Genomic DNA, 61030 nt, shown 5'->3' with positions numbered 1-61030 from the left:
CTTTAATCAACACACTCACGCTGCACTGGGAGTTTTCGAGTTGGACCCTCCACCAAATCCCCACAGACTGCTCTGCTTCTCGACTGCTCGTGTCCACTTTTTGCAGTTTTTCTCTTTACTCCTGCATTTACTTCCTCTAATTTCCTGCTTCCTTCTTCACCAATACTGCTCCAGATTAGCTTTTTGAAGTTAGAATAATGCATGTAGTAAAAGTTAATAAACTCTGCCTGAGGATCTGAGGCTTCCTTCCGTCTCTAGAGTGGCTGCACTGCAGTGACTCTGTGACATACGCTTTAGTGACCTTTCTTATTAGGAGTTTGGCCCTTCTTGCCTTGCTCTCCCAGTTCAGGCTTCATTTGCTTAGATGTATTTTGTGTGCCAGTGCCCACAGTGTATTTATTAATAGTTTGAAACTGTCTCAAGTTCTCATTTGGCAGCGATTTTCATATTTGCTTCACCACCTCTGCTTTAGCATTGCCAAATGTAAATGGTCTAGACTGTGCATTAAAAAATAACTCCCTCTGACCTTCCAGGACAGGCCTGGAAATCGTTGGCACAGGGTAGCGTCTGTCTACGGATACTTCTCCTAGGAGATTATAAATTCCTGACAGGCAGAACTGTGTCCCAGGAGACCCACTCCACACTATGGCCAGCATTATGTAAAGAATAAGAGAGCTCAATGGCTCACATCCATTGAAAAGAATTCAGTCAATAAAAACAGAGGATTATGCACATATCCCATATATGCAAGTCTTCTTTAACCAAGGAAGAGGACCGACAGAAAGTTACAATATGTGGAGACTGAAAAACAACTCTGAATTTTTTTAAAAAATAAATTTATTTATTTATTTTTGGCTGCTTTGGGTCTTCTTTGCTGCACGCAGGCTTTCTCTAGTTGCGGCTAGTGGGGGCTACTCTTCCTTGTGGTGCGCGGGCTTCACATTGCGGTGGCTTCTCTTGTTGCGGAGCATGGGCTCTAGGCGCGCGGGCTCCAGTAGTTGTGGCTCGCGGGCTCTGGAGCACAGGCTCAGTAGTTGTGGTCCACAGGTTTAGTTGCTCCACAGCATGTGGGATCTTCCCAGACCAGGGCTTGAACCCGTGTCCCCTGCATTGGCTGGCAGATTCTTAACCACTGCACCACCAGGAAAGCCCCAACTCTGAATTTATATTGGGGCAAACGTTTCCTTCTTAAATGCCTTGCTCTGAAGATAAATGTGGTTCCTCCTGCTGCTGGAGCTGGAGGGTGGTTGGGCGGAGCATCGCAAGGTTATTGCAGCTTCGTCCCTGGCCGCCTTACATCACGCTCGCGGAATTCGCGGGCAGTGAAGTTTTCCAGCCTGCCACCCGCCGTGTCCTCATCCACCCCGTTGTCCCCGCGTTCCTGTCCATCCCTTGGCCACGATCGTGCTGGGCAGAGACTCCTGATCCAACGTGATGCTTGAGTTTGAGGCGGTCTTCTCTGGAAGCCACGGGCTCTTTTCCGTTCCCCACATCCTTAAAAGATTAACGTTCCCCTTCGCAGAGGGCCCTACAGAGGGTCAGGACCCCCGCCTCCAGGCCCTCGACGCCCACGGGCTCTGCGGCCTTCTGGGTATGGTAGTGGACGCCTCGCTCGCTCCCGCCGCCGGAGTGCGGCCTGGACTACAACTCCCGAAAGGCTGCACGGCGCGCCTCCGCGCCCCGCCGCTGCGAGAGGACGGCCCAGGCGCGGCCTGGACTGCAACTCCCGACAGGCTGCGCGCCCCGCTGCTGCGAGAGGACCGGGAGGCGCGGGAGGCGCGTCCGACCCGGAGAGGAGCTTGTGGCGGCGGTCACGGCTGGCGACATGGACAACGCGGGGAAGGAGCGAGAGGCGGTGCAACTAATGGCGGAGGCCGAGAAGCGAGTCAAGGCCTCCCACTCCTTTCTCCGAGGGCTCTTTGGGTGAGCGCCGGACCGCGCGTGCCCTGAGCGGGGGTCTCCGTCCTTGGCCGGCGGCCCCCCCACTTCCCTCGGGGCACCCCAGAACGCCCCAGGGCCCCCCCCACGCTCCAGGGACCTCCTAGGACCCCCGGAGTCCCCCATCTGCCCTCCAGGGATCTCCTGGAACCCTCGGAGCGCTCCCCACGCACCCCCTGGAACCCCACGGCGCTCCAGGGGCCCCCATGCGCCCTCCAGGGATCCCCTAGGACCCTCGGAGGCTCCCCCCCCGCGCGGGTGCGGGGTCCCACCGGCCGCGCGGGTGTGCGTGACCCTCCCCGCGGCGGCCACACCGGTTTGTTATTTCGCCACGAGTGAACCGACGTAGCTCGGGAGACCCGTGCGGGCGTGAGGCGCCGGGGAGCGGCGGGTCCCGGACCCCCAGCCCTAGCGCCTGGCCCGCGGTCTGTCGGGGGCGTCGGGCTGGCGGTGGGGACGCGGCAGCCGCATTCCACCACCCGGTGCCCGTGCGCCTTGCGCCAAGTACAGGTTTAATAAATATCCGTGGGAGGAATGAGTACGTTTTCTCAAACTGGTGTCTTTCCTTCACTGGAGATTGATGTGATACCCAGGGCCTCCTGTTGGATTAGGGATAACGCAACTCCTCTAAGTCTGCGTCATTTGGGAATCCCGTTCATTTCCTATAATTCTTCTGTGCTCTCCTAGGGAAGGTCTTAAATTCGGACTTACCAAAAAGCAGAGCCTGCATTGACAGTCCTTGGAAGAATTCTGGGCGGTTGAATACGTGAATGATTCAGCTGTTTAGGATGAGAGAGGCAGAAAGTTCGTGGTGGTTTACTCTTTTTCCTTTTGGAAGTGAAAGGTTCTCGGCCAACACCCAGAGCATGTTTTTATTCTGAGAAGGACCGGGGATCCGTATTTAACTGTTGCATTATTAGACGCAGTTTTATTTCTGTACAAAATCGGTTTGGAATTTGCTAGTCTTGCCACCTTCGGTCTTTTGGTAATACTTTACCGTTGTTGATAATCTCCAGGAAATGCTCATATGCAGGTTTCATGCAGTGCACATAGTGTAGGGTGCAAAGATGCAGAAAGGTAAGGGTTCCTGTCCTCAAAAATCTCTCGGGGCACTTATCCCAGCTGGTTTCTAAATTTCTCATGTGATGTGTGGTCTGCATTGTAGCAGTGAATTATAAATTTGTTCCCCTTTAAAAGTTATGGCAATACATAAGGAGCACTGCCTAATACTTGATGCTAACACCAAACAACAGCCCCTTTCTCTGGTTGTTCGCAAAACAATTACAGTTTATTTATATAAAATTTAATGTCATAGCACCTCAAGCTGGGAGGTGATCGTAATGGCACAGCGTTTCAAGCCCAGATGTGCTTCCCTGGAAGAGAATCTGTAATTGGCAGAGGAAAAAAGCCGGAGAGCACTTGATGCTTCTCGGGGGCGTGCTCCTTTCTGTGAAGAGGTGTTGCGTTATTGTTTTCGTGAAAGTAGGCCAGGTCTTGAATCAGTAATCCTTAAGGGATTTTAAAAAGGCCTTTTGTCTTTCTTCTCCTTGGCTGTTGATCACCTGTTTCATTGGCATGCTGTATAGGAAGACTTCATCCTCACCATTCACACTCAGTTTGCTTGAAAGTCATTGCATCCTAGGTCTGACGTGGATCCAGTAGGTCAGTTTATTATCCTCGCTTTGGGACCTCGGGCAAGTTCCTTAGCCCCTCTGTGCCTCAGTTTCCTCGGCTATGAAACGAGGGTAAGAGAAGTATATCTCATAGTGAGTGAGGGTTTTTTGAGTATATGCTTGTAAAACATTTAGAGTCATTGAAGATGGGGATTATGAAATATTAATTAGTATCTTCATCAAAATTTTCAGGCCCAGTTATTTATCAAGGAAGCAGCCAGACAGATCAAAGCAGGATTTCGGAGCCAAAGACCTTTTGGACTGTATCATTGGTCTTTTAATGAAATAAAGTATTTGAAAGAGCTTTGCACCATGTAAGGGTTATTTATACTATGGAAGACTGTGTTTTTAGTAATACTTGGCTCCAGGAAAACTTGGGGAAGAGGGTACTCAGAGTTCTGTGAGGTTTAATAGCGTTACATAATTCTTTGAAGCCAAAAACCAGGCCTAATTTCTCTCTCAGTGACAGTGGGAAGACAGATTCTGTATCAGTTTCAGTCGTTCAGAATCTGATGTTACATCTAGCATCACTTGCATCTGTCATCACCCTTCTAAGCCGGGATATATGTTACTCCACCCTGCCCCCACTCCCTTAGCCAGAGAATTTTCCCATCTACTTGTTTTCCTTTATTTAAACCACAGTGTGATCTATCTTCATGTCAGGCTCCTTAATTAACAAAACATACCTGCATGGGTATCACCAGTATCACCGAGCCCATCTGTTTAAGGGCCGACAGTGCTTTAAAGGGGGCAGGTGATGCTGTTTGGGGCTGTGGCAGCCATTACAAGGTGCTCAGTGTACTATACTGCAGATGTGTCACACCACGGACTCATTATCCCAGCTGCAGGTTAAAACCTGTTAGAAGTGGGTCCCCTTCACTCAGTGTTGATCCACCACCCACGCTGGTTTTGTGGCAATGCTGTATTCTCACTACTGTTCTGTAGCTCTTCCTTTTTTGTTGCTTTCAGTAAAATTAGATGAAAATATGCATTGTGTATTCCCGAGAAAAAGTCAGTCATGCATTCTTCTGTGTGTAAGGCACAAGTCTAGGCTTGTCTGCAAGATGTCAGTGTTCCTTCCCCGCGTCCCCCTGCAGGAAGGGAGCTGCTGAGGGATGCAGCCATCACAAGAAGCCACTGTCGTGGTGGTCTGTCTTTCTGTTTGCGTTAAACAGTGATGTGTTTTTGTAGTTGTGGAATGAAATTAAAATTTATTCTTTTGCTGACTGAGCTTAGTATAGCAAAATTACCACCGAAAGAGTTGTGTTTTGGTTTCATTTGTTTCCAGAGATGAGCTATTGAATTTTGTAGTTAATTTCAAATTTTAATTTAGCATCTTAACTACTGGTATGATGGTTAGCTGACCTGGGTCTGACAGCAAGATAGCTTTGCATTTCTCTTGTTATAGGAGACCACACTGGGTACACTGCCCAGCGCACATGGAGAGAGTAGCTTAAGACTGACCGTGTGAAGATGTTCTGGATGGTTGATGCTTCCTTCTCGGGCTCTGGAATGTTCCCCAGTCTCAAAGCTTATAAGGAGCTGTAAATCTGGCAGTGTTGAAGTAGATTTAATGAAAGGCCCTGTAGGGTTATCTTGAAATAACTATAAGTTTATAGTTTCTTAGCTAGTTGTGAAAATTGGGAATATTTCTTAAGCATTATAGGCCATTATCAGTATTCTTCACTCAGCTTTATTTTGGCAAAGATTGTGTTTAAATTTTGCCAAAATATGGTGGGGGCATGTGAAAGTATTTGTAAAGCATTTAGGTCTGCCTCAGTTACAGTAGATATTCAAATGCTGATTAAACTTTTAAAAAAAAATTAAGCTCAGATTTACTCAGAGACAGGTAGTATAGTATAAGAAATATATATGTATATTTACTCTTTATTTCCTATGTAATAAGAAATAGAGGACTTCCCTGGTGGCACAGTGGTGAAGAATCCGCCTGCCAATGCAGGGGACACGGGTTCGAGCCCTGGTCCGGGAAGATCCCATACGCCGCGGAGCAACTAAGCCCATGTGCCACAACTACTGAGCCTGTGCTGTGCTCTAGGGCCCTCAAGCCACAACTACTGAGCCCGCATGCCACAACTACTGAAGCCCACGCACCTAGAGCCCATGCTCTGCAACAAGAGAAGCCACCACAATGAGAAGCCCACACACGCAACGAAGAGTAGCCCCCGCTCGCCGCAACTAGAGAAAGCCTGTGCGCAGCAAAGACGACCCAACACAGCCCAATAAAAAGAAAAAAATAGAATAACCTATATATTGAATAATTATATATTATATAAGGTATATTATGTATGAGCCATAATAATATATACTATTATATGTAAGAAGACCAAATATAGATTCTAGTTTACTAGCTTGGGGATCCTGGCCAGGTAAATCATATTCAGAGCTTCTGTTTTTTCGGCGTTTGAATGGGCAGAGGGAAAGAATTTACTTGTCAGAGTTGTAAGGATTGAATGAGGTATCAGAATGCTTATTAAGCTGCACAGAGCTATATTACTGTTACTTATAATCATTTGGTTTCCTAATTTGAGTGTCAATGTCAAGTTACAGTTTGTATATCAAGTGATAAACTCTCACAAGTTTGGCCTTTTTCTGTCTGCATTTTTGCAGTGTTCACCATATATTCTCTCATTCTTGTGAGCCCTGCGAGGTGCAGAGTCCTTTACAAGAAGTAGGGAGGACTGTGGTGGCCTGTGGCTCTAGGATGTAAGGTCCTGGGGCGTCTGCCTTAGTTGGTGGCTTTGGCCCAGCGCTTCGCGCAGCATGTGGCTATGGCAGGCGCGCGTGGACTATGGTGAATGCAGATACAGATGTTGATTTGTTTTCTTGTACTCTTTTGTGTAGTTTCAAGAGCAAAGGTAACAAAGAGCGGGGGAGTTCACGTCACTTTCTTCTGTTTTCTTGAATATGTGTTTGTAGTAAATCCATATATGGTAGGAAAATGCAAGGAGTACAGAAGGGTTTCAGTTGAAAAGTAAAATTTTCCCTGAGTCCTCACTCTCCTAAATCTTACTCAGCAGAAGTAACCATTTAACCTTCTTTTTGATTCTTTTGATGGTTATTGCCATAAGTCTAAGTAATTTTAGAATACTTCTACTACCAGATTTATTAATTTTAGATAATATTTGTCAATCCTGCCACATAGCTTATGTGGCAGTGCATTTTCTCCTTCACCTCTTGTTTTTAGTTAATTCTCAATCTCCAAATATTATCTTTTATATGTAAGTAACATTTAAATTTATAATTCTGCTTTAAAAATTTTTCAGATATTTCCCTATTTCTGTGAGTTACAGAGTGGCCGTGAGTATCATGTCCAAACTGGGATATTTTTGAGTTGCCAAGAAAACGGGTATAACCTAGGAGTGTCCCCGCAACCAGGACGGAGGATCATCCTAGTTAAAGGCGACTCTGTAATCTATTTTTATGCTTTCACTTTACATTTATTTGATTAGATGATAAAATGGGTAAAACTTCCGTACCTTAAGAATTTTCAGTTAGTGATGCTCGTGAGTGCACAGTAAGGAGACTTTGAAAATAGAATCTCAGAGTGTTAATCACGTCTGTATTTGAATAGAGCTTATTGTAAGTAATGGTAATTTAATTAAAATCTAACAAATAATAGATCAATTCTTTCTTGGGTTAAAATATGTTTTTCACAGTAAGGAAGTATCTTCCAATTCGGTTTTATATATATATATATTTTTTAATAAGTATTTTAATTAATTATTAATTTATTTTATTTTTGGCTGTGTTGGGTCTTCATTTCTGTGAGAGGGCTTTCTCTAGTTGTGGCAAGTGGGGGCCACTCTTCATCGCGGTGCGTGGGCCTCTCACTATCGCGGCCTCTCTTGTTGCGGAGCACAGGCTCCAGACGCGCAGGCTCAGTAATTGTGGCTCACGGGCCTAGTTGCTCCGCGGCATGTGGGATCTTCCCAGACCAGGGCTCGAACCCGTGTCCCCTGCACCGGCAGGCAGATTCTCAGCCACTGCGCCACCAGGGAAGCCCCAATTCGGTTTTAATGGGTGTTTTCATTAGGGATTGAATGAGGGTCTTTTCAATAACTGTCAGGTAAGCGTGACTTTTTTTCTTAGTTATTAGTATATTAACTAATGGATAGCCTCATACTGAACTCTGCTTGCATCCCTTGAATAACCCCTCTGGATTATAATGTATTATTTTTACTGTGGGATTCTGTTTTTAAATATTTTACATCAAATTCTTTTATTTACAATTCTTTTGTGTATAGTTTTTCTCAGATTGAAGTATTTTTTTTTTAATTTATTTTATTTTATTTTTTATTTTATTTTATTTTTGGCTGTGTTGGGTCTTCATTGCTGCACGCGGGCTTTCTCTAGTTGCGGTGAGCGGGGGCTACTCTTTGTTGCGGTGCGCAGGCTTCTCATTGCGGTGGCTTCTCTTATTGTGGAGCATGGGCTCTAGGGTGCGCGGGCTTCAGTAGTTGTGGCACGCGGGCTCAGTAGTTGTGGCTCGTGGGCTCTAGAGCGCAGGCTGAGTAGTTGTGGCGCTCGGGCTTAGTTGCTCCGCGGCATGTGGGATCTTCCTGGACCAGGGATCGAACCCGTGTCCCCTGCGTTGGCAGGCGGATTCGTAACCACTGCGCCACCAGGGAAGGCCCAGATTGAAGTATTGATGTCACAGGCACTCATGTCACAGGTACTCTCATAAAAAGAATTTGTAAGTTTTTCTTTTTTCCCATGCTCTGGTCTTTGGATTTTTAAATAGAATCCTCTTACAGTGAAATCATCTTGGGCTTTTTGGTGGGTATTTCTTTGATAACTTTCTCTTTTTTCCCTCTGGAATTTATAATGTTTAAACTTTCTATCTCTGCTGAGGTCAGTTTTGGTAAATTGTATTTTACAAAGAAATTATTCATTTCATCCAAGTTTTAAAATTTATTTGCAGAGTTGTGCAAAGTAGTCTTTTATGACTTTTAAAATGTTATTGCAGCAGTTATTTCCCTCTTTTTACTTCTTATGTGTTAGTGCTTGTCCCTTTTTTGTCTTGATTCTTTTTCTTTAAACAACTGATATTTTGACTTATGAGTTTTACTAGTTTCCTGTTTTCTACCTTATTAATTTCTCTCTTGCCTTTATTACTTTCTTTCGTTTTTTTCCCTTGGCTTTTTTGGGGGGTGAGGGGTGGTATTTAATTCATTATTTCTATTTTATTTATATGGATCCAACTATTCATGGATGAATTTTCCTTTAAAACTGTATTACTGTTTTAATTGCATCCCATAGATACTGGTATATAGTGTTTTTATTTTAATTTGTTTCATCTTTGACCCAGGAGTTCTTTGAGGGTTTTGTTCCAGGTAGAAGGACCTTTTTTGTATATTATTAATTTCTAGCTTCATTTCATTATGATTAGAGAACGTACTGAGGTTTTCTTTGCCACCTAATGTGTGATTGGTGTTCATGCGTGGTCCATGTGCCCTTAAGAAGAAGTGGGTTTTCTCTTTTCAGAGTGTATGACTTGCTAGAGATCCCTGAGGTCTGGTTACTGATTATGTTGTTTAGGTCTTTCATATCTATATTTTTTGTCCACTTGACCTGTTTTGGACTAAAAGGGGTAATATTAATATCTCCTTTTATGAGTGTATTTCTGTCTTCTTGGATCTATTGTAATTTTTTTTCTTTTTTTTATTGTAAAATACTCATAACATTTACCATCTTAACCATTTTTAAGTGTAGAGTTCAGTAGTATTAAAGTACATTCATATTGTTGTGCAGCCATCACCACCATCCCATAACTCTTGTCATCTTGTAAAACTGAAACTCTATACCCATTAATAACTCCCCATTCTCTGCTCCCCCAGCCCCTGGAAGCCACCGTATACTTTCTTCATGATTTCAGCTGTGCTGAGTACCTCATATAAGTGGAATCATACAGTATTTGTGTTTTTGTGATTGGCTTATTTCACCTAGCATAATGTCCTCAAGATTCATCCATATTGTAGCATATTTCAGAATTTCTTTCCTTTATAAGGCTGAATAATATTCTGTCATATGTATATACCACATTTTGCTAATCCATTCATTCATTAATGAACACTAGGATTGCCTCCACGTTTTAGCTATTGTGAATAATGCTGCTATGAACATGATTGTACAAATATCTCTTCAAGACCCCGCTTTTCATTCTCTTGGGTATATACCCCAAAATGAAATTGCTGGATTATATGGTAATTCTACTTTTAATTTTTTGAGGAACTGCCATACTGTTTTTCCACAGTAGCTGTACCATTTTACTTTCCCACCAACAGTGCACACAGGTTCTAATTTCTGAACATGCTTGCCAGCACTTGTTATTTTCTGTTTGTTGTTTTTTAAATTAATGGCCATTCTAACAGGTGTGAGATGATATCTCATTGTGGCTTTGATTTGCATTTCCCTAATGATTAGTGATGTTGAGCATCTTTTCATATGCCTGTTGGCCATTCATATATATTTTTTGGAGAAATGTCTATTCAAGTCCTTTGCCCATTTTTGAATTGGTTTTTTTTTTGTTATTGTTGAGTTTTAGGAGTTCTCTTTATATTCTGGATATTAATCCTTTATCAGGTATGTGATTTGCACATATTTTCTCCCGTTCTGTATGGTGCCTTTTTACTCTGTGAATAGTGTCTGTGATGCATAAAATTTTCTTAACTTTCATGAAATGCAATTTGTCTATTTTTCTTTTCTAACCTGTGCCTTTAGTGTCATATCCAAGATATTGACAAATCCAGTGTCATGAAGCTTTTGCTATTTTCTTCTAAGATTTTTTTGTTGTTTTTTAAGTATCACATTTAGGTCCTTGATCCATTTTGAGTTAATTTTTGTATAAGGTGATAGGTAAGGGTCCAACTTTATTCTTTTGCAAGTCAGTATCCGGTTTTCCCAGCACCGTTTGTTGTAAAGACTGTCTTTCCCCTGTTGAATATTTTGGCACCCTTGTCAAAAATGATTTGTCCATATATGCAAAGATTTATTCATGGGTTCTCTATTCTAGTCTGTTGGTCTATATGTCTTTTTTTATGCCTGTACCACATTGTTTTGAGTACTGTAGCTTTGTAGTAAGTTTTGAAATCAGGAAGTATGAGCCCTCCAGTTTTGTTCTTCCTTCTCAAGATTGTTTTGGCATTTAGGATTACTGTAATTTCTGCTGTAGAAAGGTGGCTGCCAGGTTTTGGTACATAGATATTCACAATTAATATAATTTCATTTGAATTGTATCTTTAGCATTATGAAGTGAATTTCTTTATTTCATTTGATACTTTTGAGCCCAAATTCTACCTTGTCTGATGCCAGCAATCCCTGCTTTCTTGTTACTTGTGTTTGCCTGTTTTAGAGCTGTGTTAGGTAAGAGGATTATACCTGAGGCCTGTTGCCATGTGGCCTGTGCTGCCTCGCCCCAGGGAGAGGGCACCTCCCCTCCCCGTTGAGTCCAGGCGCAGTGGCCTGAGTCCAGGCAAGGTGGCCGGAACTGACTTTGAGGTAGAAAGTGAGAGCAGAAGCTGCAGGGGTCATCTGTGCTTCCGTCATGAGAGGAGTACACCCGATGGGGGCCGCATTCCAGAACAGAGAGAGAAGACCCACGGAGAAAGAGCCAGCAGAGTCACAACCAGCACAAGGTGGAGTGAGAGAGAGAGAAGCTTTGGGAAGACTTGGGGATATTTCTTGTTGCAACAAATCTATCAAACGCAGGTTGACATATTTGGCAAACTCCCAACCAGCTCTTTATCTTGAGGCTTTCAGAATAGCTTTATTTTAGTTGTGTCTGTCATATTGAGCACAGGGTTGGGCTTTGTTTGTTTAGATTTGTGAGCAAATCTAAAAATCTTCAGCACATTTACATTATTGGTATGACTGGCATATGGATGATTTTTAATTCTGTCATTTTGTTATATTTGTTATGGACAGCTGACCCTTGAACAACATGGGTTGGAACTGCGTGGGTCCACTTAACACGCAGGTTTTTTTCAGTAGTAGGTACTGCGGTGCTGCCCGATCTGTGGAATACGAGGGTGCGGGCGGGGGACTGCGTGTTTGGAGAGCTGGCTGCACCAGGGTCAGCGCACCAACCCCCCGTACTGTTCAAGGGTCAACCGTATTATGTTTTATTTGCAGTTTTTCTTCATGTGATCTCTGTTCTTTGCTTTTATTTAGGAAATTTCGTAATTTTATTTTACTGGCTACCTTTATGCTATGAATCTTTTTTAATACCCTTCGCTCGGTTTCCTTACTTAGGCATCTAGTATTTTGTCTGCCCTGGAAAAAATCCATTACCTACCTATGTGCCACTCAGAGAGGGTGTTCTACTTACCCCTTTATCCAGGGTGTGTGTGTATCGGAGAGGTTCAGTTATTCTTCCTCCGCTTACAGTGGGGTTATGTCCTGATAAACCCCTCGTAAGTTGAAAATGTATTTAATACACCTAACCTACCGAACATGATAGCTTAGCCTGGCCTTCCTTAAACATGCTCAGAACACTTCCATTAGCCTACAGTTGGGCAAAACAATCTAGCACAAAGCCTATTTTATAATAGTGTTGAATGTCTCTTGCTATTCATTGAATAGGTACTGCAAGTGAAAAGCAGAGTGGGCATCTGGGTCCAGAATGGTTGTGAGTGTGTCGGTGATCACATGGCTGACTGCGAGCGCAGCTGGTGTCCCTGCCAGACCCATCACAAGAGAGGGTCTACTGCATATCGCTAACTTGGGGAAGGATCAAAATTCGAAGGCTGGTTTCTCCTGAACGCTCCGCCTTCTATCAGTACATTAGTGCGGCTTCTTTGATGACTAGGGTCATGGGGGTGGGTTGGGGCTTGCTGCCACTGCAGTTCTGCCTCCTCCCGTTTCCTAAGACCCTGAGTTTATTTCCACCTCCGCTTTCTTTCCCTTCACTGCCAAGCCTCCTCTCCCCCTCCCTCCCGCAGAAGCACATCATCTGGAGTCTGCCGCCTCTAGCCAGGCCACCTTTCCAGCCCCCCAGGTGCTCCAGGTCTCATACCTGCCTCCTTGACCCCACTCTGCGGCCCCTCCTTGCCGGGGTCTTGTGGTCTGTGAGCTGCTGTTGCTGGGACCCTGCCGCACCCCCTCTTGAGTCCAGCCATCCCCTCCTCATTTCTAGCAGGGGCTGTGTCCCTAGCTCTGCTAGTTCAGGGTCTTTATTTCCCCAGCTTTATTTAAATGAAGTCTTGTTGAATTCTGTCTGCTAGTTTTGCTGTGAGTGTATTACGGGTGGTTGTATCTGCTCCTTGTTGATCTGTGTGGTTCTGGAGGATGTGAGGACGTGCTTGTATTTAGGCAGCCATCATTGTCCTATGGGAATCACAAGTCTGAAAGATTAAATTCAGTTTAAAAATTGAATTTTTATAAAGATTGAAATTAAATATAAAAACTTCTCTTGGCAAGTCATGTTGTGTGTGTCATTTCTGAGTTTATCCAGTAATTCCTATTTTTGGCTTCCTTGTAATATTTAAGTATCTTGGTTTGTTTTACTAAAAGGTCCAGTCTATACATATCTCCCCTCTTCAAGAGAGGTGACTCCCCATATCATGTCAAGGCATTGGGACTATTACCAAAGAAAGTCCAAGTAGCTTTCTTTGCTGTACCTGTTCTTGTAACTTTATTTTATTTAGCAAGTTATGCTTAAATGCAGATACTTTTGTCAGACAGTCTTTAAATGTCTCAGATTGTTTCCTGTGTCTGAGAATCTGTGATTATTTTTTCTTACATAAATGGAAATAAACTGAGATGTTCTCAGAAGATGGAATCCCAGGGTCCAGGGCAAAGCACTGAGGCCACCTGTCAAGTTTGAGGCCCCTGCTTGTCTTCTGCCAGCTGCTCTGGGGGCGGTGCTCTGGGGCTTGGAGCTGTGTCTGCTCTTGTGGGGGGAGGGAGGGGAGCCGATAGATGCCTGCGTTTGTTGGTAGGCAGTCCGACTCCAAAGCCTGCGTGCTTGCCACTACTCCTCCTGTTACTGGTTTGTGAAAAAGCAGAGGACTTCAGTCAAGCAGTTACAGGAGTTTGGTATAAGAATTCAAATGAGGGCTTCCCTGGTGGCGCAGTGGTTGAGAGTCTGCCTGCCAATGCAGGGGACACGGGTTCGAGCCCTGGCCTGGGAAGATCCCACATGCCGCGGAGCAACTGGGCCCGTGAGCCACAATTACTGAGCCTGCGCGTCTGGAACCTGTGCTCCGCAACAAGAGAGGCCGCGATAGTGAGAGGCCCGCGCACCGCGATGAAGAGTGGCCCCCACTTGCCGCAACTAGAGAAAGCCCTCGCACAGAAACGAAGACCCAACACAGCCATAAATAAATAAATAAATACATAAAAAAAAAGAAAAGAAAAGAAAAGTACAGGCTAAAAGTAAGACCCCACTCCTGGCCCCATTCTCTCTCCTGAGGTCAGGCCTTTAAAAAAAAAAAAAAAAAAAGAATTAAAATTAGCACTAAGAAAAGTATCTCCCTGGGGCCTCTACATTCCACCTGCTGCAGGCAGGCGCTCTGCTTCCTCATCATGTGGAGGAAGCTGGACTGTTTACAGACATATTAAACCCAGAACTAAAATAACCCTGAAAGGGTTAAGTTTATCTAGGAAAACTCCCAAGTTTTAGAATCTGTGGAGATTACAGATATGAAGTATCAGATGAAAGTAAATTGCTTGTTGGAGGGTAAAAAGTAGAATAAATAGTTGTATATGGCTGTGATGTTGTGATACATGAAATATATATTTGTTCTCCACCCTGGGTTCCTGGCACAGAGCTGGTAAAGGCTTGTAAGACCCTGAGTGGTGAGGGTGAGAGGGGCGTCTTGTTATTCATAATAAGCCCCTTTCAACCCTCCCTGGGTTATGCTAACGAGGTGACTCAGGGTGGGTCCTTGATGGCTTCAGGATGGGGGCTGGTTGTCAGAGGAAGCAGCCAGTGATTAGAGGGCTGGAACTTTCAGTCCCACCCCCGAGGGGAGTGAGTCAGTCACCAGGGTAGTCAGTCCCTCTGCCATGAGCCTTGTAAAAACCCTACACGACAGGGCTCAGAGAGCTTCCGGGTTGGAGACACGTGGAGGTGCTGCTCCAGGGGAGAGGGTGCTCCCGGGGGGAGGGGGGCTCCCGGGGAGAGGGGGGCTCCGGGCGCCCTCCCGACACGCCTGCCCTGTGCCTCTCTCCCGTTTTGCTGTTTCTCAGCTGTGTCCTTGATAAGAAACCAGCAATAGGAATGTGTTTCTCTGAGTTCTGTGAACCCTTCCAGCAAACTATCGAATTTGAGGAGGAGGTTGTGGGAACCCCTGATTGTAGCTGGTCGGTCAGAAGAACGGGGGACCCAGCACTTGCAACGGGCGTCTGAAGTGCGGGTGCTCAACCTGTGGGGTCTGTGCGGAACTGAATTGAATCGCAGGACATCCCGCTGGTGGCTGCAGGGAATTGGAGAGTTGCTTGGCATAGAAAACCCACGTTTGGCGTCAGAAGTGTTGTGAATAGAGAAACTGTTTCCTTTAATGGTAGAGATATTTTAAACAGACTTTGAATTTTTCACTTCTTTTCGGGATGCTTTCTGTATTTGCTTGTTGTTTTGAGGGACACGTGGGAAAACTTGCAAATCTGTGATGTGGGCTGTTTCTTCCATGCAGACACTGGGTCTTCAGCCTCGTGACTGAGGCCTGTGAGCCAGGCCCTGTGCTGGACCCTGTCCCGGCATCGGCCTGGTGGCTGGAGTGGTGTCACTGGTGAACGAGGAGGAGGAGCCTCTCCCAGGCCCGGGAAACTCAAAGTGATCCCTGTGTTCAGTCTTTCCACACGGTTTGACAGCCCTTCAGGGTGTTCTGGTGATGAAGCTGAATTTTGTCTCTAGTCCTGCTTTGGCATCATCACAGCTCTGTGATTGTCACGCGGTAGGACACTTCCGCTCCAGATCTCATGGGTTATGAGCAGCGTTCTTTCCGCCTCAGCAGTTGCCCCGCTTCTCGGGGGCATATCTCTTGGTGTGTGTCGTTGGTCCCCACGGCTCTTGATTTGGTGTCTCTGGCCCCCACCTGCGCATGTGCTCAGTTGCAGTTTCCTGCTGCCCCCAGGTAGCTCTCACTCACCATGAGGAAAATGCAAGACTTCGGATGAGTGGAGGATTAATAGGCTTGTCTGCGTGTAGATGTCATCTGAGCTCTTTGGAATAATGGGCTGTGATTTTTCCCAGGCTGATTTTTTTTCCTCCTAAACATTAAAACGGGAACAGGTGGGGGCCGGGGGGAGGTAGTGAAGAGAGGCAGGGGCTTGCAGGCAGGCTCGGGCCCAGCTCTGCTGCTCCTGGGGGCTGGGGGAGGCGTGTGACTCTCACCCCATCTCCTTGGAACCCGGGGTGGGGATGTTAGACACTCTCAGACTTCTCCAGCACTGAAGTTAAATACTCTTCTTGGCATTCTCACCTCCTCCTGGGTAAGGACTTTGTTTTCTTAGTGATTTCTGGCAGGTCAGTGCCATGTACTGTACTATATTACTTTATAATGTAGACTCTCTCAATGAAACTTCTTTCTGTTTTTGAGGATCTCCTACCTCACTTATAGGGGCTCTGGGTAACGATCAGTTGAATTATTTGAATGTGAATTCTGAATATTTGTCCTTAAAACTTACAAAAAATCAACATTCATGGGTGTAGAACACAGTAGGCATTTGGAGTGACTTAAAAGTATATTTTTTTCATAAATTCTTTAAGTTATGTTTGTTCATGACACATGAGTTCTCTGGTGCTTTTAACATGAGAATTTTTCTGGTGATTCTGTTTTAGGAGAGGTGAGGCAGGGTTCATTCATTATTTTTATAAACATCGCTGAACCTGTTATCAGGTGTCAGCTCCACCACTGACCTTGGCTGGATGACCTTGGGCAAGCCATTGACCTGCAGGTACAGTTTTCTCTTCTGTGACATGGAGATCTTTTGTGGTCGTTGTAATAATGAATATGATGTAAGGCATGTGGAAATATGCAGCATAAAACCTAGCATAATATAGGTGTTCTATTATTCCTAGCTGAACCTGCTTCTGAAAATAATAGGATAAAGTACATTTTAATTAAGCTAGTTTTATTTGGAAACCTTTAGTAAGAACAATTGCACTGGACTTCCCTGGTGGCGTACTGGTTAAGAATCCGCCTGCCAGTGCAGGGTACACGGGTTCGAGCCCTGGTCCGGGAAGATCCCATGTGCTGCGGAGCAACTAAGCCCGTGTGCCACAACTACTGAGCCTGTACTCTAGAGCCCGTGAGCCACAACTACTGAGCCCATGTGCCACAACTACTGCAGCCCACGCGCCTAGAGCCCATGCTCTGCAACAAGAGAAGCCACTGCAATGAGAAGCCTGTGCACTGCAACGAAGAGTAGCCCCTGCTCGCCACAACTAGAGAAAGCCTGCGAGTAGCAACGAATACCCAACGCAGCCAAAAATAAATTAAAAAAAAAAAAAGAAGAATGATTGCACTATAATTACAGTTCATGATTCCTGGTACATGTTAGAAAAATAAGACACAGAAAGTGGCAAGCCTTTGTTAGCTCCAAGGAGCTGTGGCTAAGGTTGAAAGCTTTCTCAAGTTGGGAATTTTCCACTGGATAATTAGCTTTTTTTTTTTTTAATGTAGCTTTGAAGTAGAGAAAAAGGAACATGAAGGTGTGAGTGAGAGAAGGCTTTGCCTATTCTGACGCTTCATTTTTGGTGTGGTTTGTTGCCATTCTATCATTGGCTGTGTGACATAGCTTCCAAAGGGGTTTTTTTTAGAGGAGAGGGGAACAGCTTTATTGAGATATAATTCACATACCATACAATTCACCCGTTTAAAGTGTCCAGTTGAGTAGTTTTAAGCATATTCACCAAGCTTTGCAACTATCACAACAAGCAGTTTTAGAACATTTTCATCACCCCAGAAAGAAACTCTTTACCCTCCCCCCTCATTTTTCTCTAGCACTTCCAGCTCTCGGCAACCACCAGTCTGCTTTCTGTCTTTGTAGACTGGCCTGTTGTAGACCTTTCATGTGAATGGTGTGCTCCTCTGGGACTGGCTCTTCACTTCACATGATGTTTTTTGGAGGCTCGTCTACGTTGTAGTATGATCAGTACTTCATTCCTTTTTATTGTCTGGTCTCCTCCATTGTGTGTGTACCTCCTTTATCATTTGATGGACGTTTGGGTTGTTTCCATTTTTGTCTGTCATGAATAATGCTGCTGTGAACATTTGTGTACAAGCTTTTGTGTGGACTAATGTTTTCATTTCTCTTGGGTAGGTACCTAGGAGTAGAATTTCTGGGTCATATAGTAACTATGTTTAACCTTTTGAGCAGCTGCCAAACTGTTATCCAAAGTGGCTTTTTATACAATTTGCCACTTGGACGGGCAGTATATGAGGGTCCCAGTTTCCGTACATCCTCCCTGACACTTGTTAGATCTGTCTTTTGATTCTAGCCAGCCTAGTGGGAGTGAAGTGATATCTCATTTGTGGTTTGCTTTGCATTTCTCTGATGGCTGATGATGTTGAGTATCATTCATTCATTCATTCATTTATTTATTTATATTTTTGGCTGCGTTGAGTCTTCGTTGCCACGTGCTGGCTTTCTTTAGTTGTGGCAAGCGGGGGCTACTCTTTGTTGTGGTGCGCGGGCTTCTCATTGCGGTGGCTTCTCTTGTTGCAGAGCATGGGCTCTAGAGCGCAGGCTCAGTAGTTGTGGCGTATGGGCTTAGTTGTTCTGCGGCATGTGGGATCTTCCCGAACCAGGGCTCGAGCCCGTGTCCCCTGCATTGGCAGGCGGATTCTTAACCACTGGGCCACCAGGGAAGCCCTGGGTTTTCTTTGTACTTTTAAGTCTGAATAAACATAGGGCTGAACTCTTCGATGTTAAAAGTGTCAAGATGTCTTTATCCTAATTTCCTTTGAAAACTATACTTCTCATTTCTCAGAATGAGTAAAACTTCAGTTTTCATGCATGGAAAAGACTCTGGTTGAGGGTGTAAGCCCTGGGTCCTGCTTCATCTGTATTTGAGTCTCAGTTCTGTGACATACTTGCTGTGTGGCTACTTTCTTATGTTTCAGTTTCCTCATCTGGACAACAGGGATAATTAGAGTAACTCCTTTGAACAGCTGTTAAGGTTCTCTGATGCTGGTCTGGCGCATAGTAACTGCTCATTAAATGTTTATTATTTGAAGGAGGAGGGGAGGATTAGGGATGTGGATGGTTGTTATAGTAAAACTTAACCTCATTTTAAAATTTTTCTCAGAGGAAACACAAGAATAGAAGAAGCTTGTGAAATGTATACCAGAGCTGCAAATATGTTCAAGATGGCTAAGAATTGGAGTGGTATGTATAAAGTTTTTGTTTGTTTGCTTTTTAGGCAAATAACTTTAAAATCACTTTGAAGGGGGAAATGACTGTCTGCCTTCCCCTTAGAAAAACTGCTGGCTGTGGACCGGGAGAGGGGGGCCTTGATCCGAGGGAACAAAGCTTGAAATCCTGGCTGAAGTTTAAGCATAGAGGCCGTGTCTGTTTTAGTGTCTGTAAACCACTTCATACAGTGGGCATGTGGTGATTAAAAAGACTTAAAATTACTTGGAGTTAAGAATAGTAATCTTTGCTTTTTATTAATGTGCTTAAATAAATTCAGTACCACAAGGAATGAAAGCTGTAGTAAAACGTATTGAAAACAAGTAGGATAAACAGGAGAGTCTGCTTTTGTTTACCTAAACCTTGGTGGAGAATTTCTAACCGTTCCTTACTCTGATAACTGATTGTGGTCCACTGAGAAATGCAGCAGTGGGAGGTGTTATTTCTATAAACCCTGACAGACTCGTCAGTTTCTAACATAATGCTTTCAACCGGGGGAAATGGCACAAAATAAAATCAGAATTCTTTTCATTGTTCTGAGAGGGGATGGCTCTTTCTAACACTGATTTGAGAAACAAATTTATCCTCTACCCCTGGAGAAAGAAGTTCTGTGCTGGGGTTTTTCTGTAGTGCAGGTGGAGAGAGCCTTTGATGGGGCAGGACGTGGGTCTCCAGCCTCCTCGCACCTGCGGATGACCTGAGGCGGGACCTTGCCCTCTCTAAGTGTGTTTCCCCGTGTGCTTTCCCAGCTTGATCGAGATGTCAGTGACACATCGCATCATGTAAGCGTGAGGTGTGCAGTGTGACGATTTTCCCCCTTGCTTCTAAGGCTGACACTTTAAAATCATTTCAGTGAAGAAAATGCTGTTGAACTAGATGACCCTAAAAGGTCCTTTCTGGCTGTAAAATTCTTTTTATAGGTTTAGTTGTAGGTTAAAAACGTATGTTCTGTTTCCAAAGTGCATTTACACCTGAATTATAATGTATTTTAAAATGGAGGAGAAAAGAGTATTAGTATTCACATCTTCTGTTTGGTTCAGGTCCTGTAATCATACGTAAAAAGTGATCTTATCTAAAAAGACCCTTTATTTATTTTATCTGGTGACCAGATGTTCTAAACTTTGGAAATTCCTTTCAGAGGGGCATTACCGGTTATGTAACCGAAGGGGGCGTGTGTGCACTCCTCACCCCGACCCCAGTGATCTCTTGCCTGGACTGTTACCTCCCTGCTTCTTTACTTTCCTAGTGTGTTTTAATGAAGAAAACAAAGTAATCCTGTTAAATCTTAAGTCAGGTCATGTTATTTCACATCAGAGCTACAGTCCTTCGTGGTGCCCTTCAGGATCTACTCGATCTCCCATCCCCTCCCGACTCTGGACACTTCTCCTGCCCACCCCCTTCTTCCCCGGCTCTTTCCTCTGAGCCTCTGCCTGTGCTGTGCCCTCCCTCTGGCACCCTCTTCCCTACAGTAGGGTGTGGCCAGTCCCTGTTTTTTCCAGGTCCTTCTACAAATGTCATCGTCGTCTTAGGTCTTTCCTGGCCGTCGCTTTTAAAGATAGCAGTCCTCTCTTCGGGGAAGCCCCGTTCCCTTTTCTCCGATGCCCTTACCACCATCTAGCAAAAATAAATGAAGTACATTTGTTCATTTGTATTGTCTGTGCTTTTATTATGTGCTCTCCCTCACTAGAACATAAACGTTAGAAAGCCAGGGTGTTTCTGGGCTTTATCTCTGCTCTACCTACAGGCCCTGGACCAGTATGTGCAACACGATAGATACTCAGCATATTTGTGTAGTGAATTAATAAGTATTAGGTTCTTTGAATTTGGGATTAACAGATACACACCACTATACATAAAATAGATAAACAACAAGGACCTATTGTATAGCACAGGAAACTATACTCAATCTTTTGTAATAACCTGTATTGGAAAAGAATCTGAAAATGAATAGATATATATATAACTGAAACACTTTGCTGTACACCTGAAACTAACAGAGCATTGTAAATCAACTCTACTTCAATTTAAAAAATGGTTAAAAAATGAAATAAGAAACTGAAAAAGAATCAGGTTCTTTGAAATTACTTCCATGTCCTAGTGGTGGTGATCGTGACACCACTGCATTTGTTTATAGTTTTAGAAGTTTTTTTATAAACTAATTCATCTGCTACTCCAGTTTTGAGAGGTCATCCTGGCAGGTATTAGATGTTTACAGTTGAGGAAATTGGGCCTGAGAAAGTGTGTAACTTTGTCTTTAAAGGAGCATGTATTAAACCACTTCCAAGTTTGGAGAGATGGAGCTGGCGTTTGTTAGCGGTGGTTGGAGTGAGCGCTCAGCCTGAAAAAGTGAGCCAGCACCTAGTTTTGGAAGGTGGGAGCGTGAAATTGTAAAATCAAAGCTCTTAATATTGTCTGGGGAGGACTCCCCTGGTGACACAGTGGTTAAGAATCCGCCTGCCAGTGCAGGGGACACGGGTTCGAGCCCTGGTCCGGGAAGATCCCACGTACCGCAGAGCAACTAAGCCTGTGTGCCACAACTCCTGAGCCTGCGTGCCACAACTACTGAAGCTCGCACGCCTAGAGCCCATGCTCCGCAACAAAGAGAAGCCACCACAATGAGAAGCCCACACACCGCAACGAAGAGTAGCTCCTGCTCACCGCAACTAGAGAAAAGCCTGCGCGCAGCAACAAAGACCCAACGCAGCCAAAAAATCAATCAATCAATCAGTAAATTTATTAAAAGAAAAAAAATCATCCGGGGAAGTGGAGCCAACACGGCAGAGCCTGGATGCCGTGCTGTTACCCTCAGCCTGGGAAGGATGGACCACGATTGGTTCTGGGACGGCCAGCACAAATAAACTGTGAAAAATTAAATTATTGGTGAGAGAGGGAGGATTCGCTTGTAAAAGAAGCAATGATATTTAAACACAGCAAAGCACAGGTGTTCTCTAAGGACAGATTTACGTGTGATAATGACAGTGGCCAACATGCGTGCACGTGCCTGGGGCCAGGCCGTTCTGAGCGTTTTGCCTAGAAGGTCCGAGTGATGGCTACACGTTTCTGAGGCCGAGCCCATCAGAGCCACTCTTTGGCTGCTACGTTCCTGAACTGCCACCGGGAAGTTCACAGCTGCCCGGAGGACCTGGGTGCCTGCCCACCACGCTGGCAGTGGCTTGGCCCCTCCTCTGGGCCTCTGGGTTCACGGTCCACCAAGGTAGGGGTCAAGGCCTGGTGGGCAGGCTTCTGCAGTCCCAGCTCCAGCCTCAGGCCAGTGTCTGCTTGGACTGGCAGGGCCCAGGCCACGCTGGTGGGTAAATATTTTCAGAAGTGCCTGGGCGCTCTTTTGTCTTGCACAGAGCAAGACTTGAATCTGGGCAGCCTGGCTTAGGGGTTGTGCTGCCTCTTCTCCCTTGGGTGAAGGTCCAGAAACCCCAGTGGGAATTATGTAGTTTCCTCTGGGAGTGTGGTTGGGACACGGAGAGCCACTGAAGCTTCAGTGGAATTGACTGTTCTGTTTCTGAAAAGAAATTTAAAGTAAATGTTTAATACCATCAGGGTTCTTAGGCGTCTGTCACTATTTTTTATACTTTTCTGAATGTCTTTGAAACGTTTACGACTGAAAATTTTTTTTAAGTACCAGGAGGTTTTGTGATACTCTTGGTGGTGCCTCTCCTAACGGGGCGAGCTCTTCCTCCATCCCTGCTAGTCCTGACTTCCGACTCCAGACCCTCACGAGCCGCCCCCAGTCCTGGTTCTCCCCTGCGCTTGAGGACCTCGTGGTGAAGTGGGTTCATCCTCGTCCAGGTCCCATGCTGACCTTCACAGCCTCCTGGGCGGGCCTGACCTCTTCCGCCCCAGCCCGGTCCTTCCTCCTTTGTTCCTCCATTTCAGCCCCACCAGAAGCCACGTTTCCTGATCCAGAACCTTTTCTGGAAAAGCTGAGTGCGTGAACCTCTCACGCTGTGCCCCCGGGCAGCACCCGTGTGACTGCGGGGAAGTGTGCCAGTTCCACACCAAGTGGGACATGCACAGTTCAACCTCATGGGTCTCTGTCAGACATTGTCATAAACTTAGGAAAGAGCTTTGACTTTCGAAATTGTGGGCCTCATCCTCACTCCTTGAGAGCCTGCTCTATCTGGGAGCCTTTGTCGCTGTTTCTCCGGTGATGCCAGCTGAGCCAGTGGACACAGAGAGATGGGCGGTGCGCATCCTCGCCTGCGGGCCCTCCCAGCCTCACGCCTCCGCGGAGACGCCCTGTTGGTGCGGGGCCTGTGCCGGGGACGGAGCTGAACACCCGCCGCCGGGCGGTTAGTGTGGAAGGAGGCCTGGGGCTGAGAGGAGCCCTTGTTGCTGTCCCCCTGGGTGTCTTTGTGGCCACCCTAGGTGCACTGGGTCACAGGCACGTGTGCTGCCGTCAGGGATGGGGCCTTCCCCAGGCAGGCGTGGGCCCGGCTCCTGGAGCAGGGCCGCTCTGCAGGGTGCTTGCTCCTCTGTGTTAACTTAGTCATTTGTCTTCTGCAGCTGCAGGAAATGCGTTTTGTCAGGCAGCCAAGCTCCATATGCAGCTGCAGAGCAAACACGACTCCGCCACCAGCTTTGTGGATGCTGGGAACGCCTACAAGAAGGCAGACCCCCAAGGTGAGCCGCGCTCTGTCCCGTGCCCGCCGGACCTCCCGCAGGTTGTGCTGCTAGAGCGAGATGCTCGCGCTTCAGGACGGTGGAGATTTGGGGATTTTTAACTGCAATCATCTGACGCTTTTATGAGGAGAAAATCTGTTAAATTTATCTAGCTTAGTGCTCAACACCATTTTCTTGAACTCCATTGTGGAGTTGCATTGTGGACAGTTTTTTTGAAATTAGCGTTAATTTTATCTAAGTGTTATCTTAATTGTGTGAGTGTGTACATCGCTCACTAAAGGAAACGAGTGTTCCCTCGCTCCCGAATAGTGTGTGTGGAGATCCAGTTAATGGGAGGTCGTAAAATCCTGTAGTTGAAAACAGCTTATTCACACGGCATTCATGTGACTTCTTTAAAAAGTGTTTTTCAGACACTTCAGGTTTTGAGGAAAGAATGATCTTGGGTATTCGAAGAGGTGAAGTTTTGCAGACGTTCTTTCTTTTTCAGTTAGAGGAGTGCACACTTAGCGCTTGAAGGCCTCATTTCCTCCCTCCACACATGGACTGGTGGCTGTGGACCCTTCCTCCTTGTTTCAGCAGCCCGTTTAACACAGAAATCCCAGCTCTTGTGAATATATCACACTGAAATAAGCTACTTCAAGGGCTGTGGAACCTCCCTCCTTGTTTCAGCAGCCCGTTTAACACAGAAATCCCAGCTCTTGTGAATATATCACATTGAAATAAGCTATTTCAAGGGCTGTGGTATCAGGATTAGCCACAGTTTATTTTCCAAAGGGGAAAAACTGGGCACAGCCTAAGTGCACAGTAGAATCACCTCACATCAGTATTTCAGAGCGTGCTGCAGGCACTGAACCCCTGGCTTCAGGGCGTCTCACGGACCTGGGAAATGTTCTCACGGCAGCTGAGGAACCATGGAGAGCTGAAATCTGAAATTCACAATACGTCAGTGCTCATAGAAATGCATCCAGAAAACACAGGGAGGAAAAGTGCATCAAATTCCTAGCGGGGGGTTTGAGTGGGTTTTGTGGGTAGCTTTTCTATTTTTCTGTATTTTTAAAGGCATAACAATCCACATTTCTTACGCAGCTTAGGGGGAAATTGCTTTTATTTTCACTCATCTACTTATCTTTCTGATCCTTCGGTCAGGCCTTTTTGCTCTGCTGCCTCTTTAGAACAAAAGCAGTAAACTTGGAGCCGCCAACCGCTTGCCAGCGTTGTAAACGCCACCGCGTGGTGGGGAGCTGTCGGCTCACTGTTTCAGAAAATGAGTGTCATTAGCACTCTCGTTTATTAGATTTTTTCTTCCTATTGGTATTTGTTAGTACACCGAAAGTTAGCGTCTTTTAACACTGTACAAAAAGTACTGTCTTTCAAAATTAATACGTACACGTGATGCCAGCGAGGGGTGCGCTGCACTTAGGCTTTAGTGGATAGATTGACAGGTGGCGATGACACTCCGTGGACAGGCTCCCCGAGGGGCTGGACGTGTGTCTGCTTCTCGCCAACCACCCTGCCCCGCCCCGCCCCGCCCCAGCGGGGCCCCTTAGCCGTGTACAGGCAGCCAGGAAGACAGGCTCAGCGAACCCTCTGACTGAATGGATTTTTCATTGTTTTTCTTGAATGCCTTCGCTTCAGAGGCTATCAACTGCTTAAATGCAGCCATCGACATTTACACAGACATGGTAAGACATGCCTTGCTTGAGCGGCCGTGGGGTGGAACCCTCGAGATAGCTCACGGTTAACCGGGATGTGACTGCTTTGTTTCCTCCCCAGGGAAGGTTCACGATCGCGGCCAAGCACCACATCACCATCGCGGAGATCTACGAGACGGAGCTGGTGGACATCGAGAAGGTGTGCGGACGGGGGTGGGGGGCGGGCAGGGACCCCAGGCGCCCCTGCAGTGGGCTCGTGAGGGCAGAGGGGTGCGCGCGCAGACAGGGTCACATGGAGACCTTGGGCTGGGGCGGGAGGGAAAGCCCTGCCAGCTCCCCAGGCTGCCTCCCTCCAACTGGGGACGGCGTTTATGTAAAACTGAGCGCCGTGGGAAGCAGGCGTGAGTCGGGGAGGAACGGCTTGCACTGTCTGGGGCGGACGCTGAGCTCTCAGAGGTCACCCTTCACCCCGTGCTTGCTGCTCGCGCTGGACCGTTGTCACTCTTGTCTCTCTTCCTCTCCTGTTTCACCTCTTCCCTCGGCCTCTGGAGCACGGCCCCCGCTTGGTTCTCTGCCCCCCACCCTTGGCTGGTTCCTCCTCTCTCACCTCGGGGCTGGGCCCTCGTCCGCCCTCACTGTGCTCGCTGCCGTGGTCCTGTCTGTGCTCACGCAGCATCGCAGCTTGAAGTGTCCTGTGTACGCTGGTAACTCGCCATCCTCGTTCGCAGGAGATCAGATTGTTTCTCCGCTGCTTCCAGCCTTGCAGGTGGCCTCCTGCGCCCCACGGATTGGCCCCTCACCCAGCGCCTTTCAGGTTCCCCTCCTCCTCCTCCCCCCTTGCTCTCCTGCTCCCCCTGCAGCAGCCACCCTGACCTCTGCTGACCCTCGCACAGGTGTGCTCCGCCTCAGGGTCTTGGCGCTGCTTGTCTCTTTGCTCTGAGCTCTTCTCCCGCACGTCAGTTGTCCTTCAGAGCTTTGCTCATTTGTAACTGGGATGAGAACTATCACAGCCACCTAGTTAACACTGGGACCTCAGCCCTCACGGGGACACACCCGGACGCCTCCCCCGCCTCGGTGGCCCCCTTACAGGCGCTGTGATGGCCTGCTCACCGTCCCTGTGTTGCCGTCTCCCTCCACTGGAGTGGGTGCCCCACGTCAGCCTGAACCTTCCTGTGGTTTACCGGTGTGTCCGAGAGCCCAGGCTCTGACGAGTGAGCAGAGGATGCCCTCACTGTCACACTGCACCTGCCAGGGCAGCCGGGGTCTCGGGCGGGGAGGCCCTCTCAGCTGCAGTCAGACAGGCCTTGTTAACGTCGCCCTTTGACTTCATGCTGATGCCCCTTGTGGTCACGCAGCTCAGAACTCTCTGGCTCGTTTCATGGGCTTCGCTTTGAGCCGTTTTGTCCTACTGTGCCATGCTCTTCTGAGGCTGCCCTTAGACCTTGCCTACGTCACGGCCATATGCCCCGTCTCTGGGGGGAGGTTTTCTGCAGACCCAGGAGGACGTGATGAGCCCCAGGCCTGCGCCCTCCTTTGTTCCCTGGTGCAGAGTCGATGGCGGAGCAGGAGGAGTCGAGTCTGGGTGGCTGGGGTGGGCTCCACGTCTTTACTGAGCTGAACCCCTTGGGGGGATGAGCGCTGGGGGGCAGAGTGTTTCTCCAGCCGAGGCCGCTGCGTCCGCTCCTGTCCTCGGTGGTCAGTCCTCTGTCTTACGGGGTGGTCTTGGGCAGCCTCTTTACTACATGCGTCTCCAGAAGATTCAAGGCAGATAAATGACCTGTGGTGAACTCTTGTTTTCCTTCTTCTTGAACAAAGTTGACAGCTTGTCACGGGAGCTTCTGCAGCCTGTCGCCCATGGTGTTCCTGCCGTTCTGCAGGTTGCCCATGGGCAGCACCTCCTGTCGCTTACGTGGGGCATGTCACGGTGCGTCGTAAGGACCACATCACTCAGCGCACGCGTGGGGTCAGCTCGTCTTGTTCCCTCATGTTTGGGCTCCTGTGTCTAGAAACGCCCTCACCCTCGCCTCCCTGGTGGGACTCTCCAGGTTGTGTTGGTGGCGCATGATGTTTGTTTGAAAAATCAGTTACACTGAGGCATCTTACGTCTGATTCATTATGTTTCTTCCCTGTTAATGTGGCCACGATGTGTTCCCTGGTTCACTCAGATTTTAGCTGGTGAACAAGGAAATGTGAAGTTCCATAAACTCACGTTGCTCCTTTGACTTCCAAGTAAAACATTAATATAATAATAATCAGTAATAATCAGTGACCCAGAGGAGCTCTGGCTCGTGCCCGTCTCAGCCCCTGGAGAACGTGATTTCGTGTTGTCTGTTACAGTGTAGGGTAAGTGTCTATGGCAGGTTCTCAGGGCGTAGGTTCTGAAAGAATGATCCCATCTGAAGGCTGTTGAAGGCTGTTTAAGCCTGTTTCACCTACAAAGTGGACTCTTGAGCTTGACCCTTAGCTGTTGCGTTTGCCTTAAGACTCTGGTGGTGACCGCAGTCCTAGAGCCCAGTCTCTGCCTTCAGGGCCCAGTGTTCTCCAGCACCGTGACGCTTACCAGACTCCCCAAGGAGGAGTATTGTGATTCCTTTGGCATGCTACCCAAATTATAGGATAATAACTGATTTTTGTGTCTGGATTTATTGTTATGTGTGTTGTTGTTATTGGCGGCTGTGTTCTACTTTTGAAATTTATTATCATCCTTGAAATTGTAAGATACTCTGGGCTGATTTCTAACGTGTAAGGGTCGACTTGTGCCTGATTAATGTCACTACATGTTAAAATTCCACACTAGTGTGAACATCCAAAGATAACCCGTGCCCAACCTCTTTTCTCTGAAACTTCTCTGTTAAGCTCTAAGTAAGTTTTTTTTCAACTAGTTTCTGTCAAAACTTGGGAATACCATGAAATTTGATTAGTGGTTTAATTAGCATTATTAATTATTAGAAACCAAACAGAATTTTTCTTTTACTATGATAAATCTAGCTGTAGTTTAGAGCTATAACGTCTTGATGAACCAGTGTCATTATTTACTAAGTGTCAGGTTAAACCATGTCATCCGCACTTGGCCTTTTTTTTTACCCTCCAAAACAGCAGTTCCACATGGTTCAGCCCAGCACTGTTCCCTGAGTTCTGGGCGGTAAGAGCCAGGAAGGTGAGTAGTACGTACGCTCCCTCCCTGGGAAGAGGTTATACAGCCTGATACTCTTTACACAGTGATTTGGTATTGTTTCCCATACTTACCCCATTATTACGATGGGAAAGGGTGCAAAGTACTTCAGAGAATGAGGACAGTTCAGAGATAATGTTTGATTAATCAGAAATTCATGGGAAACCTTTCTTTGGTAGGCATTCCCATCAGTCATGATGGTGCTGGTAGTGTAATCCGGACCGCCTGTGAAATGCAGCTGCCCACGTCCCCTCAGCACCTGTTTGCTGAGCACCCGCTGTGTGACAGGCGTCGCGCTGGGCTTGGGAGCAAAGCCGCGTGGGCCTGCCTGCCCTCAGAGCTAATGGTGTAGTGGGAGAGTAAAGCATGCGCGCGCGTGTGTGTGCGTGTGTGTGTGTGTGTGTGTGTGAGAGAGAGAGAGAGAGGGCTCTGACTGTGCTCCAGAAGGGTGGATTCCAGGTGTTTCCTCCACGTGTCTGTATTTGTATATACTCTTTTCTGACTGTTTTTATTTACCATTTCATGAAGAACTTTCGTACTGATACTTTGTATCGTTATTCTTCATCTTAGCCGGGTAGCCCATTATGTTTAACCATGGGGTCACTGCTCCAGCAGGCACGGTTCTGCTTTCTGAGCTGTCAGGTGCTTGATTTTACTAAGTCTTTTTTTTTTTTTTTTCCTAAATACTTTAGAATGTGATTTTTTTTAAATTAATTAATTAATTAATTTTTATTTTTGGCTGTGTTGGGTCTTCGTTTCTGTGCGAGGGCTTTCTCTAGTTGCAGCAAGCGGGGGCCACTCTTCATCACGGTGCGCGGGCCTCTCACTATCGCGGCCTCTCTTGTTGCGGAGCACAGGCTCCAGACGCGCAGGCTCAGCAGTTGTGGCTCACGGGCCTAGCTGCTCCGCGGCATGTGGGATCCTCCCAGACCAGGGCTCAAACCCGTATCCCCTGCATTGGCAGGCAGATTCGCAACCACTGTGCCACCAGGGAAGCCCGATTTTACGATTTTACTAAGTCTTAAGCCGCAGCATGACCAGGGCTTCTAGCTTTCCAGGCTGCAGCCTGTTTCCTCTCCACTTGATTGTTCACAGCTCCCCCCATCTTAGGTGGAAGGCAACACCTTTATTCTGGATGACCCTTAGGTATCCGTGAGGAACGTCTGTGCTGCTGCAGCAAGCCATAGATCTGAATGGAACAGGGCCTCACATGTCTCTGAAATAACAGTCCACTGTCACTGCTTGGGGTTTGGCGGTGGTGGGGGCATCACTTGGGAACCAGGCTGACAGAAGGGCTGCCATGTTCAGTTTGCGGCTTCCAGCATCACTAGACGTGGCCCTTGCCTTTCCAGCTCACGGGAAGGGGACAGGCCTGGAGAAGGCTGCAGAGTCAGATGTGTGGGCCACATCTGGAGGTGGCCCACAGCGTGTCTGCTTACATCCCATTGGGAAGGACAGGTCACCTGGCTGCCCCTAACTGCAGCAGGCCTGGGGAGACGGGGTGGCAGGGCATTTGTCGGGTGGGAGGTAGGGAAGAAGAGATTTTGATGGACAGCAAGCCATCTGCTGGGAAGCGCATGCTTTCTTGTGTTCCCAAAATAAAGCAGGCCGGGTTGTGAAAGATTTGTTCCTGGAAAAGGTTTATTTATAGGAAAAATATCTGTGCAAATGTAGTTTTTAAATGCAACTCTTCAAACAAATAGTTTGAATAAAACGTGTGTGTGTTTGCAGGCTATCGCCCATTACGAACAATCAGCTGATTATTACAAAGGGGAAGAATCCAATAGGCAAGTATTATTTTTCTTGATATAATTCAGTGGGTTTTGTTACATGTAATAAAAGACAAACCTTCACTCTGCTCTGGGAGCCCCTTGCATCATACCACGTGAAGGTGCACTGAGATGTCTTGTCATTTCTCTTCGGGAGTGTTTTCTCTCTGCTCTGGTTCTCGGTTTCAGCTCGGCTAACAAATGTCTGCTGAAAGTGGCTGCGTACGCCGCCCAGCTGGAGCAGTACCAGAAGGCCATCGAGATCTTCGAGCAGGTGAGGCTGCAGTCTGCGCAGCTTCCGGCAGAAAGCATTCTGAATCTTCTTTTTAAATTCAACTTTTTATTTAGTAATGATTTTTATTGATATATAATTCACGTATCATATAATTCAGCCTCTTAAAGAGTACGCATCAGTGAGTTTGCATATATTCACAAAGTTGTGTAGTCAGCACCACTGCCTGGTTCTAGAATACTTCCATCATCGCACAAAGAAATCCCATCCTCCCCTCCTCCCAGTCCCATGGTGTGTGAGTCCGTGGACGTGGAACCTCGGATATGGGGGGCCGACTGTGGGATTTGAGCATCCGTGGACACTGGTATCTCAGTGGTCCTGGAACCAGTCCCCCTTGGATACCGAGGGGGGACAGTAATGGTCCACAGTTTGGAGGGTTCACTCCAAACTGGATACCGAGGGGTGACTGTAATACTCCATAGTTTGTTTAACCATTTGTCAGTTAATGGACATCTGGGCTGTTTGCATTTGGGGGTATTATGAATAATGCAGCTAAGAATATTTGTGTTCAGGTTTGGGGGGCATGTTTGCGGTTCTCTAATTTATATACCTAGAATTGGGATTGTTGGGTCATGCGGCAAGTCCCTTTTTAACTATCTGAGGAACTGCCAAATTGCACCATTTTACATTCCCTCTGTCAGTGTGCACACGTTCCAGCTCTCCACGCTTCACAAACACTTGTTTTCTGTTTTAACAATAGCTACCCTAATGTGTGAAGTGATATCCCATTGTGTTTTTGATATCCATTTCCCTAGTGATTAGTGATGTTGGGAATCTTTTCATGTGCTTATTGGTCATTTGTATACCTTCACTGTAGAAATATTTGTTGAGTTTCTTTGTCCTTTTTTTTAAAAATTAATTAATTAATTAATTTTTGGCTGCATTGGATCTTCATTGCTGCACTCAGGCTTTCTCTAGCTGCGGCGAGCGGGGGCTGCTCTTCGTTGTGGTGCACGGGCTTCTCATTGTGGTGGCTTCTCTTGTAGCAGAGCACGGGCTCTAGGCACGCGGGCTTCAGTAGTTGTGACGCACGGGCTCAGCTGCTCCGCGGCATGTGGGATCTTCCCGGACCAGGGCTCGAACCCGTGTCCCCTGCATTGGCAGACGGATTCTTAACCACTGTGCCACCAGGGAAGTCCCTCTTTGTCCCTTTTTGAATTGGGTTGTTTTTTTCTGTTGAGTTTTAGAAGTTCTTCATATATTCTGGATATTAATTTCTTATTAGATATGTGATTTGCAAATACTTTCTCCCATTCTGTGGGTTGCCTTTTTACTCTGTTATTAATGTTCCTTGATGCATAAAGTTTTAAGTCCTGATGAAGTCCAATTTGTCTGCTTTTTCTTTTGTTGCCTGTGTTTTTCATGTCAGATCCAATAAATCATTACCAAATCCAACGTCGTGAAGCGTTTCCCCATGTTTCATTTTAAGAGTTTTAGTTCTTAGGTTTATGTTTTTCATCCATTTTGAGTTAATTTTTGTATGTGGTGAAGGTAAAAAGTCCAACTTCATTCTTTTGCGTGTGCACGTCCAGTTTTCCCAGCACCATTTGTTGAATACACTGTCCTTTTGCCATTGAAGGATCTTGGCACCCTTGTTGAAAGTCATGTGGCCATATAAATGAGGGTTTATTTCTGTGCTCTCTATTCTATTCTACTGGTTTTCTGTCTTTATGCCAGTACCACACTGTTTTGATTACTGTGGCTTTGTGTGGTAGGTTTTAAAATCAGGAGATGTGAGTCCTCAACTTGGTCCTTCTTTTTCAAGATTGTTTTGGCTATTTGGGGTCCCTTGCATTTCCACATGAATTTTAGGATCAGCTTGTCAATCTCTGCTAAAAAGTCAGCTGGGATTTTGATGAAAGTATTGTCATTTTAACATTAAGTCTTATAATCGGTGAACTCAGGGTGCTTTTGTATTTATTTAGATCAGCTTTAATTTTGTTCCACAATGTTTTAGAGTTTTGTAGTGTGCAAGTCTGGCATATCTTTGGTTAAATGTACTCCTCTAAGTATTTTATTCTTTTTGATGCTATGTAAATGAAATTGTTTTCTCAATTTTCTTTTCTGATTTTAATTGCTAATTTTATTTACTTCAACTTTGCTGAACTTGTTTACTAGCTCTAATGAGTTTTTATGGAGTCCTTAAATTTTCTTTATACAAAATCATGTCCTCTGCAAGTAGCGATAGTTTTACTTCTCTGATCTGCATGCCTTTTACTTCATTTTCCTGTCATTTGCTCTGGCTTGATCCTCCAGAACGATGATCAGTAGAAGTAGTAAGAGCAGACATCCTTGTTTTGTTCCTGTCTTAGAAGTAATGCATTCAGTCTTCCACCATTGAGTGTATGTCAGCTGTGGGTTTTTGCAGATGCCTTTTATCAGTTTGAGGAAGTTTCCTTCTCCTCCCAGTTTGTTGTTTTTATCATTAAAGCGTATTGGTTTTTGTCAGGTGCTTTTTCTGCATCTTTTGAGATGATCATGTGGTTTTTGTCCTTTATTCTGTTAACATGGTGTCTTTCATTGCTTGATTTTTATCTGTTGGCCCAACCTTCCATCCCTGGGATAGATCCTGCTTGGTTGTTGAAAAGTTCAGGTTTGATAATTCTCTGGAAGGACTCACAGAACGCAGTGAAAGGTGCTATATCACAGTTATGGTTTATTATAGCAGAAGGATGCTGACCCAAATCAGCCAAAGGAAAAGGTGCAGAGAGGAGGTCAGGAGAGCCCTGAGTGTGAGCTTCCTGTTGTCCTGCCCAGACTGGGACTGTGCAACTGTGCAGACAGCACTGACTTCTCCCAACAGCGATGTGTGAAAGCGTGTGTAGGGTATTGCCACCGGGGAAGAAACTCACCTGAACATGGTTGGCCTTATTCTGCAGTCCCTCCATAGGTTGAGCTAAACTACATGGTCTAAGACCCCTGGGTAAACAAAAACACTCTTTCAGGCAGGACATTCCAGAGGCTTAGAGATTATCTACCAGGAATCATGGGCAAAGGCACTTTGGACAAAATTAATCCTCTACTACATAGTTATGGTGTGTAATCCTTTTTGTAAGTTGCTGGAATTAGTTTGCTAGTGTTTTGTTCAGGATTTTGCATCTGTATTCGTAAGGGATATTGACCTTTAATTTTCTCTTGTAATGTCTGTCTGGCTTTGGTAGCCAGGTAATACTGGCCTCAGAATGAGTTAGAAAGTGTTCCTTCCTCTTCCTTTTCTGGAAGAGTTTGTAAAGGATTGGTGTTAATTCTTTAGACATTTGGTAGAATTCAGTGATTTTGCTCTATCGTTCTGTTTTCAGTTTCATTGATTCCTATTGTTATCCTGATTTCTATCCTATTTTCTTCAGATTTATTTTGCTCTTCTTTTTTAGGGCACTGAGGGTAGAAGCTTAGCTAATTGATTTTCCTCTTTGTTGTGTGGGCATTTTTAGAGCTCTCAATTTCCCTCTAAGTGCTGCTTTGACTGTGTCTCACAGTTCTGTTACATTGTTTTATTTTTATTTATTTTATTTATTGATTTCCATGGATAATTTATCAGTGTTTTGTTTAATTCCCAAGTGTTTGGAGGTGTTCCTGTTATCTTTCTGTTGTTGATTTCTAGTTTGATTCTGTTGTGGCTGGAAAATACACTCTGTGTGATTTCAATTCTTAGAAGTTTGTTTTATGGCCCAGAATATGGTCTTGGCTTATAGTCTGTTGTTCTGCTGTTGCTGGGTGATATGTTCTATAAATGCTGATTAGCTCCTCTTGGTTGATGGCGTTGTTGAGTTCTTCTGTATACTTGCTGATTTTCTGTCTATTTCTGTTGTTGAGAGTGGAGTGTTACAGTCTCTTAACTATCACTGTGGATTTGTTTATCTCTCATTTCTGTCAGTCTTTGCTTCACAATATTTTGCAGCTCTGTTTGGTGCATACATATTTAGGATTGCTGTGTCTTCTTGTTGGGCTGACCCTTTTATCATTATATAGTGTCCCCCTCTGTCTCTGGTAATTTTCTTTGCTCTGAAGTCTATCTGATACTAATATAGCCTCTCCAGCTTTCTTTTGATTGATGTTTACATGATATATCTTTATGCATCCTTTTTCTTTCAGCCTGCCTATATTGTTATAATTGAAGTGCGTTTGTTGTAAACAGCATAGAGTTAGGTCATATTTTTAATCTCCTCTGCCAGTTTCTGTCTTTTAATTGGTATGTTTAGACCATTCACATTTAATGTAATTATTGATGTATTAGAACTGAAGTCTGCCATTTTATTTTTTTGTTTTCTGTTTCTCCTCTGTTTTTTGTTTTTCTGTTTCCTTTTTCCTACCTTCCAGGGGGTTTTTGATTACCTATAGTGTTTTTGGGTGTATCTCTTTAAATAGCTTTTGTAGTGATTGCTATAGGTATTATATTTACATAAAGTATCACAGGCTAATGATGTCATCATTTTTTCAGTTCCAGTGAAATACAGAAATCTTACCTTACTTTCTGTTCCTTTATCCTCCCCCATCCAATATGTAATTGTCTTTAATATTTCCTCTACACACTTTTAGAAACACATCAGTCACTGTTACAATTTTTACTTCAATCATCCAACTTAATTTAGAAAACTCAGGAGGAGGAGAAAAGCCCATTGTATTTTCCCATATTTTGCTTAATGTGTTCTTTCTTCCTGATGTTCCAGGATTCCTTCCTGTATTTTGTTCTACTTAGAGAAAAACCTTTTGCTATTCTTTTAGGGTAGGTCTGCTGGCGAAACATTCTCTCGGTGTTCCTTCATCTGGGAATGTTTTGATTTCCCCTTCATTCCTAAAGCATATCTTCCCTGGGTATACAATTCTGGGTTGACAGCTCTTTTCTTTCAGTGCTTGAAAAATGTGCCCTTACGACCAGCGTGGTTTCTAATGAGAAGTTTGCTGTCATTCAAGCTGTTTTCCCTGTAGGTGAGGTGGTGTTTCTTTCTGCTACTTTCAAAAAGTTTTTCCTTTGTCTTCAGTTTTCAGAAGTTTATGTGGCTTAGCATGGGTATCTTTGTTTTTATGCTGTTTGGATTTCAGTAAACTTCTGGAATCTGTAGGTTTATGTTTGTTTCTTGCCAGATTTAGGAAATTTTCAGCCGTTATTTCTTCAAGTGCTTTTTTAGCCACTCCCTCTTTCTCTCCCCTTCTGTGGCTCAGACAGCCCAGATATTATGCCTTGTTTTATCATCCTATATGTCCTGATGCTCTGCTTCTCTTTCCTGGGTCTGTCTGCTCTCTCTTGTTCAGACTGAGTAATTTCTAATGTTCTACCATCAGTTCACTGAGTCCTTCCTCTGTTCCATGGGATCTGCTGTTGAACCCATCCACTTTTTATGTCAGTTATTGGGTATTTCAGTTCTGAAGTGTCCACTCATTTCTTCTTTGTATCTTCTGGGGTTTCTTTTTTTTTTTTTTTTTTTTTTTTTTATAAATTTATTTATTTATTTATTTTTGGCTGTGTTGGGTCTTCGTTTCTGTGCGAGGGCCTTCTCTAGTTGCGGCAAGCAGGGGCCACTCTTCATTGCGGTGCGCGGGCCTTTCACTGTCGTGGCCTCTCTTGTTGCGGAGCACAGGCTCCAGACGCGCAGGCTCAGTAGTTGTGGCTCACGGGCCCAGTTGCTCCGCGGTATGTGGGATCTTCCCAGACCAGGGCTCGAACCCGTGTCCCCTGCATTGGCAGGCAGAGTCTCAACCACTGCGCCACCAGGGAAGCCCCTCTTCTGGGGTTTCTTGCTGAGAATTTTTCTTCGTTGATGCTTTGGTTTTCCTCTGGTCTCAAGCAATTTTCTAATGGCTTGTAGAAGCATTTTAGGAAGGCCCCTTTAAAATCTGTTAGATAAGTCTCACATCTCTGCTATGTGAGAGCTGTTGTTTATTAGTTGTCTTTTTTTTTTTTGAATTTAATTTAATTTAATTTTTTTATACAGCAGGTCCTTATTAGTCATCCATTTTATACACATCAGTGTATACATGTCAATCCCAATTGCCCAATTCAGCACACCACCACCCCCCGCCGCTTTCCCCCCTTAGTGTCCATACGTTTGTTCTCTACATCTGTGTCTCAATTTCTGCCCTACAAACCAGTTCATCTGTACCATTTTTCTAGGTTTCACATATATGCGTTAATATACGATATTTGTTTTTCTCTTTCTGACTTACTTCACTCTGATTAGTTGTCTCTTTTTCATTCAACTTGAGATGTTCCCTTTTCTCGGTATTGCAAGTGAGTTTTAATTAAAAACTGGATATTCTTACATTGTGTTATAAGACAGGGTCTTGTCTAAATCTCCTCTCTCAGCTGGTTTTCTTTGGCACTGAAGGGGTGTGGCCTCTCTCCTGCCAGGTGGAGGTAGGGTTCAAGCTCCCCACCCGGCCGCCGGGTTACCACCAGGTAAAGGTGAATCCATGCCCGCTGGGAGATGAGGGGGCCTCTTTCCCACTGGGAGGAGGTGACGCAGGCCCCACGTGGTCTCCAGTGCCTCTGTGATGGGGGCACAGGCTGGCTCCTGCTCTGGCCTCCTTGGCAGGAGAGTGGGGCTCTCCCAGAAGGATGGGCATCTTGTCTTCCTCTTTGGCTTTTGCTGCTGTGAGTGGGGTGGATCAGAGCAGGTGTCATCTAAACATTTTCTGTCTTGCTAGCTGCCCCTCTTCTGGTCCTCTGGCTGGAGAAAGCAGGCTTTCATCTATTCTCTCTCTTTCTTTTGCTGCACCCACCGGCATTTATGGGTTGCTGGCTTTTTCTGTTCCAAGTCAGGGATTCATGCAAGAAAAAGAAAAACCAGGGAACTCCCTGCCGTGTTTGCCCTGTGTCCCTGGCTGGTCTGCTCTTCTCTCCACCTTTCAGTCTCCCTACATTAGTTTCATATAAAAGATCCAGGGCTTTTAGTTGTACTTAGCAGGAGGGACAGAGGACAGCACGTCTGTTTCATCCTCTTGGATGTGGAATTCTGCTGAGTCTTTTTTAACAGGTCAGCACTTTATGTCTTAAATATTGGTTTTTTGTCTAGTAACATTTCTGATACATGGCTTTGGGTTAAAAGAATGGATTTCATAGCTCAACTAACGTAAGATGCAGAGTACATGCTAAAGAGTAGATGAGGGTCAGCATGCCTAGTGTAGGAGGGCAGACCTTTTCACTCTGACCCCACTTTCTGTGCCTAGGTTGGGGCCAACACCATGGATAACCCTTTGTTGAAGTACAGTGCAAAGGATTACTTCTTTAAAGCTGCCCTCTGTCACTTCATAGTGGATGAGCTGAATGCCAAGGTGAGGGCCCCTGCGGCGTGGGTTCTGATGTGCCTCACCCCTAAGCACAGGTGCTCAGCCGTTGTCCGTGATACCCGCTCGGAGCAAGACTGTGCTGCGTACGTGAAAAGCAACATGGAGGGTGACACTCTGACCCTGTCCTGGCTGTAGTACCGCAGCTGGAGTGACAGCTGCTGAGGCTCTTCTCTTAAGTGAACGCCCCCTGGGGGCCACACTTCCTTCAGTAGTTTTAGTTTAAAGAAATTCGGGGCTGAGGGGAGACAGTAAAAGCAGAATCGTGTCTTTTTTTAAACTCAGAAATGGAGTTGGGGAGAGGGTTGGGAGGAAAGCAAAGGGAGAGCTGGAGGTGGAGGCAGGGACAGGGCAGCCTTGGTGTCCTCGGGGTCGGGGTTAGGGCCCCGGGCTCCGGGCAGAGCCTCCTCCAGCGTGTGAAAATAGATGCCTGTTCTGGGAGGTCCGAACGTTGGATCTGGCTCACGTGGTCTTCCCCACAGCAACCTCATTTGGAAAAACTGGTTTAGAAGTTTATTCTTAACTGAAAATTGAAATTCACAATAAACAGGTTTGATCAACACAGGTTGATTTTGATGTTGAGTCTGATAATTAAGTAGGATGTAAATAAATCGTACTGAAGTTAGTAGATTGTCAAAGCTTCGTTTCCTGGTTCAGTGACTCAGATGTTAACGAGTGGTTTTCTTTCCCAGCTTGCTCTGGAGAAATACGAGGAAATGTTTCCGGCGTTCACTGATTCGAGAGAATGCAAGTTATTGAAAGTAAGTAGGTGGGGCTGGGATACAGTGACGTTTTCAGCCTGTGAATCTGCTCACTGAGCAGCCCCGTGCCTTCCTGCTCTTGCACACTAGGCCTCAGGTGCCGTTAGGGTCAGGCACGCACTACTCTTAACCTGGCGGGTCAGGCACGTTAGCACAAGGCTGGATCCCTGACTCGGGGTAACTCTTGACTTGTATTTGAAAATTTCCCCATTTTTGTAAGTCATTTGGCAACATCAGTTAGTGTGATGCAAAGGCTATTTCGTATTTAAAGTATCCATTCATAGATGGAACTTTTTAGCTTACCTAACTAATTTTTCTGTATTTATGTTCCCAGAAACTTCTAGAAGCTCACGAAGAGCAGAACAGTGAAGCTTACACGGAAGCAGTACGTTCGGTTTTGGGATTTAGCATGTTCTCTGAAAGTTTACATTACAGAAACAACTTCTCCTTTTCATCGTGTAAATGCTGAACATTTATTTGGACATTATTGCACTACACCTACGTTGTGTTTTCCAAAAGGCATGTTTTTAGATCCCACCAGCCTTCACAATTAGACAGTTCTATGAGCTGTGCTGAATTTAGCTGTGAGGCAAATACATATCACATAATGTTATGACTTGTTGTTTGGATGTTTTCTATGGAAAATAATCTGATCCATAAATAAGTGTCAAGTAAAATCAGTGAAATCTAATCACTTAAATTTAAAACATAAAAACAAAGCAATGAGAGTTTGTTATATTCTTGGCATAAAGTAAATGGGAAAATTATTTTTACATTCATCAGTTTCCTGTTTTCCCATCTTTTTCCATCTTATGTTTATAATCAAGCGAATTTCTTAGTGTCCTTCATTAATTCATTCATCCTGGCTTTGAAGCAATAGTGGGAAGGCGAGGTTTCCCCTTTAACTTTTGTTGCCAAACCCTTTTCATCCTATGAAAGTCCATTCTTCGATAACTTGTGGAAATGAGCTAAAGGAATTCTGCTTCCACGTGTTCCCTCGCTGCAAATACATTTGTTTGTGTTCAGTGGATACTGGAGCTACATTAATTTTCCGTGTCTCCTTGTTCTTATGCAGGGTCTCGTGTCCTTTGTCACGCTAAACGTGCTCTTCGTCCAGTTATAAAGGCTGTTATGGAGTTTTGCCATTGCCTGTTAGCATAAGAGCAATATAAAAAAAGTTTCTAATGAAGAAAGTTGTAAACTGGAATGAATGATTTTAAATGAAGAAAGTTAGTGGATCTGTAAATGTTTAAGCAGTGTGGGGCAGTGTAGTTCTGTGTTTGATTGTATTTCCATGGAATGATTCCTGTTCCTCTTCCCTTAAACCAGGTGAAGGAATTTGACTCGATATCCCGCCTGGACCAGTGGCTCACCACCATGCTGCTGCGCATCAAGAAGTCCATCCAGGGGGACGGGGAAGGAGACGGAGACCTCAAGTGAAGCGCTGTGTCTCTGTGGCATGCCGCTGAGTCCTCTTTAGTTTCGTGTTAGGGCCAGTGATCATTATGGGATGCCCATTCAATGGCTTCATTTTGTTGCACATGAGCCTGATGATGTGTGTGTTTAAGCCGCCATGTGTGTCACCGTGCAGCGGACGGGTGGGCGGCTCCTGTGTGTATTGCGAGCGTGACAGGCTGTTTCCCGCTTGTCAGTCCCCAGAGTTTTCCGAGAACTGCTTCCGAATCTTACTTCTGTTATTTTGATACATGCAGAGCTCCTGTTTAATTTTGCCACATATTTTTATGTCCTTTTTCCTGGACTTGAGTACCCAACCCAGTTCTAATAGATGCTTTGCATGTTCTCCGTGAACTTGCACCCAGATGGATTCTCTAAATGTGTGTGTTTAGTGTAGGATCGTTGTTAGGAATGCGTTTATGACTTTCCTTGTGAGAAATTATTTATCCTTTTTGTTATCTTGTGATTCTTTTGATGGTGCTAGTGACCAGTTTCTTTGCTTTTTATATCGTTCTGTAGCTAATATGCATGTGAGAATTCAGATCAGCCGGGCCTGCCAGCCGCTTACAGTGGGAAAAGAGGGAGCTTCCCGGCACTGCCTAGTAATGTGTGTGGACGCGTGTGGAGGTGGGCCTGATCTCACATACAAGTGCACACACATACAAGATCTGGAAGACTTGGGCGTTTTCCTTTCCTGGAGATGGTGTCCACTTTTAGTTGGGCAGGACCCTTGCTTCATCTTCATAGAAAGGTGTTTGAACCGGCACATCCCTTTACTTCCGTGTTCCCACACTTTTCCACGTTGAGAGGGCACCTCGTGTGCCCTCTCATGTACATGCTTATCAGGGCTGGGAGGTTATCTCAGTCGAAGCTTGTGTGTCATTAATTTTAATTTTTAATTGTGTGTCATATTCATTTTATCCATTAATTGGATGTGATGGGCTTGGTAGGCTGAGTACGGTACAGAGGTTTACTGTGCTCAGTCGGGAAAAGAACCCCAACTAGCTTCTGAGGGGACCTGCGCTTAGCTGATGGCGTTGTTTTAGCTTGTGTGTTTGAATTCTGTCCTATTATTTTGGCTTATATATGTGCTCTTTTGACTTGCGAACTTGATCCCTGCGCATAATGTTATGTGCCGACATCGTACTTTAGACGTGGTCTTGTTTCCTGAATCTCCTGTGTGCATATTTTTAGGCACAAATGATTTACGTTTGATGTGTGTTAATTGCCAGGTAATGACAGTGTTGACAGGTAAGTGGAATTTCCTGTGTCCTGTCAGTGTTAGCTGGTATTTGAATGGTGTTTGCATTTTTGGACGGTCCTCGACTGGGATTGGTAGCTGCTGTTGGGCAGAAATAGAGGGTGTGCCCAGGCTGAGGGCTGAGCGGGGAGGAAGGCTTGGGGATGGGGAACAGGTCCGTCTGGGATGAAGCAGAAAGTGGCAGGAAAGGAGGCTGAGAAGGGCCGGCTGGGACCCGGTCACGGAGCAGCCCTGTGGGCGGCCGTGAGGATTCGGTGGCCGTAGTTGCGGGGTCACTTGTGCAGGCTGTGCTGGTGGAGAGGCAGGGCAGTGATGTCACAGTGTTGGCTGAGGGCAGCGGGAACGGACCAGGAGACGTGGGCGCTCTGACCTTGGGCCCTGGCATCCGATGAGGATTCCTTCCTTCCTTCAGAGGTCTGGGATTCTTAAAAGAAAGCTGGCTGTCAGTTTCGGGACATTTTGGGATGGAGCCGCTTGGTACTTCTTCACTTCCTGTTGGAACTATGAAAAAACGCTTAGAGAGAAAAGTGGGGTTTTGTTGCTCTACCTAATCCAGTGCCAACCGGCCAGAAGCACTTGGGTGAGATGAGCGTGGGGCCTGTGTCCTCCAGCTGCAGGTCTGTCCCACCTGAGGGGCTGTAAACCTCGCCGCCAGCGTGTGCGCTCTGTCGTTAGTCTGGAAGGTTTGTTCCCACTTGTTAAAGGAACCTGGTCTGACCACGTAAAGTAAAAAGCAAATGATGTCTTTTAAGGCAGTTTGTTTATTAGCTTTTCATACTGCACCCCTGACAGAAGACCTGTGGTTTTGAGAAATAGTATTGGCAGTGTTTTGTCACATCAGAGTTGTTTGGGTTGAAATGAACACTGGGATCAGTGCCTGGGTTAAGATGTTTTTGTTTTTAATATTTCACGTGAAAAAGAGTAAACTGTAATTGTAATGGCTAGAGCAGACCTGCCAGAACGTAACAGGAAAAGGAGCAGAAAAAAGTCCCATTAACAGTATCCAGACTTTCTCCCTTGAAATGTTCCATCAAAGTGGGCAGTGCTGTGACTCAGAGCCCGGGTCAGGTTTCCAGGATTTATAGATCGTTATTTATGAACAAAGTATAATGACTGTTTATGTTACAGTCCTTGTGTTTTAGCAGATGGTGTTTAGTTCATTGTCAGAATGAGTTAAAATTTCTTACAGGAAAGCTTTGCTTTTTGTGGCAGCGTTTTTATAGCTTATGTGAATTCCTTTTTTATTTAATGATTTGAAAGCAGTATTCTTGCAGTCGTGACCATGTGTGATGATGTCCCTGTAAACATTTATTGTTTCCTCTGATACCGTGCATTTAAGATGCCCAGAGGCAACCCCCATGGCTTTCTCGGGGCCTGTGGCACGCAGCCTGCCTCCCGGGGCCCCGGCCTGGCACGGCCCCTCCTCCCCCGCGCTGTTGGGGCGGGTGTATTATGAGAACTCATCCTGTGATGATAAATCCACCTTCGCGAAGAGTCCGTGTGTTTCATGTGAACCTGTACAGTAAATAAAGTCGAAGTTGTGAACGGTATGGTGAGTTTCCTGGTTGGTTTGCACAGGTCGGGAGTGGCTTCCTGTCCTGGAAGGTGGCCCCCGGGGTTCAGGGCAGTGGGCAGCAGCCGTCCGGGCTCTGCAGGCTCCCCGTTCCCATCCCTCCTGCTGCCTGGTCAGGGATCTCACTGGCAGGCTTGAAGGAGGAATGGCCCCTAGGAGACCTCGGAGGGGGAGGCCGGGGGCCCGAAGCCCCGTCTCCCTTGGTGGAGCGACGTTGACTTGGCGCTGTCAGAGGGCCTTGTTCAGGTCCCTCAAAGGTCATTTGAGGCAAATTCAAAATGAATGGTCGAACAGGCCGTCCCATCTAGGAATTCTGCCAAGTTGTTGATATTCAAGGTTACTTTCTCATTCAAATGTCTCTTCTGTTTCCTAACAGAAGCTCCCGTGGTGGGTTTTGCCAGCCTCGGTGAGGGTCCCAGAGGCCCGTGCAAACTGGTGGAGGGAAGTGGGCAGTTCCTGGGGCTCAGCTGGGGGGTGACGGATGTGCCAGGCGGCCCTGTGCCCGCATTCATCTGCCCGTCTTGGTGCCTGTGGACAAATGGACTTTCGCCTGAAATAATGTGACTTAGAGTGACAGGAACACCATCAAGTTCAGTTAAGGGGACAGACACTTGCTTGGTCTCAAAAAATGTCCCTGCTGTGGCAAGATATACAACAGGTTAGAATTAAATGATAACTTACACTCAAATTGGTCAGTTTAGATGATCACCTTTGGCAAAACCACATTTCTGTGAAGATCACCTTTAATAAAGGTTTTACCCCACCACCTGGCCAATTTTGTTTTCAAACTCTGTACAACAAATTTTGGTTAAAAGCAGAGGCAAGGGAGCTTTGGAGTCTGGGCTGAGAGCGTCTCCCACACAATGGTTGGAAGGCGCGAAATCGCCGCCTTGGTGGCCTGACCTGAGCGTCTGGGGCTGACGGTCACGTGGCAGCACAGCACCTGGATGGGGAGAAACGGAGACGCCCCACAAACCCCCGAGATGAGATGCATCTTCGGCAGGGTTTGGGGCGGCAGCCCTCCTGTCCCCTCCCGGGAAGCAGGGAAGTGACCGTAGATGGAGGAGCCTCTGAGGCGCAGTCACCGTGGCCGCGATGAGGCTGGGCCCCTCCGCGCCGCCTGGCACCAGCTACCGAGGCCGAGCGCGTGCGGGGCCAGGCCTGTCACGTGTCAGGAACACACGTGCGGTGCACGGAGGTGGCGAGACTCCAAGGACCAGGGAATTAAGGAAGCTGCCTGTATGAATCAGGAATCTTATTTCTGTAGAACCTAAATTCTAATAATGGAAATAAACTTAGACTTGCAAAACTATTTTTACAAAACATTTATTAACACATTAAAGTTTTCTGTACAATTTCTAAAGAAACAAATTCAAGGCAAAAATTATTCCGAGAGGTAACAAAATAATCTATTATTTAAATTTCTTCTCATTAAGATGACTTTACCCCAAGAAACAGTTCATTAGCCGGGCAGGTTCGTTCTCCTTTCGAGAGTAAAATGTGTGTGAGAGTCACTGTTTTGCTCTGTGAACACAAGTGGGTGACGCTGTCACAGCTGGAGGTGGATTCGGTACTGCCGCCTGCAGCCTGTGTCAGCACCTGGGACGCCTTCGGCACCTTCAGTGTTGACGTCACCGTCTCACGGGGAAGAAAGCATCCTCGGTCTTTTTCTGGCATCTCGTGCAGCTGTGTCTTCATCTCGGACTTGCATAAAGTACCCTTCCTCTTAGAAAATGACTGTTTTCACAGCAAGTGTAATAAATTAATGTAAGAAAAAGAGCAACTAGTGACAATTCCCCTTCTCTTTTTACCTGGGTCACACGTGAGTCAAAGCACTGTGCACATGGCGACCTGCCCTCACCACTGGATCAAGAGCCAGGCTGGGTAAGGACAGCGGAATTACCAAAGGCCAGCATGAGACAGAAGTGCATTTAAGACAAGGTTGGCGGTTCCATGGTCCACTCTTGAGGCTAATCAGAGGAGTGTATCGAGTCCTTTGGTCCCTTTTGCCGAATTTGCTCACGCTCCCAGGGGAACGTGCGTGCCAGTGACTTGCCTGTGTCAGCGTCTAGACATGTTAATGAGAAATGCTGGGTTTCTGAAAATCACAGAATTGTCAAAAAAACCTAGCAAAACTACCAGTACTCTGTGTTCTTAGATTGGCTACCACCACCTCACTGCTACTTGTGGATAAACTACACTATGTTTCAAGTGATCTCAAGCCCCTGGCTTAATTTTTCACACCTCTTTGCAAAAACTACTACGCTGTTTTCTGCTAGTCTTTGGTAGGACAGCTTTTTTAAATTGGATTTTTAGAAATGAAACCTGTAGCCACATCTCAGGTCATTTTATGACAAACTTCCTAGCTGTGTGTGTGCTGTGAGCAGCTACTTTACAAGTGTTCAGTTTAGTGCCTACGAACGGGGGGGGGCAGACGGGGACAAGTGCAGTCATCTGTCTCTTTAGCCCCATTCCAGGGTCCCAGAGCACCTCTGACTGGCTTCAGTTCGACAGCAAAGAAACAGCTGAAAATAAATACATGGTCCCAGTTTTATTTCAGCTTGGCAGAAAAATAGCTTTAAAGTATCAGAAATAAACTTCCATGAGGAAGCTGAGCAGTAACCCCAGCCTCAGGAGCCTCAGGAATGTCAAGGTCATCAAGCATTAGGATGATTCCACCAGAATTAAGTGAGGTTATGTTAACTGCCTTGTTTGCTGATGAAGCGTGGCTGAGACCATGCGGATCAGGATTTCTAAGGGAAAGCATGAGAAATGGTTTGACAGAGACGTGCAAGTTAGCAGAAATTAAAGAAACTGCGGAAGCCATCCTTGCCCACTTCTTTGCCCACAGTTCTTCTTGACCCCTGACGAACGCTCGCGTCCAGCCCTCAGGCACGCAGGCGCAGGTGCAAGGCTGGGACCGCGGGGCAGGTGACCCCGCGCTCTAGTCTGTGTGAGTCAGAGAGTGGAGCTGTGTGGGCCCGGGTCCGTCTGTGGCGTCAGCTCACTCAGCTCGTTGATGGTGGTGGCCAGCAGCGTGTCCTGGGACCCCACTGGGCCGTCCGACTTACAGGCCGGGTCCGCAGGACTGTCATCGTGCACGGCAGGCATGCTGCCCTGCACGGTGGCCAGGTTGTGAAAATGGCCATTTTCTGCGAAAGACAGCAATTTATCAGAGAGTTTGGATGGCGTGTACTCTTCATCGGGCTGCTCAGTCTTGTGCCCATCGCCGTTCTTGGGAGAGCCGTCCACGATGACGAGAAAAGACTTCCATGGAGTTGTCTTATCATGGATCTGCGAACCAAACGCAGAACAGAGAGATCACTCACTATGTCCCTAACCAGGATCTGCAGAGCCCCCAATTCGCAGCCACTCGTTACCAGGTACAACAGCCTTCTCCAACTGTCAGACACGTGTCTGCCACCGCGGTCCCTGCCAGAAAGGACTCAGCATGCCCCGGGCCCTGCTTCACCCCGCTTGGCTGCCCTTGCTGCAGGGGAGGGAGAGCCCCGCCTTCCCCTGGGACCCCCTTCCGGATCGAGGGCCTCAGGGAAGGGAGGGTGGGCGGCTCTGCCATCCGGCGACCGTCCCTGGGGGCCACCCTGGCCGCTCACCGAGGTGTGCCGCCGGAGCGTGGACTTGTCGGTGAACGTCCGCCCACACGCGTTGCACATGAACGGCTTCTCCCCCGTGTGGATCCGGTGGTGGCGCTGGAGCGCGTTGAGCTGCGTGAACTGCTTGCCACACTGGTCACAACAGTAGGGCCGCTCCCCTGGGAGGGAAGGGACGGAGGACACGAGAGCTACCGGCTGCTCTGGGCCGCCCCGCGTCCCGAGCCGCCATGGGGAGGGCGACACGGGCACAAGCAGCTGACCGTGCAGGAGCCCCAGGGGTCCGTGGCCTCACCCACAGCTTTCCAGTCGTAAGTGACCCTGCACGGGTGGGGGTGTTCACTAGCATGTGCAGATCATCACCCCTAATTCTAATCTCAAGGTGTTCAAAGGTTCACACGTCCACATCCAGGTTCACACATTCATACCTTTCCAGTTTGTCAGAGCCAGAAACTAGACACTCAAAAATGTTTAAATGCTATTAGGACGCACGACTTAAAGCTAAATTCCAAATAATTTTCCAGAAAATCTAAAACCTTCGGGATATTTTCTTGCCACACTGACCTCCCTTCTCTGGCGACATTCCGGCCATACCTGTGTGGACTTTGATATGCTGGTAAAGCGAATTCCGCTGAGCAAAAGTCCTGAAACAAACTTCACATTTAAAGGGTTTGGACCCAGTGTGGATCCTGTTGTGATGTTTTAAATACTCCTTGGAAGCGAAACTCTTGCCACACGTTTCACACATGAAAGGCCTCTCACCTACACGGAGACATGAGACACGAAGTTAGAAGTGACACGGGCGCTAGAACACGCAGAGGATGGGGTCCACCCTCCCAAGTGCCCTGGCAGGCAGCGTGTTCTTTTCTAGTTAAAACTGTCATAAAATCTCTCTGTGTGTCCAGTGCTCGCTACCTGCTGAAAGTTGGTGTAAAATGTCCCTGGAAATCCCAAGAAAGATTCCAGTAGATTAGAATTAAAGAGCGTATTCAGCCAGCTCACGTTTTGGAAATTCAGTCATCCCAAACAAGAAAAACAGTTTGACAATGGGTTTGGTGGAACAGCTGGACTTGTTCACAGGGCTTCTGTGGGTCTCTATCAGAACAGAAGCCCCTCGTGAAGGGAGAGGATTGTGCGGTGGACACAGGCGGTCCTGGAGCAGCTCCCAGCCGCCCGGGGTGGGGTCAGGGCAAGGAGGGCGTCCACCCTTCACGCTGCGCAGTTGGGGCCCTCAGGGCCCACAAACCAGACTCCTCTGTCAGGCGTGCCCCGATTTCTCAAACATCAAAACAAAACTACTGGCTTTAATAAAATCCAAATATATTAGCATGTTCATCAAATGACCGACTCTAACTTAATCCTTCGGTGTGGTCTGACCTCCCCCGACCCCAGTCTTCCATCAGACACCAATTCTGCTCATTTTAGTCTATTAATTCACGTCATTAAGTGGTTCATCTATCTCACCATCTGAACTTGAGGCTCATAGGACAGTCAAAGAAGTAAAAATTTTTTAAATGGGAGCAGGAAGGAACTGGGTTAGCGTGATAAACCCAGTACCCGACAGCTAGACTCCACGCGCCCCAGGGCTCGAACCCCAGGAGCACTGCACAGAATCAGAATAAAGAGCTTAAATGTTCTCCCTCACCTGATGAAATCGTACCACAAAAATTCTGAAAACCCCATAATTCCACCACCTTAACACATCATGTAACTACTTTATATTTCTGCAGGTTTTCAATAAAGCTGGGATTCACTGTATGCTCAGTTGTGCATTTTTCAAGTCGACAGCCAAACAGGCATTTTTCCTAATATTCAGAGACCTTAGTCAGAAGAGCCTGGGACGGGACAGGGTGGATGTACCCATTTACTGAACCACTTCCCTGGGGTTGGACAGTCAGGTTTTTTCTAATGCTCTGTTCTTAGAAATGGCAGGAAGCGGGATAATAGCATATAGCTTTTCCCATATTCTGAGCAATTTCTTTCAGACGTCATGGCCACAAGCACACGGCACTGGAGGCAGCGGGCGTATTTTATGCATTTACTTATGCTCACTTACGAGACGGAAGAGCGTATCAGGGCTTTAACCTAAACCACTTGGCAGATGCCAACTTCTAAATTAAGAAAACTGCAGTTTTCCTCCTACAGCCAGGAAAGACATTCAATCATGACGGAGTATTTACCTGTATGACACCTTTTATGATAAATCAGCATGTGGTTCTGAGTGAATCTTGCACCACATTCATCACAGACGAAAGGTTTTTCCCCCGTGTGAATTCTGAAAGCACAACATTCAGAGGGTAACTCAGGATGTGTCAAAGCTCACCCTGCATTACCATCTCCTCCCTCACCTGGGGAGACACTTCGCTCCAGGAGCCCGAATGTGAAGGACTGAAAGGTGGCGAGGCCCAGGACTCTCACCCCCAAGTCAGTCTCTGCCCGAGTCAAGACCGCCACATCCCCGCCAGACGCCGAGTCCCCCCACGTGCTGCCCCCAGGTGCAGGCACAGGCTGTGCCTCTGCAGGCTGTTCACGACACCAAACAGCACCGTGTGGTATTTATAAAGCTTCCTCATTGAAAATAGTCACCCACAGACACCTTAGGAACCATGGCTGACAAAAGTACCACGCGATCAAAATGTTTACCATCCTTTCCTAGTTTGACGTAACAGTCTAGGAAGAACGGTTATCAACACGTGAAGCCAGCCGGTCCCTGGGGCGCATGCGTAAGCACTGCATTTCAGGGTGAGGATGGAGTGGCTGTCACCATGTTTACTGAGCCCTTCCCGAGCCAGACTATAAATGACAGTAAAAGGACAAGGAACACGCAGCTCCCACCCCTAGACTGGCCCAGGATGATGGCAGATCTGGGGAGAGTAGAAAACTGCTTTGTCTGGATTTCAAGCATAAGTACTGAGCACCGGAAGGGAATTTATTTAAAAACTGAATGTCACCCACCTACACTTCAAAAATCAGTAACTGGAATCCCTGTCCGTCCTAATCCTGGAGCTTAGACTGACTGGTGGCAGGCACTCTCCAAGCCCAGAGAAGTGTCGCCCTGCTGAGGTCTTCAGTGGGACTCGCCACCCAGCCGGTCACAGGACTGAGTCCCAAATGAAGGGTCAGGAAGGGGGATGGGGTCATTGGCCCCATTAGGCAAGGGTGGCGGGAGGCCTCAGCACCAGGAGCGGGAGAGGCCCCTGCGCCTGAACGGGAGGCGCGGGTCCCCATCAGCCGGGCCCGCGCCCAAGGAGCGCCATGCCTGCATCTGTCTCGAGAGAGAATCCAGAGGCTCAAAGCAGCCCCCGACTTTGCGAGGGAGCGAACTGAAGTGACCCATCCCGCGAGGCAGCCACACCGGCCGCCTCCTGGCACGCCCCCCACATCTCCACGTGCGCTCTGGGGTTCGAGGCGGCCCGTGCCTACCTCAGGTGGGTCTTGAGGGCCGAGGGCTGCGAGAAGGTGGCCGGGCACTCTGTGCAGCCGTAGGGCTTGTGGCCCGTGTGCGTGCGCTCGTGCAGCCGCAGCGCCGTTTTGGAGCTCAGGCCCTTGCCACACTGCTGGCACTGGTGCCGCTCGCCGCCGCCCTCGTGCACCTGCACCACGTGCCGCTTCACGTCCTTCTTCCTCTTGAACTTCTTGCCGCACAACTCGCACGGGAAGTGGCGCTCGCTGCTGTGCACGTGGCGCTGGTGGCCCTTCAGGTTGCAGCGGTTGGCAAAAGTCTGGCCGCAGGTGTCGCAGCGGTGGACCACCTCGGTGGCCACGCCGTGGTGGTGCCGGACGTGCTTCAGGAAGCTCTTCTCGTACAGAAAGGCCTTCTCGCAGCGCGTGCACTGGAAGTTGCTCCTCCGCCTCCCCGCCCCCTCCTCCCCCTCCTCCTCCTCGTCCTCCTCCTCCTCCTCCTCTTCCCCCTGCCCCGCCTTCGGCAGCACTGCCTCCGCCTCGGCCCCAGCCCCGCCGTCCTCCTCGTCTTTTGCGATTGTGACCAGCTCCTTCACCGTTCCCCCGGCGTCTGGGCTGGGCTCCCGGGGGCCCCCGCGGTCCCCAGCGTCCTGCTCGGCACTCTTCTGCTGCTCTCGGAGTCGTCGAGTGTACTTCTTTTTAGGGATTTCCACGAACACCTTCCTCCCAGCCAGCCTCCCGCTAGCCCTTCTGAGCTTGGGGTAGGGGGACTTAGCGATCTCTTTTCTCTTGTCTGGCTTCTCCCTGGACTTCCTCGAGGGCAGATCTGGCAACAGGCTGTTGCCGATTCTTGCCGCTGGGGAATCCAAGGAACCCGCAACGCCGTTGGCCAGAGGGCTGTCCGCGGCCACACCTGCCCGAGCATCAGGGGTGAGAGCAGCAGCGACCTGGGAGCCGCTGCTCCCTTCTGCCTCCTGAGACTCCGAGAAATTCTGCAACTCCAAAAGTACCGACTCTAACATCTGTTTCTTCAACTGAAAACAGGTTTCAGATAAGTCCAAACATTTCAGCTTTTCTGCCATTTCCAGCATTCGCTGCACCCGATCTTCCTCCACCTGGACCTTTGCAGTGTAGACGAACTCAAGAAAAGAAGCGAAGTCAGCCACCTGCACTTCGTCTAAGTAGACGTTAGTCCTCGTGCCGTCCGCAGTCTTCTCGTTAAGAAACACTTCCTTAAAAAACTTGCTGGTGGCTGCCAGCACCGCCTTGTGGGCCATGAATTCCTCCCGGACGCCCTGGTACTCCACGCTGACAGTCACATCGCACAGGTGACCCAGCAGGCGGAGCTGGTGCATTTCATGCAGAAGGTTAAGCGGGGAGGACTTGGATTCCAGCAGAACTGCACCACTCTCCATGTTTCTTCTTCCCAGGAACAGCTTTGAAAACAAACCAAGAATTATTCATGCATGAACCTCTGAAGTAGAAGGATTAAAAATTATGAGGATTATATCAGTTCTTTAGAGGAAATAAACTGATTAATGACCTAAACCTAACTTTTCTCATGTACAGATTCAAGTCACGCGCCACTTCTTAGCATTTTTCTGAAGCCCTGATGCACCTTCATGAGATATTTGCATGAAAACAGACTAAAACTGCCCTAAAGATAAAGTGATGATTAATGAAATACATTAAAGCAGTAATTGGCTTCTCTAGGTCATTTTGTAATTTACTTACACACCCAGACCCCCAAACTAACAGAATTTATAGCAACAATAAATAATGTCTACTACTTTGATCAGGAAACCAAATAAAACAAAATATAATACATGGCGGCCACGGTCTGAGAGCAAACCTTGTCTACCTTTGAAAACAACCAACTAAACTACTTTATATGAAGAAAATTTCATGGAAAGTAGCCCACAATTCACAGTCAGTCTCCAACCTCGTTAAGTCCCTCCTAGTGCAGTCACCGTCACTGCACCGAAGCGATGCGGGGCACTGCGCCGGGGGCACAGCTGCGCTACCCCGAGCAGGGCCCTCAACCCCTCCGGCCCGCAGTGGCTCCCGTGCTGGAGGCTGACAGGCCGTCGTGAGGGCTGCAGCCGCGCCGGCCGTCCCGGCGACCCTCGAGCAGGCGTCACGGGGGAGGCCCTGACAAGGTCACAGGGCGGCCGGGACGGACTCGGGCCTCCCGGCGCACCACCTTCCCGCCGCCAGGCCCGGACCGCCCGGGGACCCGTCCTCCCGGACCCGGCGCGGACGCTCCCCCCGGCGCACCCGCCTTTAGCTCCCGCATCTGCCGCCCGCCTCCAGGCTCGTCCGGGTCCCTGAGGCCGGCCTCACCTGCCCGGTCCAGCTCCTCAGCGCCCGCCGATCGGCGGGGCAATGGCCGCAGGTGGCCGCCTCTGCCCTCGTCCGCCGACAGCCAAGCCAGCCCCGACTCCCCGGCGGCCTCCCGGCCCGCGCCTGGCCCCCGAGCACGACTCGGAGCCCAGGCCTAGCGCCCTCCGCCCCGCGGGCCGCGCACGTACAGACCGGCCGCCGCCGACGAGCTTCCGAGGACTAGGCCCCGGGACCAACAGACTGCCCGACGGACGGGGGGCGGGGCGCGGCGCCGGCGAGGGCGACGCCGATTGGCCGTGGTGGGCCTGGCCCCGTCCGTCGCGGGTAGGGGAGGACCTGCGCATGCACGTCCCACTGCGGAGGCCATTCGGGGAAGTTACGTGATTCGACACACGCTGCCGCCGTACGCCCGGCCGGCTTCGCAAGATTGCGTCACCCGCCGCGAACCACGGTCTGCGCCTGCGCAGAACACTGTGCCGGCGGCTCTGCGCTTCTCGCTACGCGGCGGGGGCAGGGCCGGCCCACCCCGAAAGTCACGTGACCTGCGGGGCACGCACGCCGTCTCGCGTGGGTCCCTCCCCGGCTCCAGCCCATGGGCAGTACAGCAGGTAGGCGGATCGCCGGATGGGGTGGAGCCCCTGGAGGAGCGGGGCGGAGAGAGGGCAGGGAGGTGGAGGGGCGGGGCGCTGGAGGAGGCAGGAGGGGGCGGGGCGGCAGGAGGAGGTTGCGGGAGTGGGCGCGGCTTGGGGAGAGGGCGCGGCGCCTCCACGTGCCGCCAAGAAGCGGTTGTTGGATCCCCAGCGGCGCCTTGAAGAGTGGGCGGCTGAGTTCGTTCTGGGCACGCGGCAGGCGGGCGGGCAGTCAGGAGCTGAACCGGAGGCCGTCTGTGCTCCGAGAGCCTCCGAGCCTCGGGCTCCGGCCGCCGCTCCCGGGTGTGTGCACGCCGTCGGCCGTTCGCCGGCGACCCCAGGGTACCGGCCCTCGCGTCCCAGAGGCTTCACGTCGCTACTCCGAGCCTCCGTTTGTCTTCATTTCTCCCAAACGCCCAGCGAACCCTGGGCCGATCTCTCATCCGGTGTCTTCCGGTTCAGTTTATGCAGTGTAGACAACGTCCAGAAATGAGACAGAGCCTCTGCGCAGTCATCATCTGGAACAGCGGTCCCCAACCCTTTTGGCACCAGGGACCGGTTTCGTGGAAGACAGTTTTTTTTGGTGGTGGGGGGGTGACGGTTCAGGCAGTAATGTGAGCGATGGGGAGCTGCATATGAAGCTTTGCCCGCTGCTCACCTGCTGTGCGGCCAGGTTCCTAACAGGCCGTGGACCGGTAGTGGTCCACGGCCCGGGGGTTAGGGACCCCTGATCTAGAACAACACCTCTCTTACTGTCTCTGTCATAGCCTGTAAAGCATCTGCCTGAAGCGGCTGGAATGCAGTGTGGACACGGGGAGCAGGGCCGGGGTGAGAGGGTCCAGGCAAGGAGGTCTCGGACAGCAGCCTCTTTTCCATGCTGTCAGGGGGGCAGGAAAGGGAGCATTTGAAAATAACTGTACTTACCATCCTTCAGCGTCTGTGTTTAGGGCTATAAGCACTTCCACAGAGTGGGAGGCCTTGCCCTGATGGACCCAGTGTCACTGGTAGAAGGAGTCCGGGGCCAGGAAGCCTGGAGGCCGTGTGGCAGAGGATGGTGCTCAGCTTGCCTGGGCCTGGCTCCTCCTCCACGCAGGTCACATGCCACCCGCCCTCCCTGCCACCTACGGTGACACCTGGCACTGTGCCCACCTGACCTCCCTGGGTGTAGTCAGCGCACAAGCCAGACCTTGGGGAAGTGGGCCGGCCGCTGTTCACAGTGGAGCCCAAACAGGACAAAGCAGTTCTACCATCTTTCCCGCCCTACTTTCTAGCTTCTGATTTGTACAAACCCATACAATCTCTACTTTCTGCTGCAGCTAAAAAACACGGCAGAACTCTGCTGGTTCCAGAACAGCCCTGCCCTCCTCACACACCTATGGGCTCTTCTTACCTCCAGGTGCACCCAGAAGTGGATCCTGCTGTCGCTCCCCATCTCAGGAGGATTTCCAGAAGCCATCCCAGTTCCTGGAGGCCGGGCTCAGCTCCAGGTGCACACGCTGAGTTTAGTCTTTCTCCAGCCTAGGACTCTCCTGCCCTCCCTCACTTGGGGCCCCGACTTCCTCCTGCAAATGGATCTCCTCCCTGCAACTTCCCCCAAACTGGTCCCAAGTCTCAGGATAATAAGAACAGAATGTGCTTGATGGTTACAGAAGGTGGGTCACTACTACCCACCCCCAGTTACTGGTATTAGTCACTTCTCACAAAACTCTGTGAGGGGGGTTAGTATTATTACCCCCAGTATACAGATGAGGAGACTGAGGCACAGGGATGTTAGCCAACTTACCCAAGATCACACAGAGAGCAAGACAGAGCCAGGGTACAACCTCCACAGCTCAGCTCTGCGCAGACCACATGCCTCTCCAGCTACAGCAAAACAGAGCTGTCTCCTGTCAGATCAGGTAAACGTCAGAAGGGAACTAGAGAGGGTGTGATTAAATAGCATCCTAGAAATTCCATGTCTGGTTTGCATGAGTCCAAAAGTGAACACTGAGAAGTTGTGGTTTCTAAGATGCTGGGGGCACATGGGAGGACTTCTCACAAAAGCCCAGGGATCTAGGCCTACTGCCTGCCTGGCCGCATCACTTCCATCTCTCACCTCCGAGCTCTCCGGGGCCCAGGCCTGGGCGTGGGTCTGCCAGTGGCCGCTATGAATATTGGTGTACAAGTATCTGAGTCCCTGCTTTCATTTCTTTTGGATATGTATCTAGAAGTAAAATTGCTGGATCATATGGTAATTCTGTGTTTACCATATCTGTTTTCCATGGCAGCTGCACCATTTTCCATTCCCACCAGCAGTGCACAAGGGTTCCAACTTCTCCACGTTCTCACAGATGGACTGAAACAATTTTAAGCAAGGGATTTTTACACATACACAGTGTCTTCAGCATGATATTCTATTTATTAAAACCCTAAATAGTTTCAAAAAATAGTCCTCAGTCTTCAGGATGTGAGCCCAAATAAAATGTCTCCTCTAAGAAAAGCCTATATGATAATTCATGATAGGAGATGGGAAACATATGAACAAATAGCACCTTATTTTTGGAAAGAGTTCAGATTCCACTAAAACATATATGTTTTAAAAATACATATATCCTCTTATCATGAGCATCACATTTGGATAAACTTAATCTGGCCACAAATGCTTTGAAATCAACTTTGCTTCAACACAGAATGTCAAAATAGGTGATGCACAGCTTTTTATAGGACAATTGCATATAAAACATAACACCACTGCAGTCTTACTTTGTCACTAACAAGGATCCTGTCTAAGTGTTTAAAAGAGCACATGAAGTATTTAGAATGTGTTAGAAGTCCAAGTAGACGTAGAAGCAGCATATGTGGAAAAGAGCAGCCAGGATTCTGTGTTCTGCCCAAGTTAGTTAGCGTTCAGTGCTGAAAGGACTTCTTTATTTAGGGTCATAATAGCTTTAGTGATTGACCAAGTGAAGGAACTGGATATGATTATTATAAGTTTTATCTTCAGTTCCCTTTAGAAATGCTACCTGATCAGGTTCCAAGGTAGGAAGTACATCAGGCTATTCAAAGAAGCTTTGGAAAACAAGGAAAAAAACACCAACAGCCCAATGCAAAATTAACAAAGAACAAAGACAACCATGGCAGACACAAGAGAATACTATAAAAAGCAATGATAAACCAATGAATACAACAAATTGACCGGAAGTTAAACATAACCTGTGATGTCACAGAAGTTTGCATGGGAAATGCAATCTCAGGGGCAGTTGGAATAGATGTTTATCTCCAAGTAACGCCCTGTAGCTATCCTGAGGAAGTGGAGTGAACAACTTTCAGGTAATTATGTTAGTGAAAATTTGGAAACCATCTACTCGCCCAAAAGGAGACAACTGAATAATTTATAATATATCCATGCACATTTTTAAAAATGTTTAATGGAACTTGTGGTAATCATTCCACAATGTATATGTTTATCAAATCATCATGTACACTTTAAAGATAATTTGTCAATTATACTTAAAGCTGGAAAAATGTTGAATTGTTTGATGCAATGCTCACTATGTTATAATGAATAAAGAAGGTACGCTATTTTACCCAGGAAATGATCTGATTTAAAAGCAAATCTATAGAACCAGACCGGAAGGAACTCGCCACATCAAATTCTAAACTGCCCAGGGAAGGGCGGAGAAGCTGTGCCCCGCCCACCCGACGCTGAGGAGGGGCGGGGCTGGGGCCTCAGATTCCGAGGCACTCACCGCCCACTGGCTGTCATAATCTCAGATTGTCACAGTCAATCTTCCAATTGGTCCTGGGCCGTCGCCTGATGATGATGTCAGCCGCCTTGCGTGCGCCCGGAAGCGCGCCTTAGTGGCCGGCAGACGCACGGAGGCAGCTCCGGCGTCCAGGCCTCGGGCTGGTGGTCGCGCGATTTGGGTAGGTCAGCCCGGGCTTCCCTCCAACCCTCTGGGCGGCGTCGCGGCGGCAGGTCGGGCGAGGTTTTCTTGCGCGGTCTCGGCTGTGCGGTCCACTGCGAGGTCAGGTTCCGGTGGGTCAGGCCAAGCGTATTAGGGCAGCTGGGGCTCCATCAAGAGTCTGAGTTTGGGCACGTCTTCACCTGCCTTCAATCTGCGCAAAATATCCGGACTTTACACTAACTTTTCACAAGCCTAGGTGGGGATTTTAAAATGTTTAAAACATCCATTTTTGCGAGAACTCAGGATGTTTCAAAGCAGCATCTACTTGGAGACTTCACTGGTCAGGTCAGGCACAGGTCGGCTGCTCTGTGGGGGAAAAGGCCACTCCTCGAGGTGCCCGCAACTTGAATACCCCTTACTTCTGGCTGCGAAAACAGAGTCCTGATTCTTAAGTGAGTTTTTAACTTAAAAAACAAGATGGGCGCACTGTATAAAAAATGAAGTCCAAGGACATTCGGCAGCAAATGCCTTGTCTCCACGTTAAAACCCTAGAACCCAATCCCTAAGGACAGCTGTCCTTACGTTTTTGCCAATCCTTCCAGAAGGTCCGTGCAAACAGAGCAAGCCTATATGGAATCTTGTTTTTTTTTTTAAACACAAAGCAGTTTCCTCATCTGTAAAATGAGATTGAAAATGGTGCGAAGTACCTTGAGCAGTTCTTGGGATGTTTTTCTCGCTGCCTGTGACAACTGTTGTCAGTATTCCACGAAGCTGCCTGTGACAACTGTTCTCGATATTCCACGAATCTGCCTGTGACAACTGTTGTCAGTATTCCACGAAGCTGCCTGTGACAACTGTTGTCAATATTCCACGAAGCTGCCTGTGACAACTGTTGTCAATATTCCACGAAGCTGCCTGTGACAACTGTTGTCAATATTCCACAAAGTGTTTGAACTTCGTTTTCTGACTACCAAAGAAACTCAAAGATTGTTTCATATTCGTATCACGGACAGGTCTGCCTCTTCTTTTCAAGCCCCCTTCTGAGGGGCTGCGAGCCCCTGCTGTGTTGAAGTGCAGGCCTGAATGGTAGCTTTTAACAATCTTTTTCTTTGCCCTATAGAAGGCCCTGGTTCTGAAATTCTGAATAAAACCACAACAGGCTTGTGTTTGGGGTTGGCTGGGGGAGTGTTTGAGGGAGGGGACACCTGGTGGGAGGGGAGGGCCCAGTTGCCTTGGCTGGGCCTGCAGGAGAGGAGAGCAAGAAGAGCTGCAGCAGGCGTGCACACACACATACGTGCACACACACATATGTGCACACCATTCCTTAGAGAGACCGTGAAATAGCTCATCTTCAGGTTAAAGCAGGAGATTCAGGTTAAAGCCTTGTCCTTTCCCCTCCCACCTGGCCTTAGTTAGAAGGCAATGTTCACACTTCATACAAGTCACGGTAAATAAGCCGACTGACCCATCCCCTGTCACACCTGCCTCTCCGAACCGGGAGGCGACAACTCAACAGTAATTGCGAGGCCGCAAGCAGGACGGTGGCAGAGGACAGGCAGAGAGTGTCTTCATGTCTGGATCCAAGTTGCATCTATATTTACTTTAGGGTGGTTTTCCCGGAGAAGTTTCAAGCCCATCTTGTGCCTCATTTCAAGGAGGAAGCAGGTGAGATCCTGATGTAAGCAGCTTTTTGCAGGAAAGAGCTCTCCGAAGGGGCACCCTTTTGTCTTGTCACTTTAGCAAAGCTATATTGTCACTAACCTTAAACTAGGCGCCCCCATGCTCTACTCATTTCCTGCTCTAGCACACCTATCGAATTTTGATCACACAGTACCTTGCCTAACCTGTTGGTTCTTTCCGTAGATCAAAGAAATAAAAATGAAGAATAATTAACAGGTGTACAGATCTATTCCCTAACTTCCCCTCAGTAATGGCACAAATAAACTGTCAACAAGACAACATCTAAAGAAAAGATCACATTGGGAATTCCCTGGTGGTCCAGTGGTTAGGACTTGGCACTTTCACTGCCGGGGCCTGGGTTACATCCCTGGTCGAGGAGCTAAGATCCTGCCAGCTGCATGGTGCGGCCAAAAAAATTTTTTTAAATAAAAAATAAAGATCATGAGGAGTTGACAAGCCTGCACACTGTGGGAGATGGCTACGAGTCTGATACCCTAGCTCCATGATTAACTGACATTACTTCCCCTTTTCCCTTTAAAACTTTCATGGCAGGGAATTCCCTGGTGGTGCAGTGGTTAAGAATCCGCCTGCCAATGCAGGGGACACGGGTTTGATTCCTGGTCCAGGAAGATCCCACATGCTGCAGAGCAACTAAGCCCATGTGCCACAACTACTGAGCCTGCACTCTAGAGCCGGTGTGATACAACTACTGAGCCCACGTGCCACAACTACTGAAGCCTGTGCACGTAGAGCCCGTGCTCCGCAACAAGAGAAGCCACCGTGATGAGAAGCCCGTGCACCGCAACGAAGAGTAGCCCCCGCTCGCTGCAACTAGAGAAAGCCCACGCACAGCAACGAAGACCCAATGCAGCCAACAAAATAAGTAAATAAAAAATAAATTAATTTTAAAAAAAGAATTAAAAAAAAAAACCTTTCATGGCAGAGCAGCATCTTTAGAGGTGGATTTCAAGGACACGAGTCTGCCTTCTCCCAAGATTGCCATCTTTCTGATCAAAACAACATTTTCCATTTCTCCCAACACCTCCCTCTCGAGTATTGATTTTCAAGCATTGAGCATCTGGAGCTGAGTTCAGTAGCACTGATGTGCTTGGGAAGTCGAGGAACAAGATCTTTCTGGCCTCGCCTCCTGATGGGCAGGACAAAATTCTCTCCTTAGGAGACGGCAGCGAGGGTCTGTGCTTCATATCAACCTGGTCAGTTCTGAGGCCCATTCCAGCTAAGAAGGGGCACATGTCCCCTCTGTCGCCTGGGCCTGCGCCTAGGCCCCAGCCACACTCATTTCCGGGCTCTCAGCCACCTGTCTTCGGACCAGCATTCCTCTTTATCTCTGCACCGGTACAGTAGGGACCAAGCACCATGGCTATTCAAGTTGAAATTAACTGGAATAAAGTATAAACCCAGTGCCCCAGTCACACGAGCCACATTTCGAGTGGTTGGGGGACAGCCTGACGCCCTCCTGCTCCCAGCACTAATGGGCCCACCCCACTCCACTCCTTGCCTATTTCTAGAGGCCACCGTACTGTTTAGAGTTTACTAGTCTGTGGCAGAAATTGGGCTGAGGGTAGGGTAACCAACTAGTTCCAGTTTTCCTGGGACTTTGCTGATCATAGCATTGACAGCCTCATCTGGGAAGCCCCAGTCCTGGGCAAACCAGGGTGCTCGGTCCACCCACAGAGCAAGTGATGTCTGACCGAGCTCTCAGTGGGATGGGGTCAGAGGGCAGTTCGTGCCCTTCGGTGGGGACACCCTGATGACACGTGGTGCTCACTTGTAGATAAGATAGTCCTGCATTCACCTAAATCCCCCCGAGGCCTCAAGTGTTAGAAGGCTCTGTGCCTGCACCCCCTCAGCCGGGCTGGAGCCCCTCTGGCCCCCTTTGCCCACCTCCATCACCCCTGAGTTTCTCAGTCATGAGCCTTTGGAGGGGAGCATTCTGTAAGAGGAGTTGGCTGTCTCTGAACCTGGGATCTCTTCTCTCCTGGGGCACTTGAGTGGGTTTTCTGAGGCCCCCAACACTGCCGAGATCTGGCCTTGGAGAACGGACCTCCTGCTCTGGGGGGCTTTTGCTCCCCTAGCAACTCTATGAACCCTGAGGACCATGTCCACCTTCCTCTTGGCCTCTCCCAGGGGCCCAATCACCCAGCGCCCGAGACAATCCCCAGGCAGGGCTCCGGGCTCAGGCCTGCATCTCAGCCAGGGGAACTGACCAGGGCTTGCCCTTAAGTACAAGCTGCCCCCCGTACAGCAGCCTCTGTCCTGCCTCCTGCCCTGTTCCTGTCCCACCAGCTCTCCGTCCAATCCCCAGGGTCAGGCCCCTTTGCTCTATCAGAGGGGAGTGAGATCCTTCCCGACACAGCAGCAATGTCCACCTTGCCCAGCCATCCCCAGTGGACGCCACGGCCCCAGGCTAGAGGTCCCTGCTATCTGTGCAGCCTACACATCAAATTCCCCCTTTCCTAATCCTAACCCGCACCCCTAGCCCGACCTTTTGTCACAGATTTACCTGGGGAAGCCACGTGTCCACAAGATCTCATCTATTAATCAAAGGATGATGGAAACTTCTAGTTTTCTTCTCTTTCTTTACTTTGGAGAAATGTAGTTAGAGTTGGTCCTC

The 61030-nt window shown here is 47.8% G+C and overlaps 2 protein-coding genes across 4 annotated transcripts; one reads left to right on the top strand and one right to left on the bottom strand.

Moving 5' to 3' along the window:
- Window positions 1–1743: 1743 nt before the first annotated feature.
- NAPB (NSF attachment protein beta) lies at window positions 1744–42820 on the top strand. Of its 3 annotated transcripts, XM_007191872.2 has the most exons (11): window positions 1745–1923; window positions 18886–18965; window positions 23511–23627; window positions 25263–25309; window positions 25401–25478; window positions 30183–30238; window positions 30410–30494; window positions 37677–37781; window positions 38486–38554; window positions 38889–38939; window positions 39884–42820. In XM_007191872.2, the coding sequence occupies exons 1-11, from the start codon at window positions 1826–1828 to the stop codon at window positions 39992–39994; spliced, it is 897 nt and encodes a 298-aa protein (XP_007191934.1). In that variant the 5' UTR covers window positions 1745–1825; the 3' UTR covers window positions 39995–42820. The 3 variants fall into 3 exon arrangements, with proteins under 3 accessions (XP_007191935.1, XP_007191934.1, XP_057384595.1); XM_007191873.2 differs by lacking the exon at window positions 37677–37781 and having other exon boundaries at window positions 1744–1923; XM_057528612.1 differs by lacking the exon at window positions 25263–25309 and having other exon boundaries at window positions 1866–1923.
- A 1333-nt stretch (window positions 42821–44153) lies between these two features.
- Window positions 44154–52551, bottom strand: GZF1 (GDNF inducible zinc finger protein 1). Its single transcript, XM_057528611.1, has 6 exons — window positions 52200–52551; window positions 49878–51292; window positions 48635–48729; window positions 47049–47216; window positions 46458–46615; window positions 44154–46137 (listed from the first exon to the last, which is right to left on the bottom strand). Exons 2-6 carry the CDS (start codon window positions 51269–51271, stop codon window positions 45802–45804), a joined length of 2151 nt encoding a protein of 716 aa, XP_057384594.1. The 5' UTR covers window positions 51272–51292; window positions 52200–52551; the 3' UTR covers window positions 44154–45801.
- Window positions 52552–61030: the final 8479 nt, after the last annotated feature.

The sequence above is a fragment of the Balaenoptera acutorostrata genome, chromosome 15 (assembly GCF_949987535.1).
Source record: "Balaenoptera acutorostrata chromosome 15, mBalAcu1.1, whole genome shotgun sequence".
NCBI classification, from domain to species: Eukaryota; Metazoa; Chordata; class Mammalia; order Artiodactyla; family Balaenopteridae; genus Balaenoptera; species Balaenoptera acutorostrata.
This window is presented reverse-complemented; position numbering and strand designations above follow the sequence as displayed.

Excerpts from the sequence above, each read along its gene's own strand:
- NAPB (XM_007191872.2), top strand. The coding sequence starts at position 1,826 with ATGGACAACGCGGGGAAGGAGCGAGAGGCGGTGCAACTAATGGCGGAG. Across the intron at positions 18,966-23,510 it reads GATGGCTAAGAATTGGAGTG|CTGCAGGAAATGCGTTTTGT; the intron begins GTATGTATAAAG and ends TGTCTTCTGCAG. Across the intron at positions 38,555-38,888 it reads GAGAATGCAAGTTATTGAAA|AAACTTCTAGAAGCTCACGA; the intron begins GTAAGTAGGTGG and ends TTATGTTCCCAG.
- GZF1 (XM_057528611.1), bottom strand. The coding sequence starts at position 51,271 with ATGGAGAGTGGTGCAGTTCTGCTGGAATCCAAGTCCTCCCCGCTTAAC. Across the intron at positions 47,217-48,634 it reads TCATAAAAGGTGTCATACAG|GTGAGAGGCCTTTCATGTGT; the intron begins GTAAATACTCCG and ends GTCTCCGTGTAG. Across the intron at positions 46,616-47,048 it reads GCATATCAAAGTCCACACAG|GGGAGCGGCCCTACTGTTGT; the intron begins GTATGGCCGGAA and ends CTTCCCTCCCAG.